The sequence below is a fragment of the Triticum aestivum genome, chromosome 3B, assembly GCF_018294505.1.
Source record: "Triticum aestivum cultivar Chinese Spring chromosome 3B, IWGSC CS RefSeq v2.1, whole genome shotgun sequence".
NCBI classification, from domain to species: domain Eukaryota; kingdom Viridiplantae; phylum Streptophyta; class Magnoliopsida; order Poales; family Poaceae; genus Triticum; species Triticum aestivum.
This window is the reverse complement of record NC_057801.1, coordinates 684637619-684709707: the sequence shown is the minus strand read 5'-3', so window position 1 is coordinate 684709707 and position 72089 is coordinate 684637619. Positions and strand designations below refer to the sequence as shown.

Below are 72089 nucleotides of genomic sequence, written 5' to 3'. Positions count from 1 at the left end.
CTCTGCATATGGCAAATTGTCATCCCCACTTGATCCATAATCTAGCGCACAAGCTCTCAGCATATCCTCCAAAATCTGATTGACTCTCTTGGTCTGTCCATCTGTCTGTGGATGAAAAGTTGTACTGAACTCTAGCCTGTTACCCAAAGTCTCGTGCAACTGCTTCCAGAACTTTGAGGTAAACTGGGTTCCTCTATATGATACGATACTCCTCGGAACTCCATGCAAACAGACGATCCTGGTCATGTATATCTTGGCCAACTTAGCACTGGTGTAAGTGGTCTTTACTGGGATGAAATGTGCTACCTTCGTCAACTGATCAACTACAACCCAAATTGAGTCATAGCCGGAACGAGTCCTTGGTAATCCCGTGATAAAATCCATGCCTAACTTATCCCACTTCCATTCGGGTATCGGCAATGGCTGTAGCAATCTTGCTGGCTTTTGATGCTCTGCTTTTACTCTTTGACATACATCGCAAACTGCTACGTACTCCGCAATGTCTTTCTTCATTCCGGTCCACTAGAATGTATCCTTCAAATCCAAATACATCTTGGTATTTCCTGGGTGAATCGAATATGGTGAATCATGTGCTTCTTGCAGAATCAACTTCCTGATCTCCGGGTCATTGGGCACATATACACGGTCTTCAAACCATAGGGTATTGTGTTCATCCTCACGAAATCCCTTAGCTTTTCCCTTGCTCATCTTCTCCCTAATAGAAGCAACTTCCTTAACTGTCCTTTGAGCTTCTCTGATTTTATCCGTCAAGGTAGACTGAATTTCCAATGGTGCTACATAGCCTCTCGGAACTATTTCCAAACATAGCTCCCAGAATTCCTCGGCTAATTCTTTTGGTAAACCTCCGGTCATTAGGGTGTTGACATGGCTCTTACGGCTCAACGCGTCTGCTACAACGTTAGCCTTCCCGGGGTGATAATGCAATCTCATATTCTAATCTTTAATAAGCTCCAACCATCTCCTCTGCTTGAGATTCAACTCCTTTTGCGTGAAGATGTACTTCAAACTCTTGTGATCTGTGTACATCTCACAGTGATTTCCGATAAGAAAATGTCTCCACGTCTTCAATGCATGCACTACGGCTGCTAACTCCAAATCATGTGTGGCATAATTCAATTCATGAGGTTTCAGTTGTCGTGAAGCGTACGAAACAACTCTTCCCTCCTGCATGAGCACTGCTCCAAGTCCTCGACGTGAAGCGTCGCAATACACCTCATAATCCTTGGTCTGATCTGGCAGAATTAACACTGGTGAGGTAACCAAACGTTTCTTCAACTCCTGGAAACTAGCCTCACACTCCTCAGTCCATATGAATTTGGTATCCTTCTTCAACAACTCTGTCATAGGCTTCACAATCCTCGAGGAATTCTCAATGAATCTCCGGTAGTATCCTGCGAGTCCAAGGAAACTCCGGATCTCTCCAACTATTGTTGGTGCCTCCCAGTTTGTCACAGTGGCAACTTTAGTGGGGTCTACTGCTATACCTTCTCCGGATATAACATGTCCGAGAAATCCAACTTCCTTCAACCAAAACTCACACTTGCTGAACTTGGCATACAACTGATGTTCTCTGAGCTTCTCGAGTACCAAACGCAAGTGCTCCTTATGTTCTTCTTCATTCTTTGAGTAGACGAAAATATCATCAATGAATACCACGACGAACTTATCCAAAAACTCCATAAACACATTGCTCATCATGTTCATAAAATAGGCCGGGACGTTGGTCAGACCAAATGACATAACGGTATACTCATACAGCCCGTACCTGGTGGTAAAAGCCGTCTTAGGTATATCCTGCTCTCGAATCTTCAACTGATGATATCCTGATCGCAAATCAATCTTGGAAAACACCTTTGCTCCTTGCAAGCGGTCAAATAGATCATTGATCATCGGCAACGGGTATTTGTTCTTAATGGTCACTTCATTCAATCCTCGATAATCAACAACCATTCTTAATGATCCATCCTTCTTCTCCACTAGAAGTACTGGCGATCCCCAAGGTGAAGAACTTGGGCGGATAAAACCTTTGTCCAGCAACTCCTTAATCTGTTTCTTAATTTCCTCCAAATCTTGGGCTGGCATCCTATACGATCTCTTAGATATTGGCCCAGTGCCTGGCAGTAGTTCAATCAGAAACTCAATGTCTATGTCCGGTGGCATGCCTGGCAACTCTTCCGGAAACACATCCGAGAAATCCCTTACCACTGGTACTTCCTCCTACACAACTCCTGATAAGGAATTTACATGTGCCCTCCTCGGCTCATGCCATGATACATACTTGATTCTCCTTCCTTCTGGGGTGGTAAGCAAAATCGACTTACTGGCGCAATCTATGTTCCCTCCATACTTCGATAACCAATCCATGCCTAATATCACATCCAATCCTTGCAATTCCAGAACTATTAGGTCTGAGGGGAAAACATAGTGTCCAATTCTTAATGGTAATCGATCACACAATATACTAGCCATGTATTCTGCTCCGGGTGAGATTACTAGCATGGGTGACCTAAGGGCTTGGGTTGGTAATTTATACTTATCCACAAATCCCCTTGATATGTAAGAATGTGATGCACCAGTATCAAAAAGAACAACTGCAGTAAATGCCTTAACCAAAAACTTACCTATTACTGCGTCTGGCTGAGCTTCAACCTCCTCCATGGTAACGTGGTTCACCTGTCCCCTGTTGAAAGGGTTCGGCTTCTTTCCTGAGCTTCCATTGCCGTTACCATTCTGGGCTTCTGGACATTCATTTGCATAATGCCTAGTCTTACGGCACTTAAAACAAGTGATATGGCTCAGGTCTACCTTGGATGGTGTTGACGGGTTGGTGCGATTTTGTCCATTGTTTCCTCCATTCCTGTTTCCATTCTTTGTGCCATTATGATTGTGCGAGCTACCTCCTCCATGAGTATGCTGAAATTGCCCTCCCGGTTTAGGGGTAAGACGGGGCTTCTGTTGGGCTCCAGAGTTGTACTTCCCCTGTCCATACTTCTGCTTGCGGTTTTCAATCTGCTGCTGCTTCCCTTCAATCATAAGAGCACGATCTACCAACTCCTGGTAGTTGTTGAAATTTGCTACCATCAACTGCATGCTTAGCTCATCATTCAGCCCTTCCAGAAAGTTCTCCTGCTTAGCTGCATCCATAGCAACGTCGTCTGGGGCATAACGTGCTAGTTTACTAAAGTCATCCACATATTGGCCAACTGTTCGTCCTCCTTGCCGCAAGTTGCGAAACTCACGCTTCTTCATGGCCATAGCTCCTGCTGAAACATGGGCAGTACGGAACGCCTGCTGAAACTGATCCCATGTGACAGTGTCTACAGGATAAGTGGCTGTAAAATTCTCCCACCATGCTGCTGCGGGTCCATCAAGCTGGTGTGCGGCAAATCACACCTTCTCCGCATCTGTGCAACCTGCAGTGCTCAACTCCCTCCCTGTCTTGCGGAGAATCATCTGCTACTATCGGCTCGGTGCTATTGGAGAACACCGGCGGATTCAGCCTAAGAAAACGGGTTAAATGATCAATAGGTGGTGGCGGTGGTGGATTGTTGTTGTTGTTGTTGTTCCCCTAATTCTGATTCTGGACTAGTATCTACATCAATGCATTCTGCTGCTGGATCAACTGGGTGAGCTCCGGTGGAAATCCATTGTCACGTCTCGGAGGCATCTGAGGGTTTAGAAAAGAAGAGAATATGGAATAGAATGAGGTCTAAGGGGAAAACACTACCCAAATGCACATGAGGCAAATGCACACAGAATCACTTCATTCAATCAAACAAGGGCCTACAATCGGTCTAGAACTATCGCAAAAAGTGTGTGGACTATACTAGATACATGGTGGAACACTACTACAGTTATGGTAGTCGACTAGAAAAACTGCTCCGTTGAAGACTCCATGATATCTGCTCCAGCTTCATCAGCGTAAGCATCATCACTATCATCTGGGTCCGAGTCGGTGTCGTCAATGATGATGTAGTTCTCGGGACAAGTGCATTCTTCGTCTTCTCCAGTTGCTGGAAATCCCATGAACACTCTTAACTTCTTCTTCAGATCATCATTCTTCTCGACTAGCATTGATATTTCCTCCTCATATCCATCGCGTGTAGACTTAAGTTCTTCCTCCAGTTCCGTGATCTTGGTCATGGCTTTCTTCAGATCCATCATCCCTGCGCACATTTGGTTTCCTGGCGTCGAATGTGCTGGTTTAACTCCTGGATAAAAGCTGCAATTGATCTGTCTTTCCTGGTGCTAATCATCTCCCATTGCTCATCTCGGCACCCACAAATCTGGTAGGTGGTATCCTTAAGTTCCTGGTGATAAACTTCTCCAATGCGTCCCATGGTAATGTGAGCTGCCATGGTCTTTCCTAGGTTCCAGGTTGGTGCATCAAAAGAAAACTCTATAGGCTTAGTGACTGGCATGAACGTTCTTCCTGGAATTTGAACTTGAATCATCCAGCGCTCCTCTTCAGGTAAAGTGGCATTGCAGGTTCAAGTGAAGCTTGGTACTCTGATCTTCAAGTAATTGGTGACTTCCTTCAGGTGTCGTCCAAAGGATGTATCTTCATCCGGTTGCATGAACTTGTTCCTTGCATCCGCCATCCTAAAGAATAGAAAAGATGAGGAGTCGGAAAATGAGAAGAGAGTAGCATTCTAGGGCTTTTGCTTAGTGGTCGTGTCCTACAGTCAGCGTGTGCTCTGATACCATCTTTGTAGCGACCAGACCTCAAATAGTCTGATCTCTGTGCTCAGGTGTCATCCCTATATCAGTAATGCTGACACCACACAGTACTTGAAGGATTTATAACAGAGTAGCAATCACACACTTATTACATCGAATGTCTCCAAAGAGAGCTTATTACAATAAATATGGCTTAAGGCCATCTAATAACAATAACAGCGGAAGGCTTGGAAGATAAGTGAGACCATCAACTCCAACGGCATCACTGAGTATAGAACCACGACCTAAAGGCACCTTACTCGTCGTCTGAAAAGTCTGCAACATGAAACGTTGCAGCCCGAAAGCGGGTCAGCACATGGAATATGCTGGCAATGTAACACATAGAGAGTAATGAAAGAGTAAGCTATACTACATGCATATTTGGCTGATGGAAAGCTCTATGGTTACAGTTTTGCGTAAAGCCAATTTTTCCCTACTGCAAAGGAATAAATTTATTTAACTATCATGGTGGTTGTTAAACATTGAGAATGGTTGACAGCATTCTCAATCCCAATTAAAAGTACTCATTAACATCCCATCAATATTAATTAGAAGTAACATGATGAGATTCACACGATATCCAAGTACTAGATACTCAAGATGTCCATAACCGGGGACACGGCTAACCATGATTAGTTTGTTACACTCTGGAGAGGTTTGCGCACTTTTCCCCACATGACTCGATCTCCTCCGTTTGATTTCTCGCACTACATGGTGTTAGAGAAACGGATGACCGAGACATAGTTGTTCAGAAGCCCTTGCACCTTACGTAACGGGTAGACCGTACCAACCTACAACCCCTACATCAGCTAGTCTACCACTGTAAGAGTTCGCACGACTTAGTCAACTATGCTAGAGCCCATAGTAGCATGTGGCTGCACACGAAAGTTTCTAGCATGAATAGTCTTATGATCCCTTTGAGCCTGGGTGGCGGTCCGAAGAAAAATAGGCAAATCCTGGAAACCAGGTACCTCAATCCACCCAGATGTGTGTTTAAGTTGCCACCTTAAGTAAACCATCAATTAACAATCTCACATCTGTCATGGATACACTCACCCAATGCACGTCTACTAGCATAGCATGGCATAATAAGCAAACGTAGAAGTAACTCCCAAAGGTTTGAAAATAAAACAGGTAATAGGTACTACCTCAACTACTTCCCAAAATCCACAAATTAATTAGATCCTAATCATGCAATGTTTGAGGATTGATCTAATGCATAAAAACTGGGTATGAGAAAAGAATGATCAAAGTGTTACTTGCCTTGCTGATGATCCGCGAAACCTAGAGACTCGAAATAACAGGCGGCGCACTCCGGGTATTCTATCACAGACAAACAAACAAGCATACAATAAGTACTCATCTAATGCACAGGTAAAACTCAAATAAAAGATCTAACCAGAAAGTTCAACTTAAGAACTCCGGTTTGCAAAAAGAAACAAATCGAACGAAGATACAAAAGTCAAACAGCAAAAGAAAACAACTTTGTTTTACTAATCTGGATCTAAGTCAATTTTTACAGAAGCAAAAACTTGTTCAAGTTGGTTATTCGGAAAGAGGGTTTCGAGACGAAACTCCAGGCGCTTGAATCGCCTGATTCCGATAAACGAGCGAAAAGTTATACTAGAACGAAAATCGGATCAGAAATCGTGATCAGAAAAATCGCGGATTAAATCCGAGAAAAAGAAAAAACGACGAACAGCGTGACGAACGAACGTTCGTTAACTGGATCTAAACGACGAACACGTTCGTTAAAATGAACGAACGAGCGAACGCTCGCTATTCAACCGAACTGAAAAAAAAACCGATCTAATAAAAAAACGGAAACTAAAAAAACCGGCGAAAAACCGACAGAAAAACCGAACGGTTTTTTTCGAGAAAACCGGCGGTGGGGAAGTCGAGGGACCTCGGGCGGCGGGTCGGTGAGGTGGCGGGCGGCGGCTCCGGCGGGCGGCGGCGTCTGGCGTGGGGCTCGAGGCGGCGCGGGCTAGGGTTTGGCGGCGGTGGCGGGCTGGGCTGGCGCGGGCGGCTGGTGGGCTGGGGGTGGCTCGGGGCGGCGCTACTTAAAGGCTGCCCCCGGGCAGAGTCCCGCTCGGGCATTGGCCCGTAAGGCGGTTCGCGTTTTTTCTAAATAATTTCGCTCAGAAAAGAAATAAAAAGAAATACTAAATGGACTCCAAAAATCCCGAAATAAATTTTCCCGGACTTCTAAAATCAAGCCCGACAAAGTGAACATTTATTTGGGGCCTAATTGCAATTTTGGGAACGCATATTTTTCCTAAATTCAAATAAAATAACGAAAAACTCCGAAATAAAATCTTATTTAATTTTATTATTAAATCCTCAATATTTCTTTATTTTGAGAAAGTCATTTTATTCCCTCTCTCATATTTTTGTAATAGAAATAATTGATGATAAAATAAATAAAATCAAATGATCCTATTGTCAAAATTTAAGAAAACTCAAATATGAAAATAACGAAATCCCCAACTCTCTCCGTGGGTCCTTGAGTTGCGTAGAATTTCTAGGATCAAAACCAAAAGCAAATAAAATATGATATGCATTGATGATCTAATGTATAACATTCCAAATTGAAAATTTGGGATGTTACAATACTGAAATGTATTAAGCTATCGATCGGGGGACATAACACTATGAGGGTTGTTAAGGCGGGGCTAGGAGCTTGATATGCTGCCGACTCAGAATCAAATGAGCACAGGGGACCCTAGTCAACATTCATATTTCTACCCACCGGTGGATGATCGGTCACCTTAGTTCCAATTTAGCTACTGTTCATTTTGTTGAACTCCAAGAAGGACCGATTGCTACGTACTCTTGAGAAACAAGATGTTATGACGCTGTTGTGCCCGCGGTCCAATGATCCACCTATGTTTGTGTCGGATCTTATCCATGCTGCAACCAGGCGGTGGAATATGGAGGTGGTCAGAGAACATATGTATGACATGGACGCCGAAGCAGTAACGAACATTCCCATCAGTCATGTTGCCCAGCCGGAAAGAATGGAAGAGGGTTTTTCGTACCACATTCGTACTGACTTAACAGGATCCGTCTCCCATAGTAATATTATGACAGTCTCTCTTGCCCCTTCGTACTTACTTGAAACAGGAATTTCTTGGTGCTCAACTGCTTATTCTGCTTTTCCTGGTACCGGTATAGATAGATAGAAAGCGCATTCAATCGAGAAAAGGATCAACTGATCCACCTCTTTACATTTTGGTTTTTATTCGGCTGTTTCAGCATAGATTGCATCTTAAAACAGAAGAAAAGTGCAAGTTCCCACAGGCGAAGAGCTGCTTCCGAGAAATCTTTTACCCCCTTTACGCCCTTCGGGGCTGCTAACAACGAGCTAATACACAGGAACGGCACGGCTCCTACACCGCTTAACTCCAATAATAGAACCTGGTCCCACATCCCTTGCATTTGATAATGAAACAATCAGAATTTGTTGAATTGAAATATGTTCAATCTCATTTCTTTTACGTGGTTTTGGCAACTATCAATTATCTCTTTCCTCGGCTTCCTACACGGATATAGCCGTAAATGGTATCTAGTAGGCAACCTTGGAACTACATTAGCTTAGGGGGATCGGGTAGCGAGCGGTCTCCTCGACAAAGCAGTCAAGAAACAATTCCACCATTGGGAATAGCACACCCCCTTCCCTAGGGCTAGAGGTATTTACATGCTGCATTGAACCTAATGCTAGAGCGAGTACTACAATGAAAATCACTTTTACGAGCGATACCTTTGTCTTTGGTGCTTGAGTTTTCCTCCCAGCGGTGTGGTCCTCGGTTTCGGAAATGACATATTGAACCGGTATCTTTAGCATATAAAAAATCCTTTGTTTGACGGCATCCCTCCTCTAAAGCTGCTTCCTTCCTTTCCGGTTCGTAGTGGTTACGAGCAGAAGTGCAATTCAAAGCGCATTCCATAGTTGTATTAGATAGTTTAGATATAGTGACCCACTAGTTCGAGATGCACTGACCTTGGCCATTGCCTGCTAACTACGGTCATTATATGTCAATTCGGATCACACACCGGAAGCAAAGATCAGGGGATTGCCAACTTGAATGAATGTAATCCGGTTACGGTGTAGGGGAGATTTATTATTGAGTTGATAACGCACTCCGTTTACTAACATTGATAACTATGCCATGGAATGGAATATTCCCATTTCCGATTGTTAAAAAAAATGCGACTTTCAAAAGGCACATCAAATGTATGGACACAATGATTTGCCCACTGATTCATTGATTCATTAGCTGTGCTACTTTTGTGAGTTCCACTGGCGTGAAACTCCGAAGGGAGAGCCCGAGGGAGCTTATTCATTCCTTTCGTGGCTTGCCATGGTTATTTCCTTGCCCAGGGCACAGTCTGGTTATCTGTTTTATGCCTCATCGGGCACCCAAGAGTTTCTCTTATGAATGGTGCGATCCGGCATCCTTGAAGCTCGGAACTCCTCTCTGGAATTTTGACCATGAAAATGCCATTTACCCTTAGCAATGAAGAAATCTATTGAACAATTTGTTTCATTGCAATACCTCGCTCTAACAACTCCTATTCCCACGGCATTACCACAAGGATTTCCTGTTTCCCCGATCCACCAGCTACGTTCGCACACTTCCAAATAGTAAATGCTCCCGCGGTTGGAGTTGAGACTTTCTTATCCCTCTTGTTACGACGGATCGAGCATATGATTCTTTTCTTGATTGAAATCATTCACTTTTCCTTGAAATTGTCACAAAGTAATTGGAAGAAGAAGTGCTTGAGAAGCTCAAGGATATATTCTATGGTGGCTTCTCCAATAGTTCGAGCCATAGCTTCATTTCATTGTTTCTATAATTTTCTTCACTTTATCATTGCCCTCAAGTACAAGTAATTTCTGACAAACTTTCTTTCCCATGGTTCGGTGGGCACGGATATGGATGGCAGGACAGGAGTGAAGATCCCTCAGCTAAGGGCTAGACCGGACGTTTCACTTTGTGATGACGAGTGGCACACAAATCAACCTGAGAAGGATTCTGCTATGTCAAAAGTGTTTATATAAACGAATTGTTTAACGCCAAGATGCCAATAGCAATGATGGATAAAGCAACTCCCAGAGTAGGGCTTGAAAGCCGGGGACTCTCCTGGCAAAGAATCTGAACGATCTGAGTTCTTTTCTGAGAAAGAAGAAGATGCAAGGCATGGATCCAAGCCTGAAGGCGACGTGGAGTGTTATTATTATCGTTACTCCAGAGAATGGGAGGCACTCTCTTTTTGCAAAATGCAGTTATGAAATCTGTAATCTAGATGATTCTGGTTGAAGGGGACGATGCAGCCTAGCGGTTATGAACTTTTTGTTCGATTCAAAGGATTTCCACTTGAGTAAAGCTATGGTGGGAAATAAACTACCAATTAGGCAATGCGCGTCTCTATTTCTTGAATTCTCTGGTCTAGGCAACCCGAAAGTGTTGTTTAACAAAGACAAGTCTGAATTTGAAACGCAATCCGGCAGAGAAAATAAACTTAAGTAACCACCAGTTGAAACTGAGCGAGGATGCCTCTCCTAATGGAAGTTACGGGCTCAAACAATACCTAATGGTAGGCAACTTTGCTACCCAAGCATCTCTTTCTTATTAAGAACGACATAAATGTTGATTATCTACTCTCGGGAGTAGGTAAGGGGGGCTATGCCCAATAAAATAGGGACTACGATAGGCATGAAATGAAACTTCTTATCTTAGGTACGGAATTCCTCCACATTAAGACACCAACCTTCCCTTGACAAGTCAATAATCAATCACTAGATTTAGGATCACAAGCCGATGCGATGCTTCACGTCGAAATGGGTTAGTCTGCATCTGAGAGACCCCGCCTAGCTCTAAAATGGTTTCAACCTTTCCTCGACCTCATGGAATGAACTAACTCATATGCAGTGAGCATATTATCATAGACATCCCTCACGATAGCCAACTTGAAGAAGAAGTTGTTTTGACATCTACTTTATCCCAAGTGTAATAATGCTCCAAGTACGGGTTTTCGAATTCATACCTCGCTGACCGCGCATCATCTTCAGTTCACAATTGAGGCTCAGAGACTGATGAGATACAAGCTCTGGCTAAGGTTGACATCCAGGCTCTGGACAAGCGATAAGAGATACTTTATGAAGGATCCAGCTAAGAAAATGAAATGGGTTAGTGGGAACAAGCAGCTAAAGCGCAAAGGTAAGGATGAGCTCGAAAAGTGCAAACTTCAATGATAGCTAGTGGTGGATTGATACTTTTGAGCTTCTCCATCGATCACTTTTGCGGAAGCTGAGTCCTTTCTTTTTAAGCAAGTCCAAATCCAGCAAAAAACGAGTATCAATCTGTCCCAAGTGTGGACAGGAGAAGCCAGGTCGGATTACGACATTGAATTGAATTGAGTGGCCCCTTCCCTTTGCATCATAGCATCAACCCTGATCACCTCACTTTACGTCAATATTGGTGAGCATGCCACAAGATGTACGATTTGATTAGTTACTCAAGTGTCTAAGTGTAAGTTTCAAGTATTCTTCTTATGATAGACTGAAGGCTTATCGGTGCGCGAAGGTTCTCTGGATTGGTTGTGGTGAGCGCTGGGCGAAGGATTGTCAGTGTAAAGCTACTGCTCAACTCCATGTTGTTCAGGAAATGGAGGAATTATCGCGGAGTACTGCTGCAGGCTATTCTATGTTACAGGACCATGATGACTCTGCTTCGGATCTAAGGGTCCTCTCCGCTGAAGCTAATCAGAAATCTCCTGCACTCCGTTCCATTTAGTTAGCTTGCTCAGTAATCCATAATTTTTATGTTACCCTATTTTCTTGGTCGACTCGGCCAGCACTCATTCCTTTTTGAATGCATCATTGGCATCTCATATTGAAGCTAAAATTGTCATCTCCTGAATCTGTGCATGCAGGCAACATCAATTTATCACCTAATGGTATCTTTGTTCTACCGGCACATACATTTCGATTTCCTTGGTCAAAGGAAGTCACCTTTTCTTTTTCCTTGTTTTCGTCATGCGTCGATTCAACATTTGTTGGACTTTGTAACTTCAAGGACGTAGTCATCCTCTCAAGATTCTAGTCATGATATTGCTTAAAAAGAAGCCCGACTTACCTATATTATCAAAGGACCCAGTCGAGTCCTAACTAGAAAAGTGCATGGGTGACCAAATTTAGGACAAAGTAGGCGCGGAAGATCCACATGCAACGAAACATCCCTCACGAGTTCCAAACCTGACCTTCTTTAAGCTGCTTCGACTATGGGAACCACAAGGAAAACGGAACACGAGCGGGAATGTGGGACTGGGTCCTTCCATATAGTTGGCTTGATAGCCCTTGTGGACAGAGTCTGTTCTCATTAGAGAATTGACGTTAGAACTTTGTGATCAAGACCCGTGGTTAGTCCAGTAGAAACTTGATCTCCGGAAAGGAGGTCCGCTTATTTACTTATCTGAAAAATCAAAAGGTAGGTAGGCTGTTTCAGAGAAGAGTACGTGGGTTTTCACATAGCCGGATATGAAAAGAGACCCTAATGAGCAGCTTTTTTTATTCGTAAACCCTTCTTTCTGTGCTTATGGAATCAGCCAGTGGCAGGTCTTGGTGATTGAATTCATCCCGTTTTACTTTGTTGAATGCGATCTGGTATTGACTTGCCCTTATTTTCCATCGATCGGGTAGTTAGTTAGGTCCCGCGGATAAGAAGTCCTATATACTGAAATAAGAGGGACTCCTTCTAGGCATCACCGTTAAGGTGCTCTTTTGATAGATTTCTATACCTTCCCCTCCCTTTCCTCTGTATCCGGGCCTACGCGAACAACAGTTTTCTTATTGAAGAAGTCTGCTCACATGATTGGAATATGGCTCCCGTATGCATGCTATTCTGGGACTGAGGAATGCCTTTCTATGGTGGACCCTGAGGTCGGACTCTTGCTGCTTGATTCAAAACCGGATTCAATAGCAGCAACATATTGATGATAGTGCCTGAACTACCTATTCTATTACCTTTTGGGAAACCCCAAAGCCACATCAAGCCCTATGCTATGGGTCAAGGTACTCTCGAGACTGTCTGGATTGAAGACTATCAAGCACCGTAGGTGGTACCAGCATTCCCTGTCAATAGGGCATTCCAATCTCTGGGTAGCTGCCCGCCCTACTTCATTCCTATCTCCTTCGGCGTCAGCCCCATGTACCCCCTTAAACTAACCACTTGAATTGATCAGGATTTGTTAGGTTGAGTGCATTTTCTTCCAAATCCAGTCAATTTCAAGAAAAGTATCAAAAAATCCTGGGGTTAGGCACCTTTTTTCAGTGAAATCTTGTTTTTTCCTGCATTAATTAGTTATGGGAGAATCCTTGCTTCCTCAATGCTCTTGCCTTCGCGGTCCTACTAAAAGAGACACAAGAGGTTTTAGCACCGGCATCTTTGGATCAAAAGATCATTCCATCCTAGAACCAACACGACGACTTCTCCTTGCTCGATTTAAAATGCTGATGAATATGAAATTAGGAATATATATGGACAAATGAATTATGCGTCATGGAATCCGGATCATTAAAGAGGTAGTGTAGACAGTTGTCTAAGTGTGATCTTCTTATATCCCCACGAACTGTTTAGCTTGATAGACCCAAGGGGAAATAGAATCTCAAAAGGACCTTTCTTGTCCGTAGCCCCGTTGGAATCGAGGGCTTGATATCTCATTGGCATGACTAATTGATGAGGCCAACTAAGTAGTACTCACGAGGTCCTTGATTTCTTGTTAGTCTGTATCTTTCTCTTTAATAGTATGGTATCCAGGTTCACCTATGTTTTTCTGTTGTTGCTCTTCAGAAAACGCGTATAGTAAGTAGTCTTCGTCGATGGGACAAACGCTCCGGTGTATGCGTTACGAGGCAACTAGCATTTTGTCATGGAAGTTCGTGAAAGAATGTTCTTGTTTTTCGTTGGAAAAACCAACACCGACGTCAAGATCAGTCTCCTTTCCTTTCTCTTTTCGGGAGCAGAGCTGAAAAAGATGGGAAATTCCAATGATTCTTCGTTCATTATCATGTCGATTCCTCACAATCGCTCTTTGTGATGCTGCGGAACCATGGCAATTAGGATCTAAAGACGCAGCAACACCTATGATGCAAGGAATCATTGACTTACATCACGATATCTTTTTCTTCCTCATTCTTATTTTGGTTTTCGTATCACGGATGTTGGTTCGCGCTTTATGGCATTTCAACGAGCAAACTAATCCAATCCCACAAAGGATTGTTCATGGAAGTACTATCGAAATTATTCGGACCATATTTCCAAGTGTCATTCTTTTGTTCATTGCTATACCATCGTTTGCTCTGTTATACTCAATGGACGGGGTATTAGTAGATCCAGCCATTACTATCAAAGCTATTGGACATCAATGGTATCGGAGTGCGCCTCTTAACGAGGGTGATTTAAGTGCAACGAAATGTACCGGTGGTTCGCGAAGCATCTGGATTACCGGTCATCTCCCATTCCCGTCGTCGAGAGACTAAAAGAACTATAGCATGCCAGAAACGGGGAGTTGAGGTGGTTAGACCTATACCCCGAAATGCTCCCAGCATAGGAGCCTATGGTTCCATTCTTGTTATTGCTGGAGGTACACATACCTCTTCTCGGTGTGGTGGAGCGATATACGAAAAATAGATGCTAAGCCTGCAATGTCCGATAACGGGGCTTCAGTAGTGAATCTATCGGCACCACAGCAGTGGCATACAACTTTGGACCTAAGGGCTGGTCCCGTTACCTTTCGGAATGGGGGATCCCCATTGGCAACAACCACGGTAATAGTTGCGGAACTACTAGGCCAAGAGAGGACAACCTGTTGTTCCTGCTCCTCCTTCTTTGCTTCGGGGACGGAGGTCCTACGGTAGGTAAGAGCATGCTCAAGCACTTGACCGAAGGGGACCAGCGCTTCTACTCCTCCACCGAGGAGCCGTTCTTGCGAGAAGCAAGGGATGTCGTGAACGGTGGGAGGTCAAAGAAAGAGAATTGACCTCTGAATATACTGATCCTATGATCTAGATAGACTCTGTCCTTTTTTTAGATAAGGGTGACTCAAGAAATTGGGGGTGGGACCTGCTGGCATAATGCAGGCTAGAACGTGGGAATTCGAGGTCTCATGAACAAGTTTTTTTTCGTGGACAAACATACTTTCCGGTCTTTTTTATGGATCCTTTTAGATCTACGGGCCGGCCGTTCACATGAGCATAGGGAATCTATACTCGAGCCTTCGACTTGGCCCCTGGCAGGATAGGTGAGGAATCACTCTGGAGATCTGATCTATTGGGGCCTACAACTTTGCCAAAGCCGACTAGCATCCCTTTCCGTGGTGAACTGGCCGTCCCATACCTTCATTTTGTCTCATGTGTGTTGAACATTGTCTTCATCGGTTCCAGCTTCACTGATTTCGGTAGGGCTGGGCGAGAAAGGGTCCCCTCTTGCCTATTAGTAAGCGGGCCTTCGATTCCACCGGGGTCTTACGGTCTCATAGAGGGGGAGAACTACCTAACTAAAGAAGAATAGTGCTCTTTATAAATAAGAGTAGGCATGGAGAGCTTTTTGCGGGGAAACTTGCAAGTCAAGTTTGGGGGGAGGCGGGCGTCGACCCAACCTTATGAGTATTCGGACTATAACAGTTCCGATGAACAGTCACTCACTTTTGACAGTTATATGATTCCAGAAGATGATCCAGAATTGGGTCAATCACGTTTATTAGAAGTTGACAATAGAGTGGTTGTACCATCCAAAACTCATCTACGTATGATTGTAACACCCGCTGATGTACCTCATAGTTGGGTTGTACCTTCCTCAGGTGTCAAATGTGATGCTGTACCTGGTCATTCAAATCTTACCTCCATCTCGGTACAACGAGAAGGCGTTTACTATGGTCAGTGCAGTGAGATTCGTGGAACTAATCATGCCTTTACGCCTATCGTCTTAGAAGCAGTGACTTTGAAAGATTATGCGGATTGGGTATCCAATCAATTAATCCTCCAAACCAACTAAACCGGGGAAGCTAAAGCGGAAATGCAATTCTCGGGTGTGGGAAGGGGGAAGCTCCAGGAAGGCTTCGCTCGCTCGCTCAAAAAGCTCTAACGCTCGTTTACCAGTGGAGTGCATAAGCCCTTATTGAAGTAGGGTGAGGCCTTACTACATGAGCTCGTAAGTCAAGCATGGAACGAGCCTTGTCTACGAAGCTTCGCTTCATCATCTTGCTTGCTTCTGGCGAAGCTTAACGCACTATAACATAGGCATGCATGATGGTATGGTAGGAAGACTCCTTTTAAGGCCGACCACTACATAGGAGCGATAGGAAGCCAAGCCGTCAAAAGGAAAGGCGAGCAACCCTTATTGCAATAGCAAACGGCCTACTTATAGCCCTATTTATACCCTTTCTCGGGGACTTCAACGGGCCTTACAAGCTCAATAAATTGCAATTCTTCACCTTTTCCTCAGACAGTGGGAATGCATTTTCTTACTTGATTGACATTGATAGATATGTGTACCACACTGAACAAGCAATATGTCATATGCTTGATGTACCAGCCAAGCCAGCTCTTTTTTTCTCAGTTCCCTTATCCTTAGCGCAAAAGTAAAAAGAAAATGAAAGAGAGTTTGTATTTGCAAATGAAAATGAATATGGATCTGAATAAATTACATAATCAATAAATAAGAATTGGAATAATAGAAAAAATATCCTTCGCCCCTTATCTCTTCATCATCGTCAGTTCCGTCACTTGTGGTATTTGTTTAGAATCTTGTTGACCCTACTCGCTTACTCCTATTTTCCTTATTTCTTTTTCTACATAATTAATTAGAACTTTCTTGAAAGAATGGGGTTCTCTCTGGGGGGCGCACCCTCTCTTCCTTTTTGAGAAAGATGGGCTTGTTTTTTTTTCAATAAGTTCTATTGCTTTGACACATTTAGTATATAACATAATATATATAAGAAAAGTACTAAAGGCGAAGGGCATTCTATTGTACAGCTACTTTGGTATAGTTACAAAGGTAACCAGTAGGTGACTGTTGAATCGACAGTAGTTATGAAAGGGGGAAATAGCTCAGTTGGTTAGAGTGCTGGTCTGTCACGCCAGAAGTCGCGGGTTCGAACCCCGTTTTCCCCGCCCAATCTTTCTTTCTTCCTGAGGTCATACCTCTGCCACTTTACCCCGAGTTTCACTAAGGCATAAACCCCATTCGGGTAAGAGAAGCAAGCAGTGGGGAACATCTATTTATATGTGTGCTAGCATCAACAACATCTTTTTAAAATAAATTACATCGATCCTCGGTGCTAGGTACTCAGGTAAGTAAATCCTGAGGATAGAACTAGAGCAAGTAAGCTCATCGCACTATCAAGTCAGTCAGGAACTAGTCTTCCAAGCTTAAGAAGAAGTGAAAAGTAAGCAAGTTGTCATCTAGTGAGGGCTAAAAGACACGGAGAACATCCCCCTCTATTTGCCAATAGCTTCCGCCTTCCTCTCTTTCATTTCATGTCGGTTCAACAGAGCCAATAGATTCCATAGGCGGGTCAGTTATAGCTGTAGTAGCCTTTGATTAGGTCCTTTCAATAGACTTTCCGTAGCTATAATTCGATAGACTTTCCGTAGCTCAGTACTGCTGACCGTTGACGCCTGCAACTGTACTTACGGCTGTACTTGTGAAAAGAGATAGAGTCGTCTCGCTATGACTCAAAGATGGTCAAAAAGCTAATAGATGGGCCACAAAAGGTAGAGGAGAGGGGGTAAGAAGAGTAGACTTACTACTTGATACAAGATAGGGTATAAAGCTAAAAGGGTGAGATAGAGGAATGAAATGAGCCAGTGAAACGGTCCACGACCACAAGTATTGAGCTATAACCATAAAACTTGGGGAGTGCCTCAAGAAAATCCATTGAAATAGAAGACCCAGGTTGTAATGGAACAGACAAAGGTTGAAGAAGACCAGCAGGAAGGGTGTGCTCACTCTTGTTGAGTTGACACACATTACAGTGAAGAACAAACTTGGAGGGAGAAAAAGAAACCAGAAGGGACCCATTGTTTCTGTGCAAGTCGAACAATGATGGAAAAGCATCCAGTATGTAGCCGACATATGCCAACAACCCAAATGCACATATGCTAGTTAAGTTGAAACTCCTAAATTATAGCGCAAGCAACAAAACTACTTTTTTGAAGGCGCAGAGCATTGAAGAAGAGCATGGCTCGATTAACATAACTAGGGGCAATATGGTTCATTTTCCTAGAACACCACAACAAATGTCCCTACCAGTTGTTGCCAGTGAAGCTGAAACCATGGCTACCCCTCAACAAGCCTCTAGCTCTTATCCTAGGCCTGAACCGCCTGAACCTCCAATTACCGTACCATTGGTACTGAATACGACCACCACTCACACCTATTCCAGACCTTTAAACCCCTGACCACCTAGCCCTCTAGTAGCAAAGCAACTAAAAGACCCAATCACAAAAATAACCCTCTCTATCCCCCTCAAAACCTTGGCACGAACACTTGTTTCTAGCCACCTATGGCCTTCCTCACAGCTCAAAACATGATAATATTAGACCTAATCCTGCACCTCCACCACCACAACCAAGACCAATTCAATACCAAATATCCAATTTTCCCAACCAATACTTTTGCCCTATGCTGGAAATTCCATGAAACCAGAAGTGCCAATATATACTTACCTTAACCAACCGCTTCCAACTCAATAGCATGACCCGTACCAATACCTGCAAGAACAAAGGCCGCAAAATCAATATCAATAAGGGCAGCAGATACATCAACCTCCTAGAGTTTCTTTTCCAATATTTGAAGGGGCCAGGTCTTGGATACAAAAGTGTGAACATTACTTTTCGGTGTACCAAGTTACGGATTGGTACAAGGTAGAACTTTCGGCTATGCACCTTAGGGGGAGAGCTGAAAGCTGGTACAACAGTTTCTTAGTGAATAGGGGACAAGTATCTTGGCAAGAGTAAATTCAAGAGATTGTAGAGAGGTTTGAGGTAAGAAATGTGGTTGGTGTAGTTGATGAGTTTAATCACTTGAGGCAAGGAGGAAGCCTAGAAGAGTACAAGTCACACACAATTGGCAGAATTGAGGGCTGCCATGTTGAGGTGCAATCCCTATTACGATGACAACCTTTTTCGACAAAGTTTTCTTGGGGGTATTGTAAATAGAGATAGATGTTTCGTCCAGCTCTGAGAAACAATTTGGCAACCCTGCTCTTCCCTTTGCCTCTTCCACATCTATTTTTGAAACTTGATTCGGTTGAGTTTGAAGCAAGGATCTAATCAAATAACACTTTGTTCTCCAATGAATGGAGGTGGAATAATTTATTGAGATAGAGAAAGCTACATCTCGACTTTATTTAAACGAAAAAAAAGGTTAGTCCTGCTCCTAGACTTCCAATTCCAAGTAGTAGTAACGGAAAGGAACAGGTTTAGGAGAACTTTTTTATGTCTTTCTTATAGCGATCGCTGAAAGTCAGTCAATGCCCTGGCTTCAATGAATGAAGACCGATGGGCTACAAAGTGGAGATGATGTCGTCGTGTCATTGCTCGTGATATCTTCACCAGGATTTGACTTACCAATGTGAAAGGTATCGTGCTAGTGGTTCTATCATTTAGATAGAGAGTGATCTTTCCTTCTTGTCAAAGAAAGATATGACATTGGGAAGGGAAAGGGAGTAGAAGCGTTTTCGTAGCCTTAGGGCGAAGGGCTGAGAGTTCTGTGATCCAGTTCTTTGAGCATACATAGGTTGAGGATGGAACTCCTATAGCAATCGATGTGGAAAAAGGCAACAGCCGAGAAAAGCAGAAAAGCGAGTGAGATCTTGACTTTCTATTATCATACAACATAGAAGTATTTAATCAAATCAGAAAGAGCCCTGGGATTTTACCAAAACGGCATAATTGAAAGCTCTCGTCTCAGTCGCTCACCTAAGAAAAGGTACCGGATTACTCCGTGATGACGAATAAGCAACCCAGCCCAATCCTCGCTTTCATAGAAAAAGGTGAATTTACTCGAATATTCGTTCAATGACTCAATATTTAGTAATCAAATCATGCGTTTGTTAGATCATTTAGTGATAAATAAAACGAGAATAAAGAGAGAGTCCTCACCTCAATATCGACAACAATGACCTGGCAAGTGAAGTAAAGTAAAAGCAAAGTAGAGCCCGGTTGATGTCAAACGTTTTCAAATCTTACCCACCATATCCATTCATGCACGTTACTAGATGAAAAGTAAAAAATAAAGCAATGATGGTTTTTATCAGAGCCACTTTACAACCGGTTTAGCAACTTCTTCATGCCCCTACGAACGAAATATTTGGAGTTTGACAACTGGTTGACGCCGGTTGATACTCGAATGAATATATCGCCGGTAGATGCTTGCTTTTCTAATGAGGTAGACACTTTTGCATGTTAACGTTTCCACTTCAAACCATCCAGATTTACACTTCAATTTCTCGTTGTTGACACGGTTTACACTTGACTTCATTCAAACTGACACTTATGTATCTATCTAGGCGGGCGGGCACTTAACCAAACTCAGGTTGACACAAACTATACAAAAGTCTTAATTAGGGTGTTTTTTCCGATCAACCCGAAACTCCGAACAGAACCGACCCTGACTAGACCTTTTCCCAAGCAACTCTGAATACTGGAAAATATGAATGAAATTCAATAAGAGAAATCAGAGCATGTTTCTAAATTTGTGATAACTACTTATTTATGAGTGAGAAATGCTTCATGCGAGCACCCTTGGCGGCCTGCTTTTGAGACAGGGAGGCCATGCTCGTATCTATGCTTTTCATCATTGGTCTGGTCTACTTGTACCCCACCCCACAAGGTACAACTTCGACTACCGTGCTTCTTATCTTGATGCTATACATTCAGTTCAGTCAGTCCCAGAGACTTATCCTTCAGAAAAAGGTAATCCACCCATATTGGACTTTCCTTCACCTAGCCTCGCGGATTCAATACCGAATTCTCTTCGCATACCGGCCTGCTAATTCCAGGATTAGCTGTTCTCAATGACTGGTGGATGCCTTTTTTCTACCTTAGAAATCGTTTTTTATGTACCTTCTCCCTCTCTACACCTTTTTTCCGCCTCGCCGCCCAAAAAGACCTATAGAAGAAGGAAGAATTCAATCCGTATACTCCAAGCGCCGTAACTATCGCACTTTCCAAGCAACCGTCCAATGAAGAAAGTGCAATTGAAACAATCAAGAATGGAAAAATAATTAGACTCCCTCGTCAATTGTTTGGATTGGAATTAGGCTCCTCTACTCTAGTCGCCCTCTTCTATTTCGGGCAGTAGCTTAGCCCTTCTGGGCCTTCCTTTACAGAATCTATTAGTAGTTGCACTTTTCAGCATATGCCTTTATTTAGGCATTGGTTGTAGGCATCCCCTTCTCTTCAAGGAATTTCTGCGCCCGGTTCCTGATCAAGTGTTGGAAAAACCGGAATACGATGCTTTCTACTTCAACAGTAGGATTGGCCTGAAGCAAGCCCATAGAATAGATACGGGCGTGTTCTACACAGGAGTTCTTGTAGAACATGTTCCAATCAAACCTCTTTCCCTTCATCTCTAGTTTTCAATATGAACAAGTGTCATCCTCTTCTCCCATCGTTTGGATGGAATACCCACGTGGAGATGACCTCCACTTTTCAGAGACAGGGGCAAGCCGATAATTTGTAGCCTCCCTGGTTGTTTTCTGGAAATTTCAGTAGAAGTGAAGCCGTGTAGGAGCTCCCTAAGGACCCTAGCTAAGACCTTTTTGAGACCCTGGGTGACTCGCGTGGACTTATCCCCTCTCGGTAAGCCAAAGACCATATCGTCTGTGTAGCATGCGTAATAGAAGACTATGGCCCCATCCTCTCGGACCATTACCCTTTCAAGCTTGGCATCCAATATATGGAGATAGCGGTGAACGAGGACAGGTTCAATTGGGCTTCCGAGCGGTATTCCTCGCTTCTGGCACGTGTAACTCTTACCTTTTCTATCTACGTGTGGTTTTCATGAAAACCTATTTTATCAACCTATGGACTCCTTTCAATGACAGAGTCTTTGGAGCAAATTGGTTCAGGATTCTAAGGTTAGAAAAGAGTTACCACTCAAGGGAGGAACATGATATGTCGAAGGCTATCTTGGTGGCTCAAGACTGACCGGTATACCTGGACCAGTCTATATTGAGCCATATTCATCAATTCGTCAGGCAATTTGGCCTCACACAATGTATCCCTGTTCCACCAGACGCTTAATCAACCCTGGAACACAAGAGAACCCTTCTTATCAAAGAGAATTGTGTATTAAACAGATGAGAGAAATAGCCCTAAATATGTGCATCGAGTAAGTCTTTACCTTCTATTCGATCTCCAGTATCGCTCATCAAGTACTTGATCAGATTCCTCTTTTTTCTTGCAATTGCAAAGTGGTGGAAAAAATTTGTATTTCGGTCACCATGTCGTAGCCAATTGGCTCTGCCCCGCTGGAGCCATGCTACTTCTTCTTGTTCAAACAGGTTCTCGAGCAGCAGTCAAATTGACTTCCCCTGCTTGAGCGTAATGCCCGCCCCTGGTGTGGTGGAAAAAGCCTCGTTTTCTATTCCTTTTAAAGCTGCTGATGCAAGCTACCGAACAAACAAGATTAGTACAAAAAGCCACAACTAGCACTAGCTTTCGTGATTGCTTCTTTCTACCGTTCTCACTCCGGTAATTGCTCCTTCTCCAAAATATCACTACGGACAAGATGAGCTAATAGAAAAAGTTAGGGCAACAGATGATAGTGATTCGCCAGACTCGAACTGGCATAGGCGGATCAGATCAAACGAAATTAGCCTTTCTTCCATCAACATGAATCGCTTTGATTTCGCACTTCAAGAGGATGGTGGGGGCAACCTCTCTACATCTGCGGGCCGGTAGGCCAGCCAACTAACTCTTCAAATGAAGAACTGATTACTCCACATCTATGAACCTATCATTCCCCGCCCTTGCCATTATTTCTTTTTGTATCACGCTAGGACTTTGCCTCTTTTTTGGAGGAAAAATATGGAAGTAGAATCTCCTCTCTTTTAGAGGCGTCTTCCAAATCCAATTTCAGATCAATGAGGTCTTTCAGAGAGCCACTGCTCTTTCCATGAAATTCTAGGATCTCTTCGATCCTATGCACAAAAGCAAGGTGTGAGCCCGCGACCCCTCGATCGCTCACAGAGTCAATCGGCCCAAACCGGGTTATGAGCTCAACGAAAAAAAACTATTTTGTGAAATTGCCTGCAAAACCACCTTGCGAGCGTTAGCATCGGCGTCAGCGCCATCTCCCGATGGATATTTTTTGCGCATCTCCAATAGCGCCTTGGCCCTATTTTCTTCTTCGTCTATTGGGGAAGAAGAAGAGGTGGAGTAGCAGGCGGATCTCATCCCTCCTGCGGACTTCCCCGTACTCAAAGTGACTCTGAGAGATTGTGCTTCTCTACTAATCGCATTTTGTTCAAGAATCACTGTTTTCATGATTGAATGACGAAATAGATATACGAACTGTATAGGATCATTCGCTGGGATGGGATAAGTGATTCTTTTATAGGATTCCCATGGGATCATAGAATCAACTAAGGATGGAATAGGTATTTGTGATCGATCAGCTTCGAGTATGACCGAAGACTTTCTATCTGCATTCAAAATAACCACACAATCAGGTTGTTGGTTCAACCCAAAATTGATCTTCTTTCTTGAACGGAATTTTTTTTATTTGCAAAAGAATTGGTCAAAAATGCCCCGATCTTCCATTGAGAATCATCGAAACAATGAGAATTCACATTTCTTAAATAGCTTCTTAAATAGCTAGCCATTTCTTTCGTTATCTCATAAATAAATAAATGACTGGTCTTTAAAAAGAAGGAACGGCCTTTTTGACGACTGGGAGATCCTATAAAATGAAGAGCGTTTCGTAAACAAATCAGTGTCTTGTCTGAATCGAGAATAGCAATTCCATTTCTTGAACCACGGATATAGACTTTGAAATGGTGATCAGCTACCCGACGGCTGAGATGTGCATTTGTACAAAGTAATTTAGTACAGACTATCGAAAGCATTGTCATTTTGCGATTTGAGTTCCGGAAATACAGGTGGTAAGTTATGGGTAATGCGGGGGAACTTTAAGACGAGATAGAATACCTCATATGGGAGTGGTTTAAGTGAGAGAATAGCTCCCTTACCAAACCAACTGAGCTATTTGCCATGTTTTTGACAAATGACCTAACTTTGATGTGATGTGCCCGGCTAGCCCGGATAATTCTTAGAGCAGTCGAGGTTACCGGAATTACGACCTTCCGTACAAGAATTGGCACTATTGTAACTCGCTATGGGCCTCCTGCCTTCTTGAAAGAAACTGGCTTTTGAAGAAATTACTCTATTTTACGCATTTAGTTGAAGCGGATTCAAAGAGCTCTATCGAGCAAGGAAGGAGTATACTATACTGTAGCTGGATAAGCTAGATACCAAAACTTTGATAAAGATTGAGGCAACCCATTTGAGGAAGAACCGGACGGACCCCTGTGGAGATGGCATATACAATCCTTTGACGAACTTTCTGGTTAACATAGAATCTATGAGTTTTTTCTTCTAATTACTACTACTAACATTATTCAATCTGGTAAAAAACAATTTATTAAGCTCATCCCGCAAGCACATGTACACATCTTGGATTTGACCGTCTTAAGATGGAAGAAGATTCGTTCTCCTACCCATTTCTAAGTTAAGCAAGAGATAACTCATAATTTGATATGCACTCACACTCGCATCTTGGGTCACTGGAACCTGATGATAATTACTCACTCCTTCATCCTGAGAAAGGATCTTGGCTATGAAAAAAATGCATCACTAGCTTGCGCAGCAAATTGAATGAAACTTTCGTCCGAAGTAAACATTTCAGTCTGGTGTTTGTTATACCATTTAAGGGCATCATCTAAGTTCGAGAACTTTGGATACTTAAAGGCTGCAACACATGCTAAGTGTTGACTGAGATTCTTTTTTCCGATAGGTGGTTTTGTGCTTGAGGTTGAGGATGATCGGCAGAAAAGAGTAATAAACTTTTTGACAAATCACACTCATGAAAATGCAATACACCTGAACGGTAGATTCTACCACAGAAGTCCATGAATGCTGGCAAATAGAATTGATAACCTTCGTATGCTGACGCAAGTCTTATTACAAAATCTTCATAACTAGCCTGCTGCACCTGTTTTCATAATTTATTTAACAATATGTTATAGCTACAAGCATTCTTAATACCTTTGACGTTATTGAAGTAGCACTCCCTCAATATGTCTGAGGCTTCTGTCGGATTCACGCGAGCCAGAGCATTTGGTAAAAGAAGCCCACACTCAACTAAACATTGACGATTCTTTTCCAGAAATCTCAAGAGCCTTTTGTTTATTTCAAATGCTTGAGACTGAAGCCCATTCAAAATATCACACATCTGCTTGTATTCTTTTTTATGTAACTTTATATAGAAGTGGTTTAAGTCATGGGAAGTTAATAGCCGAAAGAGATTCTAGGTATCCCCCGTGGGTTTGCATAAGTAACCTCCTATCAGATCCGATAATGTATCAGGACCAGACCCCCTCTCTGTTGGTTGCCAATCCAAGGGTTTGCAAAGCATCGGAAGATTGAGTTTGATAGGGAGCAGATTTATGTTCAAATTGCACATAACATAACAAGAATTCTCTATATACCCTTGACCTTTCTTAAGAACCAGCACTGGATCTTCTTTTGTTACTCCCCTATCTGTTGATATATGTAGAACATTTCTTTCAATCATGAATTGGAGCAAGTATTTCCCGGTATCATAATGACACTGCATTTTTTCTTTTTCTCTTTTTTGCTAGCACCTTTGGGCTGAACAACATCCTTAACTGATTCTACCTTACTAGTGAGTACTGCTTCCACCTTACCGCTACCTGGTGCTTTGTATTGTATAAACCTTTCTTGTTCTTGTACAGTTGAATTAAGTTGATCTATAAATCTAGCTGCCTTAACTACGGATGATTCCTGAAGAGTGTTGGATACCAAGCCTAGTACATGAATCATGATAGCCTCAAGCGTATAGATACCAAACATCTTAAGCATAGGTAAGCTACTTGGTAGGCAACCCTTTAGATATTGCTTAGAGTTAGGCTGATCTTTATTAATCAAGAACTTTACTATGTTAGGAGCTACTTTAAATAGATTATCCTCATCGAACTTCATTGTGCAATTTGCAATTTGATTCTGTAAATCTATTAATTCAGTATTGGAAAACGCACCATTTTGATTCTGCTTTTCATTAATCAACAACTTTCTAACATCATCCTAATACATATCAACATTAGAAGTCTTTTTCGTTTTGTCAATATCCAACAGCTTAACGTAGTAATCGTTCCAGAACTCGTTAATAATACGTGCATTTTGCAAAGATTTCTCATTCTCAATGCTATCATCATATGTCTCGGAACAATAAAATAGAACCTGCATACTTTTATTTGTTACCCTTAAAAACCGCAGTAAGGATATGAATACGACTGAAATAAACTACTAGAATCTAAATATAAGAAAGGATCAGAATAAGTACTAATGCTCTGTATAATACTTTTCCCCGAGCGATGGTTTAGCGGATTCGGAATTGTAACCAAGCATCCTGGGTTCTATACCCGATTCAACACTAGAGGATGCAGCCGATCCTGGATGAATGTAGGACCTTGAAGTATGTCTAAAGGGGGTGATTAGACTACTTGACCAATTAAAAACTTAGCCTTTTCCCAATTTTAGAGTTTGGCAGATTTTAGCTATCTTAGGACAAGTCAAGCAATCATCACACAATTCAAGCAAGCATGCAAAGAGTATATAGGCAGCGGAAATTAAAGCATGCAACTTGCAAGAAAGTAAAGGGAAGGGTTTGGAGGATTCAAATGCAATTGGAGGCACGGATGTTTTTGGTGTGGTTCTGATAGGTGGTGCTATCGTACATCCACGTTGATGGAGACTTCAACCCATGAAGGGTAACGGTTGCGCGAGTCCACGGAGGGCTCCACCCACGAAGGGTCCACGAAGAAGCAACCTTGTCTATCCCACCATGGCCGTCGCCCACGAAGGACTTGCCTCACTAGCGGTAGATCTTCACGAAGTAGGCGATCTCCTTGCCCTTACAAACTCCTTGGTTCAACTACACAATCTTGCCGGAGGCTCCCAAGTGACACCTAGCCAATCTAGGAGACACCACTCTCCAAGAAGTAACAAATGGTGCGTTGATGATGAACTCCTTGCTCTTGTGCTTCAAATGATAGTCTCCCCAACACTCAACTCTCTCTCATAGGTTTTGGATCTGGTGGAAAGAAGATTTGAGTGGAAAGCAACTTGGGGAAGGCTAGAGATCAAGATTCATATGGTAGGAATGGAATATCTTGGCCTCAACACATGAGTAGGTGGTTCTCTCTCAGAAATGGTAAGTTGGAAGTGTACGTTTGTTCTGATGGCTCTCTCCACGAATGAAGAGGAGGTGGAGGGGTATATATAGCCTCCACACAAAATCTAACCGTTACACACAATTTACCAAACTCGGTGGGACCGAATCATCAAACTCGGTCGGACCGATTTAGTAAACCTAGTGACCGTTAGGATTTTCGGTGGGACCGAAATGCAACTCGGTAAGACCGATATGGTTAGGGTTAGGGCATAACGTAATCTCGGTAAGACCGATTACACAAACTCGGTGAGACCAATTTTGGTAAGAAGCTTTCCAAAGAGTTGGTCAGGTAAACTCGGTGGGACCAATTTGCTCTTTTCGGTGAGACCGAAATGTTACAAATGGGAAACAAAGAGTTTACATTGCAATCTCGGTGGGACCGATCGCTCACTTCGGTTACACCGAAACGTTACAAAGGGAAACAGAGAGATTACAATCCCATCTGGTGAGACCGAGATCCCTATCGGTAGGACCGATTTGCCTAGGGTTTGTGGCAGTGGCTATGACATTAGAACTCGGTGGTGCCGGATAGGAAGAATCGGTGTGACCAATTTTGGCTTTAGGTTTAGGTCATTTGTGGATGTGAGAAAGTAGTTGAGGGTTTTTTGGAGCATATCACCAAGCACATGAAGCAAGAGGCTCATTAAGCAACACCTCATCCCTCCTTGATAGTATTGGCTTTTCCTATAGACTCAATGTGATCTTGGATCACTAAAATGTAAAATGAAGAGTCTTGAGCTTTTGAGCTTGAGCCAATCCTTTGTCATTAGTATCTTGAGGGATCCACTTTCATCATCCATGCCATGCCATTCATTAAGCTTTCCTGAAATAATAGTCTTGGAATAGCATTAGCTCAATGAGCTATATGTTGTTAAAAATTACCAAAACCACCTAGGGATAGTTGCACTTTCAATCTCCCCCTTTTTGGTAATTGATGACAACATATAGATCAAAGCTTCGACAAATGATAATAAGATTGAAAAACATCGTCGCTTTGAGAAGTATGTGATAAGCAAGAGCTCCCCCTAAATTTGTGCATAGTTTAAGATTTGCTTTGGACTGCAAATGCACAAGGAATTAGGCTCATGGGTGACTCTTCCATGTCACATACATCTTGGTGGAGCGCTCAAAATGATAAAGATTGAATACATGCACTCATCACCAAGCAAAGTGAATGATCGCATATGGATAGATAAGATAATATCATCAAACATGCATAAGTGTAGCTTATGATCAAACACATGATCATCAATGTCTCATCCAGCATAGTATCTCAAGCAATCAAAAAGCAAACAAATTTTAACAACCAAAGCAAGAGAGAACAAAAGCAACACTCTCTCCCTCTCGAAGCCTATGATCTATACATTTTTCTCCCCCTTTGGCAACAAGTTACCAAAAAGTTCATAAAAATGCATAGTGCTAGATCAACTCTTAGGCTTGATCTTCAGGTGGTGGTGTACGGAGAACTCCAAGAATGAAGGCTTCAGTTGAAGTTGAGGGAGCTGGAGGAGTTGGTGCTGGAGCTGGTTGCACTGGAGCTGTAGGAGCTATAGCTGGTGCAGATGATGTGGCTCTGGTGTCTTGAACAGGCACTGTAGCTGACCTTTGAGCTCTAGGCACTCTGGCAAATACATTAGTGGTAGTCTTGCCCTTCCTCTCCTGCATGTCATCATGTAGCTGCTCCACAACTGACTGAATCTCAGTTACTTTGACATCTAGATCATAGAATTTTTGTTCCATGATTCTTTCCAAGCTCTGCTGATTTTGAGTGAGGGTGGCCAATCCCTTCTCAATCCTTAGTGTTGATGCTATCAAGTAACCAAGCTGCTCCTGCTTGTTCTTCAGAAAGTACTCAGATGCCTCCTCTTGAGTTGGCATCTTGGCAGCCTTCTCTTTCCTTGCCTTCTCCTTCTTCTCTTGAGCTTGTACCGATGATGGTTCATTCCCATTCATGACAACCTGATTGTCCTCAAAGTCTGGATAAAGAGGAAAATGTTCCTTATCCAATAGATATTTTCATGTGCCCATCTTTGAGTTAATCAACTCCTGAATCTAAGGGGCATATCCATAGCTTCTCTTTTGATCTGCTCCTGTCCTCTTAATGGTCTCAACCATAAGGCTCATGACCTTGAATTTCTGTGGCACATCAAACAAATGAAACATGTTGATTGCATGCCCTCTAATCATGTTGTGGTCACCAGACTTAGGCAACAGAGTGTGCCTTAGGATGCAGTTGATTGTTGGCAGCCCTGACAGAAGAAAGTGGACTGACCCAAACTTATGTGTCTCAATGGCTTTGTCTGGGATCTCCTTGTACATGTGTGCCATGGAATTGTGGTCCATCTTCTTCTTGGCATAGACATCCAAGTCATCTTCACTCTCCTTTGGGGCATTGATCAGTTTTGCCCACTCCTCAACGGTTGACTGGTACCTTGTACCTTCAGACATCCAAATTATCCTCCCATCTGGATAGAAGTGTGCTGTGGAGTAGAATTGCATAATGAGTTCATCATTCCAGTTGGTGAGCTTTTGCCCAACAAAATATGCAACTCCACATGCAACAAAATTGTCTTGCACTCCAGGATAGTGTTCTTCATTTTCTTTCATGTAGGTCCAATCGACCCACCTCATATCACACACTATGGGCTTCTTGTCCAACAAAATTGTCTCATAGAAGTCCTGTTGTTCCTTTGTATGGAACCTGTAATCAACAGCAGTCCTTCTCCTTGTGGCATATGGATCTGTCATCCTCCATAGCCTCAACCCTGAGTCTCTTCTGATGTTCATGTCCTCAGCCACAGGATGGGCATCATTATGGTTTGGTATCTTGGGCTTGAGCTTCCTCAGGACTTGTCCTTCTTCATCTTCCTCATCAGCAACTTCAGGCACTGGGGCCTTGTTCTTCTCAGCAGCTGGAATACTCCTGGTATTCCTGTTTGGTGCAAGCTTGGGCTTGGGGTAGCTTTGGGTGCTTCCTTGGGCTTTGATGTTGCAGCCCCTGACTTAATTGCATCACCCATAAGCTTTTGTGCCTTGGGTGCTAGTGCAGCAACCTCTTCTTCCTCTTCCATCATGGAAGGTTGCCCAACAACACTGGCTATGGTCTTTTTGACTCTTTCTTTCCTTTTTTTCCTTCTGAGCAGGCTCTTGGGGATCAGGCTTCTCAGGCACTTGAGTAGATCCTCTGACCTTCAGCATAGGTGTCCTTTTGGCAGGAACCTTCCTATTGAGTCCAGGTTTAGTGGTCTTGGCTGAGCCATACTCCTTCTTGAGCACTACCTTCTTGGAAGTAGCCTCATCCTCTTCTGCTCTATAATCCTCATCCTCAGAATCTGAGGTTCTCTTCTTCCTTGTCCTGGTGGCAGCTTTAGGCAGGTTGCTTGGGGTGCTCCTGCTGCCTTCATCTGAAGTGCTAGAGGGACTAGTGCCCTCACTCATGTGCATCTGCTCTTCTGATCTGTTCTGACTATCACTTTGGTCTGACATGCTGCAAATCACTGACTGCTGACCCTGTGAAGAGTTATAGATGAGATAGAGTGGATGAGCATCACAAAATGCAGAGATTTTTGCAAAAGAATGATTCAAAAATTCAGTTTTAGTTTTCCACAAAAAGCATTTCGGATCAATCGATTTTCAAACTCGGTGATACCGAAGCAGTTTTGGAACCTAAATTGATGAACTCGGTTGGACCGAGTCACAGTTCAGTGGCACTGAGACTACTAGGGTTTCACAAAGTCCTAAAATCGGTCTCACCGATTAGCAATTCTCAGTCAGACCGAGAGTCACTAGTGCAATGGCATTAGCCAAATTGGTGGGACCAAGTTTTTCAACTCGGTGGGTCTGAGATGGTTTCGGCGGAAACCTAACCCTAAATTTTCAAATCTCATCTAATCTAAGGATTGCATTGACTGGATAGGAGTGTTTCAATCGTGGCAAGAATCATTAAGAACACAATGTGCTAGGAATCGGACGAGGATAGCACTGTGATCGAGTTCATACCCTAACTTGGCGATGAACTCACTACGGCGGCAACGGCGGGGGTGAAATCCGTTGACGGCGGTGGAGACCAGCGACAGGAGGCGGCTGGCGACGAGGAGATGATCCGGAGACCCTGATGGCAGAGCGAGCTATTGTGCGGGCGAAGATGTTCGGAGAATTTCCAAATTTTTGCCCGTGACTATATATAGCCCGACCCTGTCGGTGTGACCGAGTGGAACAACTCGGTGGCACCGAAATGCATAACTATGTACAGTTACAGCAACTCGGTGTGACCGAAAAGTTCAAATCGGTTGCACCGAGATTGAAAACCTAGATTGACTTCGGTGGGACCGAAATGGAGGAATAGGTCAGACCGAGAATCACAAAGAAGTTTTGGAAGTTTAAGTCTATGACGAATCGGGGACTCCGAGTGCTCCTCACACAGAGTGGTTCGAATCTGACTTGATCAAATTTTGTGATGTAGCATGAATAGAGTTTGAGACGAGAAAAGCATAGATAGCTAGAGAAGGTTCTTAGGCATTCTTGTCCATCCACTTAGCAAAAAGAAAAAAGAACCAAACAATCAAAACAACAAGTGGATGTCCTCGAATGAGTAAAATATGCACCAACATGCTCACACAATAAGATGGCAAGTGAAATATGTGGCAAAACATGCACAACCAATTCTAGCATCTATCAAAACAATTGGCGATGACTAGGTCATCTATATATGAGTATATTGACTTAGGAGTCAAATGAAAACATTTGATCATAGGTCATACTCATCATTTAAGCTTAAGTGGGTTACCACTTTTACATAATGCATTGATGTGTTCACACCATTAGAGTTGCTTTGACTCAATTCTTAGAGTTAAGCTCCCCCTAGATGTGAGATCCCCTTTTAGAGGGATGAACTAACCTTGGGTTTTGTCGATGATGACTTCATGTAGGTGTTGAAGATGTGGATGCTCAAGGTTGATGTAGATCATTTGGAGCAATCCTTTGGAGTGAGTTGCACTTTCAACATACCTACATGGGTTAGTTCCACAAGGAACAAACAAGAATATCCATAGACAAGAGTGATGCACACACAAGATAATGTCCATGAAATCATTAGGTACCAACATGAGGGTTTGTGACTCCTTGAACTAGTGCAAGATGTGGAAGTTGATTGCACTTGTTGTTGCCAAAAAGATATGAGTGAAGAATGTTGGCGGAGTCACCCTCAAGAACTCTCTAGTTCTTCTTCTTCAGGATCCACATCATTTTGATGGGAATCCTTGGAGTTGTAGTTGTACTTGATGAAGTAGAACTTGACGTAGTCTTGGGAACCCAATTGACTGAGACCTTAGGTGCTTCTTCAAATGCATCAATCTCTTCTTAAAGCTTGTCCTTGCCTTTGTTCTTGTGGTCTTGTGGTGGAAGATCATCTTATGCTTGTGTTCCTTTGAAGGAAGTAGGATCATACTTCTCTTGTTGAGGAACAAACTTCGTCTTGGGGTATTGATCTTCTTCCCACTCAACTCCATTGGCATTGAACTTTCGTTCAAAACCAACACATTGATTCTTTCGGTGCCTTCCTTGCTTGCGTACAATTTCCTCGAATTGCTTACTCCCGGCAAGGCTCTTGTAAACACCTTTCTCTATAATTCCCTTCAATAAGCTATTTTCTTGCTCATAACTTGGCTAAGAGAATCATTAGTGGAATCAAGAGAACTACTAGAAGCAACAATATTGGATTTGACATTATTATTGTTACTACTAGAGGAAGTATCTTTCTTGTACTTGTTACTAGACTTGACTTGAGGCATGTAAGTAGATAAGAGTAAACGCTTGGCAATGTAAGAAGAACTTTTCTTGCGGAGATCATCATTGATTGCTTTTAAGAACTCATGCTCTTGCTCAAGATTGAGCTTTTCAAAGCGTAACTTCTCATGAGCCCTTAAAAGTTCTCGATGATCTTCGAAGATAGTTTCATGAGCCAACTTAAGAGTGTTTAGTTCTTTAGTTAGAAGCTCAATCTTCTCCTTATCATTGTCATTTGTTTTATCTTGATTAGCATGATTAATTGACGTTTCATCGTAGTATTCATCACTAGAGTTGTCAACAAGTAAATCATCATCCACAAGCAAGTCATCTTCATCACTATTGAAATCAACATACTCGGGATGTGTTACCTTTGGACCTTTGGCCATGAAGCATCTTCCAATTCCTTCATTTGGTGAATCAAATATGTCGTAGGAGTTGGTTGACAAGTGCTAGACCGGAAACACCTTCATCTTGAGTATATTCGGAGTCAGAGTGATAGCTTCTCTCGGAGTGACTGTCGGAGTCGGAACCGGATACCCATTCACCAACATGAGCTTGATGTCTTCGTTTTGTGTAGCTCCTTGATGACTTGTCCTTCCTTTCCGAATCCTTGCTTCTCCGTGAGGGTCTTCGTTCATAATGATCATCTCTTCTCCTCCTCTCTCTTGGTGGTGATTCTTCTCTTTTGCTTCTTCTTTTTGGAGAATCTTCTCTTCTTTTGTAGGGTGTCGTACACTCATTGGAATAGTGTTCGGGTCTCCCACAATTATAGCAATTTCGCTCTCGACTAGAAGATCTTTTGTCATTGTAAGACCTTGACTTGGAGCTTCTTTCTTTGCTTCTACTCTTGTAGAATTTGTTGAAGTTCTTCACCATTAAGCTCAATTCTTCATTGAAGGTTTGTTTCTCACTTGATGATGTGGGGGCTTCACATGAGGCTTTGTAAGCACCACTTGACTTGTTGTGAAGTTCCTCCTTATCCTTAAGTGACATCTCATGAGCAACAATTCTTCCAGTGACTTCCATTGGCTTGAGATCTTTGTAGTTTGGCATCATTTGGATCAATGTGCACACGGTATCATACTTTCCATCCAATGCTCTTAGGATCTTCTTGATGATGAATCTGTCGGTCATCTCTTCACTCCCTAAGCCGGCAATCTCATTTGTGATAAGTGCAAGCCTAGAGTACATTTCAGCGACACCTTCACCATCCTTCATTTTGAACTTGTCAAGCTGACTTTGGAGCACATCCAACTTGGATTCCTTGACGGAGTCGGTACCTTCATGCATATCAATCAAAGTATACCAAATTTTCCTTTGCATTCTCAAGACGGCTGATTTTGTTGAATTCTTCGGGGCACAATCCATTGAAGATGATATCACAAGCTTGAGCGTTGTACTGCAGCATCTTCAATTCTTCCGCATTAGCTTCACGGTTTGGCTCTCTCCCATCAAAGAATTCACCTTGCAAGCCAATACAAATAATTTCCCAAATGGCGGGGTTATGTCCGAGAATATGCATTTTCATCTTATGCTTCCAACTAGCAAAATTAGTACCATCAAAGTAAGGACCTCTACGGTGATAATTTCCCTCACTAGACGCCATACTCTCCTAGGTTGTGAAACCAAGGCTATGACCACCAAAAGCTATGGAAATCAAAGCAACTGGAGACCAAAGCTCTGATACCACTTGTAGGACCTTGAAGTATGTCTAGAGGGGGGTGATTAGACTACTTGACCAATTAAAAACTTAGCCTTTTCCCAATTTTAGAGTTTGGCAGATTTTAGCTATCTTAAGACAAGTCAAGCAATCATCACACAATTCAAGCAAGCATGCAAAGAGTATATAGGCAGTGGAAATTAAAGCATGCAACTTGCAAGAAAGTAAAGGGAAGGGTTTGGAGGATCCAAACGCAATTGGAGGCACGGATGTTTTTGGCATGGTTCCGATAGGTGCTGCTATCGTACATCCACATTGATGGAGACTTCAACCCACGAAGGGTAACGGTTGCGCGAATCCACGGAGGGCTCCACCCATGAAGGGTCCACGAAGAAGCAACCTTGTCTATCCCACCATGGCCGTCGCCCACGAAGGACTTGCCTCACTAGCGCTAGATCTTCATGAAGTAGGCGATCTCCTTGCCCTTAAAAACTCCTTGGTTCAACTCCACAATCTTGTCGGAGGCTCCCAAGTGACACCTAGCCAATCTAGGAGACACCACTCTCCAAGAAGTAACAAATGGTGCGTTGATGATGAACTCCTTGCTCTTGTGCTTCAAATGCTCCGACAAGTGACACCTAGCCAATCTAGGAGACACCACTCTCCAAGAAGTAACAAATGGTGCGTTGATGATGAACTCCTTGCTCTTGTGCTTCAAATGATAGTCTCCCTAACACTCAACTCTCTCTCATAGGTTTTGGATCTGATGGAAAGAAGATTTGAGTGGAAAGAAACTTGGGGAAGGCTAGAGATCCAGATTCATATGGTAGGAATGAAATATCTTGGTCTCAACACATGAGTAGGTGGTTCTCTCTTAGAAATGGTAAGTTGGAAGTGTAGGTTTGTTCTGATGGCTCTCTCCACGAATGAAGAGGAGGTGGAGGGGTATATATAGCCTCCACACAAAATCTAACCGTTACACACAATTTACCAAACTCGGTGGGACCGAATCATCAAACTCGGTCAGACCGATTTAGTAAACCTAGTGACCGTTAGGATTTTCAGTGGACCGAAATGCAACTCGGTAAGACCGATATGGTTAGGGTTAGGGCATAACGTAATCTCGGTAAGACCGATTACACAAACTCGGTGAGACCGATTTTGGTAATAAGCTTTCCAGAGAGTTGGTCAGGTAAACTCGGTGGGACCGATTTGCTCTTTTCGGTGAGACCGAAATGTTACAAAAGGGAAACAGAGAGTTTACATTGCAATTTCGGTGGGACCGATCGCTCACTTCGGTTACACCGAAACGTTACGAAGGGAAACAGAGAGATTACAATCCCATCTAGTGAGACCGAGATCCCTATCGGTAGGACCGATTTGCCTAGGGTTTGTGGCAGTGGCTATGACATTAGAACTCGGTGGTGCCGGATAGGAAGAATCGGTGTGACCGATATTGGCTTTAGGTTTAGGTCATTTGTGGATGTGAGAAAGTAGTTGAGGGTTTTTTGGAGCATATCACTAAGCACTTGAAGCAAGAGGCTCATTAAGCAACACCTCATCCCTCCTTGATAGTATTGGCTTTTCCTATAGACTCAATGTGATCTTGGATCACTAAAATGTAAAATGAAGAGTCTTGAGCTTTTGAGCTTGAGCCAATCCTTTGTCATTAGTATCTTGAGGGATCCACTTTCATCATCCATGCCATGCCATTCATTAAGCTTTCCTGAAATAATAGTCTTGGAATAGCATTAGCTCAATGAGCTATATGTTGTTATGAATTACCAAAACCACCTAGGGATAGTTGCACTTTCAATACATAACTATAAAAAGTGTGTGTGCAGTTTTGGATCTTTATTGGCAGCCAGTCTTTCACTTCTGCCTCTCCACTCCCATGCCTTTCTTGGTCGGACCAACCCAACCGGCGATTTCCGACAAGTCTTTCTGCTTAGAGCAAGAAGCGGAACCAAAATAAAGCTTTCTTTATTTTCATTTATGGATAACCAATCCATTTTCCAATATAGCTGGGAGATTTTACCTAAGAAATGGGTACATAAAATGAAAGATCGGAACATGGGAATAGATCTTATACCAATACTGACTACCCATTTCCATTGTTGTGCTTTCTAAAATGGCATACCTATACAAGGGTTCAAGTTTCGATCGATGTTTGCGGAGTGGATCATCCCTCTCGAAAACGAAGATTTGAAGTTGTCCATAATTTACTAAGTACTCGGTATAACTCACGCATTCGTGTACAAACAAGTGTAGATGAAGTAACACGAATATCTCTGGTAGTCAGTCTATTTCCATCAGCCGGCCGGTGGGAGCGAGAAGTATGACATATGTCTGGTGTTTCTTCCATCAATCATCCTGATTTACGCCGTATATCAACAGATTATGGTTTCGAGGGTCATCCATTACGAAAAGACTTTCCTCTGAGTGGATATGTGGAAGTACGCTATGATGATCCAAAGAAACGTGTGGTTTCTGAACCCATTGAGATGACCCAAGAATTTCGCTATTTCGATTTTGCTAGTCCTTGGGAACAGTGTAGCGATGGATAATTCCGAATCTACATAGATCTAGTCCGGGGGACAAATCAATAGGAAATGCTATTTGTTTCTTAAGAAGAAGAACTTTTTTGAAATGAAAGAGTTTCCACGGGCGTCGGATATCATTTCTTCAAATAAGGAAGAAGTGTCATCGAAGGATTTCCTTCCATTCTTCCTAGTATGGAAGAAGTAAATAAAAAGTACTGCGTCTCGATCTATACGAAAGGGCACTGGTTTTTTCTTTCGGTTTCATTGATAGCAGAAGAGTACGCTAGCTAGCGGAGCCTGAAAACGCTTGCTTGCGCCCCACCCCTACGGAAACTATTGCCTATGCTTGTTGCTCGCTCAGTGTCAGTAGAAGGGAAGAAAAGATGGTCACTCCTTTTAGGAACATGGCGAGCCTTACTTATGACTGTTGCACTTCACTCGCTGCTCGTTCATTCACTTGCTCATGAACTTTCTGCTTCGCCATAAGCGACTAGTTGCCTCCTTTCCTCCGCCGAAAGATGCTTAGCCAGAAGCGACGAAGGACAGGAGCTGGGGAAGGCCGGTGATGGCAATGAGGGGGAAGCTATCGTAGAAGCTTTGCCCCTTGCTTTACATAAATTGATTGTTATGAACTTACTAAATGACCTTATTTATTCTCCCAGAACGTTAGCAAATCTAATAGTTCATCTGCTCTTCTTAACTTAAGAACGAAGGCCGCCATCTTTCTTATTCAGGAACCCTTTGTTTGAGGAGGGTGTATCCCTGGGAAGGGGAGAGTGGCCGAGCGGTCAAAAGCGACAGACTGTAAATCTGTTGAAGGTTTTCTACGTAGGTTCGAATCCTGCCTCTCCCACTTGTTGTAGACTTAAGAGAAGAGAAAGTAGGCGGAAGCCTAGGAGGGCCCAACCGAGCGAAGCTCTTTTTTTTGCCGTGCCGTGAAGTGCAATTTTCTCGTATGCATTTTAGAGAGGTTGTCGAAAAAAGACGATATATAGAGATTCCCCATCTATATCCAATCGAGAATAGAAGCGAGTCGCTTCCGGCGTCGGCTTGTAGTCTCTGCAGTCGGCACACACACGTGCACACCATCATGCCTCCTTGGTTCGGGACGAAGCCAAGCGAGACATATGATAGACGAAGGAAACGTCCACCCAGCAGGAGGGCTAAAACCTGTAGTTTTGAAATTGCAAACTCCAGCTTCGAAGCTGGAGTGCTTTAGCCCTTCTTTAAGCAAGAATCACCGTCTTGAGCGCCTTGCGTGCTCAAGAACAAGCAAGGGATGAGCACTTTGTTGCTAAAGCGGATACGTTTTCTTGCTGGGGAAGGCTAGTCTGATCGAGGATTGGAGAGGAGGGAGAGGTGGAATAAAAAGCTCGGGATGGATTTTGGAGTCTTTGTGCGAGCCGTATGCGGTGAGAGTCACACGTATGGTAAGGAGGGGGGTTCGCTTCTATACATGTAGTGTGGTGGTTGGGCCTACCCACCCTATTTGTTCCATGATCTATGGGTCTACTGGAGCTACCCACTTCGATCAATTAGCCAAGATTTTGACCGGATACGAAATCACTGGTGCTCGATCCAGTGGTATTTTTATGGGGATTCTTTTTATCACTGTAGGATTCCTATTCAAGATTACTGCAGTTCCTTTTCGGGCGGCTGTAGGACGGACAGCCCCCTATAGTAGTAGGGTAGGGCGGGTGGTACCGCTCAGATAGCGGCCAATCCTCCTAACTGCGCGTGGGCCGGGCTTAGAGCGCGTGAAACTCATCACTACCTCGTAAGGGCGTTGAGACCATAGCATGTCACACAAAAGCGCCGCTTTCTCAGGAGTGTTGTCACACAGCTGCCCGACTAGAAGAGCTACTCGCTCTGTAGTGTTGTCACACAAGATAAGCACGCCACCCGCCTGCTGGCCGGGCGAATCGAAGTTATCTTCCGGTCAACTGTCCACCCAGTCAAGTGCAAAAAACACAGTGGAATCACGCAACGCACGCTGCCGATGTGCTTCCTGCCCACGAGGAAAGAAGAGCGACAAGGTTCAGACTTGACTGTTTGCAGCATGGGAGCTGATTACCCAAAAAATCCCTGGGAAAAAAGAAAAGATATCTCGGTGACGAAAACCATAGGAGGCTGTATTGGCGAGATCCAAGGGTTCACAGCAGCCCAAAAGAAAAACCGCCTGGAAGTCCGAGGACCTTTAGTACCGTACCGAACCAGCAGCCTTCGCACCAAGCGACGACCGCCCTTGTCCCTTTCCTATTTCCATTGAGCCTACTTCTTAGCTTTGTTCTGTCAGTCTAAGGCAAAGCTTAAGTGGTTTGCCTACCTTACCAACTTGATGAAAGGGAACGAACTTCGTTTCCTTGGCGGCTTTATGGATGGATTCAGTCAGAAAAAACTCCTTACTTTTGAAAAAGTGACGCTTTGCGTCTTCACTTCCGAGGGTTAGGGTATAGGCCGTTTCGAGCAAACTTTCACTTTTTCTCCCGGCTTTCTACAACTTTCGCTTTAGCTTCCAAAGGCGACCCAATGACCTTTCCGGAATTGGAAGTATTCGTCGCCCTACCCTAAGAAAGAACTCACTATAAAACAGCTTGCCCTCCAGAAGTACCAAAGGTGCGCGGAGCCCGGTGAAAATGAATATGTTTGCTACTGAAAGAAGCCTGCCTATTGACTAATATTCGTCTTTAGAATGAAAGTAGCTATGAAGCCCAATCTATACTGTCGATTCAAAAGGGGGCATAGTCATATGGGTGGGGTGTTTGTGGGGAGCTGCCTTGGATATGAGGAATTCCTCCAATCTAAAAAAAAAGAACAAAGAAAAATTTTATTAGAAAAATGTGTGGAATCTAAATATGATGTTAATTTTACCTGTTAAATATTTTTAAAATATTTTTATGGAAGCAAACTTATAATTTATAGCGCAAGATCCATTTTTTCATACCGGCGGCGAACCTGATTGCAAATAAACACCCCACTATAACCATATACGGAAAAGAAAACATCGATAGCTACATGTGCATACCTCTGAAAAATGCGCAAGGAAAACAACAGATTTATCATCCCGAGAGTGAGAGAAAGCGAGCGAGAGAGAGAGAGAGAGAGGGAGGGGGGAGATAGAGACCCAATTTGCTTTATTATTAGGTAAAGATAGTTCAAAAATCACATTTAAATTAAAAAATTCACATGTTCATATGGATGTATATTACACGTGGGTAAACTTTGACGATGAAATAAGTAACCATGTAAGCTACACAAAAATGATAAAAATCTCTGGAAAGTATTATTGACAATCGCCGGGTGCGGTTCTCACATAGTTGACTCCGGACGAGCCACTATTATACTCCCTATGGGAACGACTTTGATCATTAATGATGCGTTGTTGTACCCGGAGTCGACTCGTACTCTTTTGAGCTTTAGAGACATCCGCGCTAATGGTTTCCATGCTGATACCAACGATGAAAACGGCAAGGAGTGCCTACTCATCACAAAGTGGGATGCAGGTGGTAAACATGTTATCGAAAGGCTTCCTTCGTTTGACATAGGGCTATACTACACTAAGATAGTAGCACCGCCCGTGTACACTATCCTCAAGACCGTCTTTAGAAGCTCTGAACTCTTCTGCCTCTGGCACGATAGGTTAGGCCACCCCGGACTTAGGATGATGAGAAATATAATTAACAACTCGCATGGCCATAATGTTAACGCGAAGAACTTCCCGAATCCCGATGATTTCGTGTGCTCCGCATGCGCTAAGGGGAAGTTAGTCATTAGGCCATCGCCCCTCAAGGTGAGGGATGAAATCCCCGCGTTCTTGGAACGTATCCAAGGGGACATATGCGGTCCAATTCAGCCCCTCACGGGGCCGTTTCGGTACTTCATGGTGCTCATTGATGCTTCCTCTAAATGGTCCAATGTTTGCCTGCTGTCAACACGGAACCATGCCTTTGCAAAGTTGATCTCTCAGATCATACAAATGAGGAATAATTTCCCAGATTATTGTATAAAGTCTATTTGAATGGACAACGCCGGAGAATTTACTTCAAAGGCATTCGATGATTATTGCATGGCAATGGGAATCAAAGTTGAGCACTTGGTACCACATGTTCATACACGTACAAAATGGACTTGCCAAGGCATTGATTAAAAGAATTAAATTCATTGCCCGACCGCTCCTTCAGGGTTGTAATTTACCAACTACATGTTGGGGCCACACGGTGTTACATGCAGCTAATCTCATCAACTTTCGGCCGTCGGCCTACAACATCCACTCTCCTGTTCAACTTGCGCAAGGGTCGGCACCAAAAATTTCCCACCTTCGTAGGTTCGGTTGCCAGGTATATGTACCAATACCACCCTCTCAGCGATCGGTGATGGGCCCGCTCCGTAAGTCGGAGATATACGTTGGTTATGAGATTGTGTCCATAATCAGGTATCTGGACCCCATGACAGGTGACTGTCACACGACTCGTTTTGCTTATTGCATTTTTGACGAGGATTTTTTCCCGACTTTAGGGGGAGAGAATCAACCCCTTGATGCTAAAAGTCGAGAAATACATGGCAAGCCACGGGGATCCACGCTCATGACCCGCGCACTGCTGAGACTGAGAGAGAAGTCCAAAAGATAATAGATTTGCAGTCTTTAGCAAATCAACTGCCTGACCACTTTAGTGACTTAAAGACTGTGACAAAATTGCATGTGCACGCGCACAATGCACCGGAAAGGGTTGAAATACCGAAGAAAAATGATGGTATACCCGCTCCTGTCCAAAGGCCTAACCGACGAGAAATACGGCTTCTCAAATCCCAAGTACTCGGGGACGCCTGACAAAAAAGGATAAGAGAGATTTATTACAGCCTGTCGCCAAAGTACCCCAAATTGAAACGGGGAGCCAGTCGAGACCTGGCACAAGTACGGAAAATTCAGTGCATGAAATTCTGGACTTAAACTTTCCCATAGGGGAAACACCCAGCGGAGATGTGAGCGCACACATCGGCGCGGGAAATCTAAAGGACCTTGATCCCATAATGGGAAATTTGGTAGAGCAAGTGTTTGCACCGGATGCGCTCCATGATGAAATGGCCATAAATTATATTTATACGGGGGAGTCCCTGAACCGAGCAACGGTGATTGTCGGCATCAACTTTGCTACGAAAATTGCCTCAACCATAGATCTTGACCCTGAGCCTAACACGCTCGTTGATTGCAAGAAAAGGTCGGATTGGAAAGATTGGCTGCAGGCAATTACTGCCGAATTATTATATCTCAACAAAAGGAAGGTGTTCGGACCAGTTTGTCGAACTCCTCCCCACATTCTCCCTGTTGGCCATAGGTGGGTTTTGTTCGAAAGGGAGATGCAAATAATAAGGTAGTATGGTACAAAGCAAGGCTCGTCGCTCAAGGGTTCACTCAACGACCAGGTGTCGATTTTGAGGAGACCTATTCCCCGGTCATGGATGCAGTTACCTTTAGATACTTGATCTCGATGGCAGTAAACATGGGCTTGAAAATGAAACTAATGGATGTTGTCACTGCTTACCTGTATGGTAACTTGGATTCGAACATATACATGAAGGTTCCAGAAGGTATCCCTGTTCCGAACCATGATAGAGCAAACAGGGGTCTATACAGTGTTCAACTTCAAAAGGCACTGTACGGACTCAGACAGTCTGGTAGAATGTGATACAATCGCTTAACGATTTCCTTCATGAGAAGGGCTACACGAGAAATAAAGATTGCCCATATGTTTTCATATGGCGATCCCATGATGGATTCTGTATAATATCGGTGTACATGGACAATTTAAACATAATTGGTACACCTGAGGATATTGAGGAAGCGAGTTCCTACCTGATGTCGAAATTCGAGATGAAGGATTTGGGTAAAACCAAGTTCTGTCTAGGTCTGCAACTTGAACATTCCCCTGATGGGATTCTAGTGCACCAGTCGGCCTACACCCAGAAGGTGTTATAAAGATTTGGATTTGATAAGGCATATCCTTCTAAGACCCCGATGGTCGGGAGATCTTTACAGCCAGACAACGACCCGTTCAAGCCAAAGGAAGAGGGGGAGGAAACTCTGGGACCAGAGGTTCCTTACCTGAGTGCAGTTGGAGCACTCATGTATCTCGCAAACTATACACGGCCAGACATTGCATTCGCCGTCCGTTTGCTTGCGAGATACAATTCTGAACCTACCAAAAGACATTGGAAAGGTGTCAAGGACGCCTGCCGTTACCTGCAAGGGACCAAAGATCTTGGCCTGTTTTATAAAAGGAATCAAGACCTATCTATTATAGGCTATGCCGATGCTGGGTACCTATCGGACCCGCATGATTGCAGATCGCAGACTGAATATGTTTTTCTTTGTGGTGGAACTGCGTTTTCCTGGAAGTCGTCCAAGCAAACACTTGTGTCGACTTCCACAAACCACTCAAAAATCATGGCACTATTCGAAGCGTCAAAAGAGTGCGTATCGCTTCGGCGGATGATCGGCCACATTCGGCAGACATGTGGGCTGAACACCATACAAACCCCTACCATTATCTATGAAGATAATGCTGCTTGTGTTGCACAAGTCCAGATGGGTTATGTGAAGAGTAACCTCACAAAGCATATTAGTCCCAAGTTCTTCTATGCACATGAGCTGCAGCAGTTGAATGAGGTGAAAGTTTTGCATACTAAGTCCTGTGACAATCTTGCTGATATGTTCACTAAATCATTACCGGCATCAACCTTAGAGAGGTGTGTGCGTGGAATCGGTATGATGAGACTTAGAGAGATGCAAGGTTCAGGGGGAGAAACTTCACAAACTCGTCGCTAAAATCTCAATCCTGATGATCGAGTACTCAACTTGATGGTTGAGTGGATTGTACTCTTTTTCCCTTGAGTGAGTTTTCCTGATGTTTCTCACACGAGGTGTTTGACGAGGCAATTCGTGCAATGCAACAACGTATATTGTGTGCTATTTCTCCATTTTTTTCCACTGGGTTTTTCGGAGTTTTGTGGCATGGATACACGGATAATTACCCAAGGGGGAGTGTTGGGAAATCGGGGCCACCACGATGGTGGTGGCGGCTAGCGCACGAAGCGCTCGGGATAGCCCCTCCCGTTTCCCCTCTTTATGTTAAGTGGGTACTTATCTCTTGACCCCCTAGTCCCTATATAAAGCAACGAGGAGCCATCATTGTAACACCTGATCATTGATTAATAAAGCTGGTCTCCTCCATATCTCTCTATGTCATTTACTTTCGCGTGTTCGACTACTTCAACTACTTCGTCTATGACGCTCGCCCTCGCTCCGCAACCTCGGACCGGACTCGCCAGCGGAGTTGTGGAACACTGCGGTATGTGTGGTTAAATTCGTGAAGTACGAGTGTGAATTTTTCGAAGCACGGGTGCATGGGAGCACTTTATTTTAAATAGTTCGAAAATCACATTTAAAAGTTGTTAAAAAATTGTACATGTTCATATGGATGTATATTACACGTATGTAAACTTTGGCGATGAAATAAGTAACCATGTAAGCTACACAAAAGTGATAAAATAGTGATTTCTAAATAGAGAACAGTACATGCATGAGTAATGCTACATCCACGTAAAGACTTACATATGTTTACGGGCTGGGCTGATTTGGCTATGTTTGATTGGATTAAGGTGGAGGGTTAGACCCACCCGCCCTGAAAATCAGGGGGTCAGTATTAAATTAAGGAAAAGAAAGAGTTAGTACGGAAGGTTTCATAGACTTATTCGTAAGTCTAGCATTATTGGTACATGCACTGCTTATCTTTCCCAAATCACGATTTTATCAATTTTGTGTAGCTCCACATGGTTACTTATAAACAATGTGGAGCTAAAAAAATGATAGAAAATGTTTCGATGTGGGATAACGAAACATTTCCTATAAACATGCAGGGTTTTTTTGGATTTTTTTAAACTTCAAAATACTAGTGCTCAGTGAAGTGCATGCACCAAAGTGAATTTTTTGAAGTACTTGCTTGTACTAAGCTGATTGTTTTGCGACAACTCCTTTCATTCCAAGAAATTCTATAGGAATATGGTATTTGAAGGGCATAAATGTTAAGGATTGTCTTATACGGAGATTGTTCATTTATTTGACTGATTTGTAGGATTCAAATCATAAAATATATACCAAAGAATTTATTTATATTTTCATCTGCTCCAATCTCTCGTTACATTTCTTTGTTTTTCTTGTGGTACCAAACACTCTTTGATGCAAATTTCTAAGGAGCACACCCACGTAACTTGTATGGAAGACCATAATTGCAGAGTTTAAAGTTGACCAAGTCACCAGATAAGACAACGCATGAAAAAAAAGCTTTACTTTGGATAGAATCATCATCACACGCCGAAAGAACAATCCATTTTAATAAGCCAATCATCTTGTCGAACCTAGTATTTCGACATCTGGTTTACAACCACCCTACTAGCCACCTATCAATTGTTGTTTCTTCTTGCGAAAACCTTTGCTTCCTCTCTTTTGACTTATTTTCAACGGTGGTGATCCTACACAGATGCAGAGATAAAATGCTAGATGTTAGGAGTTAGGATAGGGATCGATCTTTTAGACTTGTAGGAGAGAAAGTCGCCTAAGGTTGGGAAGATAGTCTTGAAAAATTTATGCGGGTCGGCACGTTAACTTCAATAAGGATCAATGCTCATTGTAAGAGAATCCAAAAAAAGTTGTGTCAGTCTTGAAAGAGTTTGTCGATGCCTATTGTGTATGCTATGGAACCCCCCTCCCGGTTAGGAGACCTATAGCCTTCACTTCATTTTGCCTCTCTACCAGTGAAGTCATGAAAGAGAATCTATGGAAGTCTTGAAATAGTTCATTAGTGCTTGTTGTGAATATAGTCAAGGCTTTCCCCTTTATAGGAGATCTTTGGCCTTCACTTCGTTTCATACTACAATACATAATTGAGATTTGAATTAGACTTGCACATAGAAAAGGGGATTACAAGCTTCACTAGTCCCAGTCTCAATTGTTGTGTAGAGCTTCTTTCTAACAAGCAAGGCAAAGGGGTGCCACGAGAGTAGTAGTGAGGAACTATTTATGGGAACTTGGGAAGGTCTTGACTTTTTTTTGTGAGGATAACCATTTGTGTTGCTTCTCAGGATAACTAGAATAGTGATTGGGTGTCTTCCTATGATCCTTGTATGAGATACATTTGCTACATTTTGACAGCATATGTCTCGAGGTATGTTGAAGCACAAGCAGTTAGTGGAAAAAAAGTGGGAAGAGAATCATAGTGATTATGAACTATTAGAAAAGAAGGATTCTTCAATATAGATAACACTCAATCCAAGCTTGGAGACTGGCTTTGTATGGCAATGTTTGGTTATCCCACATCAAAAGCTTACATTGTTCAAGTCAACGTGACCGATAATTCTTAAGTGAAAGCTTGACCCGCAAACCCTTCTTTCTCCCGAGCTTACCGAAAAAGGGTTTCCCCCCGCTTTGTATACAAAGCAACCAACCGAGACAGCAAACGATAGGTGCTGGGGCGGAAGCAGCACAGTCACGCCCAAAAGAAATGAGAAAGAAAATGAAAGAGAAACAAATGCCAACAACGGCAGATCGACAAAAAACGAAGAAGCCTCGTGGCCGTTGCAACCACCGAAGATCGCCCACCCGGCTCCGAGCCTCCGAAGCGCCGGTACCAAACAACACCTCCAAGAAGGGATGCGATGATGACGACGCTGCTGCCAAGGGTTTCCCCTGGTACACGGTGAGGAGAGAGGAAGGGTAGCCCCGACGCCCTCCAGCAAGGTCCGACGGCACCCTCATGCGCCACCGCGTCGGTGTCGGTCAAGCCAACAGGGATTTCTCCCGATCCCAACCTTCACCTCAGGCACTCCGGAGCTCGCCACCAAACCGACCACCACCCTGCGCCAACCCGGACATGAAGCATCCCACGTTGTCGCACCACGGCACCGCGAAGCATGGCCTGCACAGTGAAGAAGAGGAGCCGGGACTAGGGCAGCAGCACCGTCGGCACGCGGGAGGGCCCGACCTCCACCGTCGATGACGGTAGCTGACCGGACGCAATAGCAGGAACATACCAGGCCCGTGGCCGCACAGGCCCGGTCGGGATCTCTGAGGCCCGTAAAGTTCCCGCCTTCGCGCTGCAGTCGGCATGCCGTCGGCGCCGCCGCCCCTGTCCAAGCCGCTCCCCTGCCTCCCGCACAGAGAGCCGCCAAGTGGAAGCACCACCACCACGAGCACCGCCGGCCACCACCACTAGGTCGCCGGACCGCCACCGGCCGAGCCGCACCACCGCCGCACGCTCGCCACGGAGAGGAACCATCTCAGCCGCCGGGAGCCCGAAGCCGGACCCCAGCCGCCGCCCACACCGCCCGCGGCCCGCACCGCCTGGCCAGATCCGCCGCCGAATCACGCCCACGCACGCCCCACCAGGCAGCCGCCGCGCCACCACGAGGCACCAGCGGGGCCGACACGCCGGCACCACCAGGAGAACCCGGATCCGCACCGTCGAGCCCCGCCACAGCCCGACGCCTCCTGCAGCCCGCCGTCCCACGCCGGCCAGGAGCTCCGCGAGGAGGAGATGGAGCGACCCCGCTGCTGCCCACGCCGACCGGGCTTCGCCCGGCGGCACCCCTAGGCGGCGGCGAGGGAGGAGGAGGCCGGAGGAGGAGAGGCTGGGGGCGGAGCTCGGTTTCCCCCGGCCCGCTCGTGGGAGCGGCGGCGGGGGTGGGGATCCTCTCCCGAGCTTAGGATCCTCTCATGTGATTCCATACAAATTCCCGTTTCACCCATCTAGTTTTTCTCAGCAGATTCAGTCACAATCCCATTTGCAATAGGGACCATGAGTTAGCTTTTTTTATCTGCTATTAGATCATCGTTTCCTCGTCTCTATGACTAAGCATTTGTCTGGTGTGAGCTATCCAGAAGGAAAAGAGGCTCTCATATAAAATTGTTTCACCCTGCTTCAAAACCATAGGGCACACACCACGACTTTGACAGAACAACCTTTATTTGTTGGTATCAGGATAGTTGAAAGCAAAGTGCCAAACAAATGTGTAACGCATGAGAATCCACCATACAATTCATCCCAAATTCTTGAAGAAAGCTCAGAAGTGTTTGTTTAACGAGCATGTGTAGTACTCCCTCCATTTTTAAATATTTGTCTTTCTTGGGATTTCAACAATTGACTACATACAGAGCAAAATGAGTGAATCTACACTTTAAAATATGTCTATATACATCCGTATGTAGTAGTCCATTTGAAATTTCAAAAAAGACAAATATTTAGGAACGAAGGTAGTATTAGGTACTAAGAAACGTCCCAAATTGTAGCGGAAGACAATGGTGGGTAATCATGGACAATGGACAGAAGTGTCGTCCCGAAATATCACAGGATTGAATAATGGGCAATGACACTTGCAAAGCTCTTTCGTTACATGCACAATCAAGACTTGACTTAAGGAAGAAGCCACACCTAGGCGCCCGGTGGGGGAGGGGGAGAGGGGTGTTTCTCGCAACGAAATAGACATTAAGCCTTCTAGTTGATAAAATTCGGTCATGGAAGGCTAGCGTAGTAATGGATGTAGGAGGAGGAGGTGACTGAGTATAAGATATGAATAAACTTGTGCCAAATTATGAAGGGAAGGCTTTACAAGAGAGGGAAGAAGCTTGTGCTCCCCAAAAAATAGTGACATAAAAAATGAGATTTGATTACTCGGAGTTGTTTATTGGCGAGCGCTAGGCGCCATTCGGATGTAGGAAAGCAAAACAACATCCGCCTCCTGACATCACCGTTGCCGCTCCCAATTTTGTCAGTCCTCCGCCTGCTAACGTTGTTGCATGTAGCTCGTCGTCGGCCATCGCCACTGCCACTCCCCTCGTCCCCACAACACGAATCGTAACATGGCCTCGTCCCCGCAGCTCCGCCTCGCAACACCCATCGGGGCATGGTGCAGTTTCTCGCAGCGCAACGTCACCAACATCTTGCATGTTGCGTGGAACTAGAAAAGGGATAAGGGCATCTCCAATGCGGGCGCTAGCAGTGCTAGGATTTAATTCCCAGCTAATTGGCAGTTACGCCGCTGAATCCTGGCATCGGGCGCAGAGTGGGCGTAAAGGTAGGGCATCTTCATCGCAAGGCGCCTAATCAGGCGCTTGATTAGTAATAAAAAAGGAATTTTCTCCTAGCGCCTCGGCTTGGAGTCCAGGCATGCAACGCTGAGAGCTAGCGTACGGGCGCTACGCGCGAAAAATAGAACGGGCAGCTCGTTTAGCGCCGGACGACTCTTATGGCACCGACGCTAACCAAATTTCGGGATTTGGACGGGATTAGAAGGAAACAACCGGGATCCTGACCCTGGCGCCTGCCGTTAGCGCCTGCATTGTAGATGCCCGTAGGAGGCGGGCGCTAGGCCCTTTTCCTCCGCGAGCTGAGCGAAGCGCTGTTTCCAATCCGGCTGTTTAGCATCGGTGGTTAGCGGCTTGCATTGGAATGGATAGCGCTTAGGCGTATTTATTTATTTTTGGTATTTGTTTTTTGTGCTTAAGCATCTAGATAAGCGTCTCTCATTGTAGATGCCCTAAGGGTGCCTACAACACATGTGCTAAGAACGAATGCCAGGGTTGAAATCCTAGCTGTTTTGGGGGATGCCCACCTGATCCTGCGAAAACTAGTTGCGTCGATGTCAGAAGTATGGCCGAGCGCTCCAGGTTTCTCGCGTGCAAATTGACCTAGATTAGAGTAGACGCCTACGTACCAAGCGTTGGAGGTAGGGACGCTAAGCATGCACTTCTCAACAAATTTGTTTTTTATTTACTGACCGAGCGCCTTAGGGCCTCTCCAACGCAGGAGGTGCTAGGATCGATTTCCCCGTCGATCGGCAGTTGGGCCGTGAAATCCTGGAACCGGACGCTGCATCGGCGCAAAGACTAGTGGCGAACGTCTGATTATCTTCTCGCGCGTGGACTATTTAACTAGCGCCGGATATTTCCGTCAAAAAAAAAACTAGCGCCGGATATTAGCGTCCAACGTTAAGAGGTAAAGCACTTAGGCATTTTTAAATTTAATAAGATTTATTTTTTCTCTATAAGCGCCTAGTGAGGCGCCAGCCGTTGTTGATGCCCTTAACAGTCGCCCCGCGTTGACCATGCCCTAAGGAAGGAGAGGGGCACGAGGCAAGGGGATAAGGAAAGAGAGGGGGCACATGGATGGTCCTCATGGGCCACACTTCATATGGAAGAGGCGCTGGCTACGAACGGCTAGAAGGAGTCAATTTCCTTATCTAACATTCTTAAGAAGTTGCTTCCCACTTCTATCTATTCTTGCCTAACATTATTACGTGCATGCAGTGGTTACGGGGATAGCCATCAATATAGGATCACAACACCAGTTTGCTACCTTTTAACATGGGAGGAAACTGATTTACGCGGACGACTAGGGTCTTTCATCTCCCCCTGAACGAATAAATCTCTCCACCGTTTTGTCTATGAAAATCCCTACGGATTCTCATGTTCCCTCTATATCTGTAGTCTGTACCTCTATCTCTCCACACTGCGCCGCCACTAGCAAGCCTTCACGGTCATCGCCGTCGGAGACCTAGGCAGTGCTGCTGTAATACCTGATTGTTTGTACGTCTGCAGTCGAACGCCACGGTGAGCGGCGCCGCCTCGAACACGATGACCTGCGTCCTTCTGGTTGGTCAGGTTTCCGACGAGCACTACTCCCTGACTCCGGTTTAGATCATCCAGCCCGCAGGCTGTGCGAACCAGGCCGTGGTCGCCAAGGGCTACTGCAGAGTGCGCTGCGGCCTCCACAACGCCGACATCGGGTAGGCCTAAGCGTGGGTGGGTGGCACCGAGTGCGAGTGCACTAAGCCGCTCCCTTGACATCTGATCCCAAATCCTCCACCTCCTTGCCCTTTCCAATGGCGCATGGAGTTTTCTCAGGGGCAGGCCCGCCACGACATCATCGTCCACCTCCTGTATAGAGGATCACCCCACCTATGAATCGGAATTCATGGCTTTTATCTCCTCCGTGAATCCCATCCCCAGGTTTTCCCCAAATCATTTCGAATTTGCATACATATGATTCTAAAAGGCGAAATATTTTTTACATCTATGAAAAGTTTTTGTTTGTCGTCCTACTATCTATGCTTATTCTTCATCTTTGTTATCATACTTTTTACAATGTGGTTTGGGCCTAAATGCTATATCTACTCATGCTTAATACTAGTGACATTAACACGTGGACAAATCTTCTTTACAATTACATGATGCTTCCCGGTGAACCAATGCAATCTCATGCATATGTAAATGGTTGGAGAAATACTAGGGAAGAAAATTCCTACAACCACACTAGATTTGGTTTGTTACTTAACCACGTTCCATATTAAAACACTCAATTCCCTTTTCCTTAAGAAGGTGAGCACTTGCAATTCTCCTGGCAGTAGCAATTCAACAACTCGATCTAGGTGTGAGAGGCCTATTATATTTGTTTTGCACGTATTTGTTGAACGTCATCGTCATGTCCACTAAGAAGAAAGCCAAATTTTCAACACCAATTTGTGTTTATTTCTCAAATTTTAGATTGTAGGATCTTATATGACCGCCATGCAAAGCAAATGGGTTTCATTATTTCTCTTATTGTAAGTCATTGGTATGCATTGATCCACTACCCTCCTCAGTGTAAGTCACTACGGAATATTCTTCAAATCCTCTAAAAATTTGAAGATGGATCAATGTTAACTTTTCTACGCTGTAATGTGTCAATCTAATAAATATCACACATTACCGGTTTCCTATTTTTCATATCTCTGTAAATCTTTGCTGAATTTCCCGCCGCAAGGCGCGGGGCATCCTCTAGTTTCTTATAATTATGCACCGAGTGAGTGAGAGAAAATGAGGGTAGTGGCGAATGAATGAGACATGGGAGAATAGATCAACTTAGAGTTCGGGCATGAATTATATGGTAAGGGTGATGGTCAAGGGCCTGTTTGGTTTACAGCCTAAAGTTGGCACGCCTAACCTTAGTCGTGCCACAACATTTTAGGCATGTGTTTGGTTTGTTGCCACACTTGTGGCTTGCCACACTTTTCTAGCAACATGGTCCACATGTCATAGGCTCAATTTTTTGCCAAATCTTGCTACACTTGTGGTGGCCATTTTGTCAGCCACACTTTTTGTGGCAGCCACACTTTACCTGAGCTTAGTTGTGGCAAAGTTAGTCATGAACCAAAAGGCCCCAAATATCAAGCGGTCTAAAATTTGGGATTGTCGTCGAATTGATAAACAACCGGTTACTAATAGAACTTCAAAAAAATTACAGCATGGTGTTGTACCTCCATGTTTATCCTAAGAATTCCCTATACATTGTGTAAAATATGGCATATTGTCGAATGGAAATCTAGCAGAATACGCTTATGAATAAAGGTCTCGGACAAAATATGGCAATCATGCTTAGTATTTTTTTAGGATAAAGGAAGAGAGTTATCATTCTCATTTTTTACTTTTTTGGGTGGAGAGTTATCATTCTCATTGACACATTTATTTTACATGATTTAAGTTCTGCCGGCTTTTTCCAGGGGATTAAAGTATAGTTTCATTTTACATGATTCAAGTATAATTAGTTTTGTATAGAGAGAATAGTTTTTCTATAGAGAAAGTTACCATACAAAAAAGAGTTTTTTTTAGAACAGACAAAAAAAAGCTTGTATAGAGAGAAATCGTTATTTGGGCCAGCAGCCTTTTCCCATCGTTCTCTTTGGGCCACCGCTTTCCCTGGGAATCACTCCGGCCAGTGGGCCGAACAGTTCCCAGCCGTCTCTCCGGCCGCCCGCCGGCGGGCGGCGAGCTCGGACTCCCTCCGGCCGACCACCGCTGTCGCGCGAGATGGTAAGACCTGGATGCCGCGTACCTCCTGCGATCGGCTGCTCCTTCTGTATCTACTTGGGCCGCGTTTGGTCTCGTGGATTCGTTGTCCCTCCTGCAACTGCAGTGCCATTTCTCGGCAGATTCGTAGGTTCTCAGAAGGTCTAGCTTGGTTTAGTGGTTCGCGCATATGCGACCGTCGGCGCGGTCAGGCTGGCCGACCGGCGGCGGCGTGGCGCGGCAAGGCGCTGGGTCTGCCGTGAGGGGCAAAGCTGGCAGTGGCGCGTCAGCCACTCGCGGCAGGCGCGGAGTCGCGCGTGTAGGAATTCTGAATGTCTCTAGCATGTGACAGGGTAGAAATTCGGCTCCTCAAATGTGTTATTCCGTCTTAGGCTGTTGATATTGCCTCAAGATTTATGCTTCCTCTCAGCTTGGTCGTTATTATGGTAAGGGATTATGTTGGCACATTGATGCAACATGAATAATCGTGTAGGTAGTGACTTGTGCATCTGTAGGAGATGGATGACAAAAACTAGACCACAAGAGATGTAACTTTTCTCCCCTTTAGTACTTCCCTGAATTTAGCCCCGTGGGACTGGTTATACCCAGTTGGATCTGTGGAGTTCATGTCAGTTTCGTAGGGGTCTATGTGAAATGTGATATTCATGAAAAAGATTTTGACATTTTGTGATTTTGCAGTCTGCTTGTGATAATTATTAGTGACTCCTTTCCTGTATGTGATTATGTCTGGATTATAGGGTTCTAGTAAAACTATATTTACCCTTTTCTTGCTAAAAGAAGACTAATATTTCCAGACTAATATTCTCTGCTGCTTTTGCTCAACACCTCTTCTGTTTCTGAGCTCCGGACCACTACTGGAAATCGTGTCTTTGGTGCCCTTAAGGTATGTGAACATGTGATGCTTTTATGGTATCGGTCACTTGTTGTCTTGAGCTTATATTTTATTTGACACTACACCAGATTTATCAGAGTCCTCCTATTTGTTTTTTTATTTTGTTACAATTAATTTTCAGTAAATGGAAATCATGTATGCCATTCATCAACTTTGAGAGTAACACCGTTCTTGTTTACTTGTTTTCATGTTAGAATTGCTTGAAGGGATATCTTGCGAGCTATTTAGTGATGGTTCAGAACTGTATTTGTTTGGATAGTAGTATCCCTTTGAGATCTTCTAACGTTTGGTTTAATTGTTTTTTATGCCGCAGGGAGCTCTGGATGGTGGGCTTGACATTCCACAGTGACATAAGGTTTGCTGGTTTCCAGAAGGATGAGAAGTAGTTGGATGTGGAGATTCACCGCGATTACATCTATGGAGGTCATGTTTCTGACTACACGAGGTGGGGTTGAATGCAACGTGGCCTCCATGTAGTCAGCAGCACGGCGTAGAGCTATAATGTTTTTATTTTTGTTATTCTTAATTGTTAATTTCCTAGTGTTAATGTTGCAACTGTTCAATTCCTTTCAGTGCCAGATCTTAGGTATATCAAGTAGCATAGAGCAATGCATTCTATTGTTTGCTGAATGATGATTCTTGTTTTGACTTCTGTACAATTCATGTTCCAGTCACTTGCTGAGGAAGAACCTGAGAAGTACCAACAGCACTTCAGTCAGTACATCAAGAAAGGAACTGGGGCTGATGACACAGAAGGTTGTGCTGCCATTTTTGCCGATCCTTCCATGGCCAAGCTAACCAAGAAATCCCTGAAGGACACACAAGAGGTATACTAGTTGGCTGGTTATTGTTCTCTTGATGACCGATTATTGCACCGTTATGGGGTTGCAATTTAACCCGACCCTCTGCTGCAGGTACAAGCTTAAGAAGCTGACCTATCTGCAAAGGAAGGCCAGTCTGGCTGAACGCGCTCAACTCATCCGCTGGAGCTGCTGCTTATTCGAATGAGGACGGTGAGTGAAGAGTGTAGTCAACTGTAGTAGCATTGTCAGCATACTTTGAAACCTGTAGTTGCTATATGGCATCTACCAGTAGCTGTAGTGAAGATGCAAAGACATTTTTGTTTCAGCACTCTGATCAATGATCCTGTTTCTTCCAATTGAGTATCATGCTGGGGTTATGCATTGTGTCGATTATACAGCATGTTGTTGTTTAGATGTTGCTCTGAATTCGTCGATTGCTTCTTTTTTGTGTGTCTTCACATCTTGGATCACAAGGTCTAATCATTCTATGCTATGAACTGGTGATGTTAATTATATGTTCTCATTTGCTAGTTACTAATCAAACCTGTAGCTTTTTAGAGCCAAGCAAATACAGAAAGGCTGCTCACTAATTTGGCGAAACATTGAAAATGTCAAATTCAGAGGCTTTCACACATTATATTCTCTCATGGGAGCAGAGACAGATGAAATCTAGTTACAGTAGTTCTCTACTATAGAACAGAACACAGTTCTCTCCTATAGAACAGAACACAGTTCTCTACAACAGAACACAGTTCTCTACAACAAAACACAGACAAGTTACTACCTACTCCAGGCATAGACATGGCCGAGAACCATGATCACGGCGCAAATGAGCATCAGGACGACCATCAGGACAACATTTCCTGATGCCAAAGCAGAGAACACAAATGCGACCACCAATAGCGAAAATGCCGCGAAGCTGACCTTATCCAGAACACCACCGGCCGTCACGTCCGAGTTCTTCGTCGCCGTCAAGGTAAGTATAGCCCCCACCGAAGCTGCGGAGAATACTGCTCCAAACACGCAGCCGACGATGGGTTGGAGCGACGCCGGAATTTGAGTCGGAAGGTAGGGCAGAAGCGCCAGCGAGCCCGAGATTGAGATGGCATAAAGATACGATCCTTCTTGGCCATGGCGACGTTGCCCGGAGATGGAGAGCTCTCCCGCCTTGCGCGCCAGTGCCGCCGCCTCGGACTCTAGCTTCTTGGCCGTGGTGCCGTCCACCTCGTTGACTTTGTGGCCGGAGGCAGCCATGGTTAGAGCAGCAACTCCTAGCAGCACGTCGAACTGCGCCGCGCTTGTCGCCTTGGGGTCGGCGCGCTCGACGCTGGCGAGTGAGCGGACCGCCGTGGCCAGACGGGCCAGGGGATCGGCAATCCTCGAACTGCCTCCAATGCAGCGGGAGAAGTCTTCCAGACGCTCAATCATCCCCGCGAACTCAGCGTCGTTGTACGTCTTGGGGTTGCTCGATGCCGCCGCCGTCTTGTCGCCGCTGCTGGATGGGCTCGTGGAGTCCGCTTTCTTGAAGAAGGGTAGGAGGCTTGGAATCGGCAAGAACCTCCTGATGTGCGCCTTCGCATCTCCCGCCTTATTCTGCGCCTCCCTCTTTGCCCCTGATTGTTGGCGTTCGGAGGACGAACCATCCCCAATGCGCGCCAGAGGCGGAGGCGCCGATTCTTGGCGGTTGGAAGTGGAACGAGAACTGTCCCCAGTGCGCGCCGGAGACGGAGGCGTAGGCGGAGAGGGAGGGGAGACGGGAGGCATCTTTTCTCCGGGAAGAAGCGGTCGCTTGTCCATGGGAGAGTTCGCCGGAGGGGGGTTTGTGTTTCCGACGGGGAGGGAGGGCCGGAGGGGGATTTGTGTTTCCGACGGGGAGGGAGGACCGGAGGGGAATAGCTGGATGTTGAAGAAGAGGCAGCCTTTTTCTTGAGAGAGGGCGGGGGCCGGGCGGGGGGAGGGGAGGGGAATAGGTTTTTTTTTTAGGGGGTTGGGAGGGGAATAGCTTTTTTTGAGTAACGGGAGGGGAATAGCTGGATGGAGAATCCTATAAGGCCTTGTACAATGGGAGGTGCTTAGGGGAGGTGTTTAAAGAAATAAACCAGACTTTTTTTAAGCACCGGTGCCTATTTGTACATGATACTCCCTCCGTCCTTTGAAGAGTGTACTTCCAACTATGTTGGAATGTCAAACTTTTTTATGTTTGACCGTATTTATACAATGATGCACCAACATTTATGCCATCAATAGCATTAGATTCATGATAAAATATATTTTCATCATATACTTATTTCGTTTCGTAAACATTGATATTTTTTTGCACAAACTCGGTCAAGCATTGAGATAGTTTGACCCTCCAATAAAGTTGGAAGTACACTTTTTAAAGGACGGAGGGAGTAGACGCTTAACTAAGCGTCTCTTCTATAGAAATAGGCACCGGTGCTTCAGAAAAATCCGGTTTATTTTTCTAAGCATCTCTCTAAGCACCCCCCCCGTTGTACAAGGCCTAGGGCGCATAGGGCGCTCGCGATCGAGGTAGCGCATACCCCCCTCGCAGCGCGGGTGTCGTATGGGCCGGCCCATTTTCCTTTTTTTTGCGTTTTTTTCTTCTTTTTCCTTTTTTTTATTTTTTCCTTTTCTGTTCTCCTTTTTATTTCTCTTTTTTCTTTTTCACCTTTTTTGCGAATTTTTCTTTTCAAATTCAGGAATTTTTTTCTTCATCGAATGTAATTTTTTTTGCCGAATACAAAATTTGTTCATCTATTTTTTCAAAAAAAATAGAAATTTTTATTCATCAAGTTAAAAAATGTTCATTTGATTCAAAAATTGTTCATCGAATACCAAATAAATGTTCATCATTATTGAAAGACAATCATAAAAATATGTTCATCGGGATTTAAAAAATGTTAATAAAAATTCAAATTTTATTCATCATATTCAAATTATGTTCATCATTTCCAAAAAATGTTCATTCTTTTGAATCACAAATATTTTTGAATTCAAGAACTGTTTTTGGTAATTCACAATGTTTTGAAATTTTAGAACCAATCCCAAATTAGTTTAAAATAGAATAAAACAAAAACAGAAAATAAGGAAAGGTAAAAAATGAAAACGAAAAAGGGGGGCGCCCTACCCCGCGCATGGGCCGACCCAACAGGGCGCGCGGGGGTGGGGGTGCGTGCTGCCGCGCGATTGGGGGAGCCTCATGCGCCTAATAGCTGGGTGTAGAAGAACGATTTGGAAAATTACTAGAGTCCTCCTATTCAGCGTTATATTTGGGCCGGATGCCCATTTAGTTCGGTGTCGTCCAGAGCTCTGAAGATATTTACCATCTATTCTTCACGTGTATTCACTCAAGAGGTATGTGGAGCCGACTTGGATTGAAAGATTTCATCAACACCGCAACAAATGTTGATAGATCTGGGTCGGTTATTGTGAAGAATATCTTATCTATTGATCAAATGCCACTACCTCTAATGTCGGCATTGGAGATTAAACAGGTCATAGTGGTGGGATGTTGGTACCTCTAGTGGACACGCCGCCTTATAACACATAATGAGAGTTGCCCGCTGGTGGTAAGATGGCCTTTGTCGGTCTTGACAATTACAAGCAACTATCAAAGAGCCGTGGCGAAGATAGTTGTGACAGAAGAGGACATATGGTTGAAGCCAGACCCAAAGTTTATCAAACTTAATGTGGATGCAGCCTTTTTTGCGGAGGAAGGAGTTGGAGCTACCGCATCAATTATTAGAGATGAATGAGGTATTTTTCCTTGCAACTCAATGTAAGTTTATCCCATATGCAGCGGACGCAATGACATCATAGGCAATGGCGATGAGAGACGGACTGAACTTGGCAAATAGCTTAGGGTTCCAGCGAGTTGAAGCGGAATCTGACTATCTAACAGTGATCAACTGCTGCTCTGGTCAGAGTAGTTGGTGGGACGCGGCGGCGGCGACATTCGTGGAATGTGTCGACGTCTCTACTTTGATTGGGAAGGTCAACTTTAAGCGTTGTTTTCGATCAGCAAATTAAGCGCCGCATGTGCTAGCTAATTTTAGTTATTATAATAAACTTTCTTCTAGTTGGACCGACGAGCCTTCAAATTGTCCGGTGAGCAACCTCATAGACGATGTATCTTTATTTATTAATCAATAAAGCTAGCCATGATGGCTTTTTCTCAAAAAAAATCGATGTCATCATATTCCGAACAATGCCCACGTTATCTCCCAAAATCGCCTAACGCTAAAAAAAATGTATACATATTGCGCACATGTCATAAGCTGCGCTTTGGTGCTAAAACTTCAAATGGGACGCGCTTCAGTCTCAAACTTGGCATGCCTGTGACGAAATCATCACCGACCAATCACGGCGTGTGCCCGCTGGCACCCACATCAGATGTGTTTGTCGAGCCGGCCATGCTCTAAACAGCCGATGCAACGTTGCTGATACCCCCCACGGTCTATGGGCTTGCAACCCGCAGTCCTTGAACTGTTAACCCCCTCCTTGAACTTACGAACTCGCAATGAGCGATCCAAAAAAAAAGACAAATGCAGCGGCAACATAGGCCACATGCATATAATGTATAAAATACTTACTAAAACAACCAAAAAGTAATGTAGATAAAATTTCATGCATATAAGCATTTCTGCACTATTGTAACTAAAACTTCCCGCAAACCTCGTCAAATATTTGCACATATCGGTATGGATCCTCCGCGTCGTCATCTGTAAATTGCTTACTCCGCGCCAGTCCGAGTAACTTGGATTAATTTAAGTTTCATCGTTGGGTCTCAGGCCTAAAGATGTGATGATTTCTTTAAAGGGGGGTTCGAGATCTTTATTGCAACGAGTTGATACAGATGTTCAAACTCGGTCATGGATATTAGAACCTGTAAAATAACTTAGTACACAAATAAACCAAAACTTTAAATAAAGACCAAAGGCTCTTAGCTCCATGACATCAACACCAGGAAAAACTTGATGTTCTACAAATGCATATGGTTGACTTGTAGTCTTCTAAGTAAGAGTATCAATCTCATAAGTAAGAGTATCAATATCATAGAGCGCTTAGGAAATGGTTTTTGCCTCTTATAGAGGTTTACCAAAGTGCCTGTAAGTCATCTTTGGCCCAAGAAAAAGTGATGCAAAAGTACAAATATTGAAAGAGTGTTTTGACAAGAATTAAATTAAGCAAATAATGAACGAGAATACGCAGCCGCCTCCTCCCCCAAGAAATGCTTAGGGCACCTCTGCCTACCACCGCCGCCGCAGTCGCCGGTCCGCCTCATCTCCGGGGGCCTTACGGCCATGGCGGCGCGGTGGATCGTGGCCCTTGCCTATGAGGGCTTTGTTTTTAGATGTTCCTTCGAGTTTTGTTAAGGTTTGTCTCCTACTCAGGAAGATGAGATGGCGGCGGCTCCCTGAAGATGGAACAAGATTCTCCCTGCCTAGCCCCCATACTGGTGGTGTGTCTAGCATCGTTGGTGGGCGTGTGGAGGTGTGTCTCCGACGGATCTGACCTTGGCGGATTTGCTCGGATCTGGTCATAGTTCGTCAAATTTTATGTTTCTTCAGGTTGGATCCTTCCGATCTACGCTACTTTTTATCGGCGGCAGTTGTTGTTCTTTTGCGCTGGTCCTATGGGGCCTTAACACGACAACTTCCCGACTGTATACTACAACAAGTTTTGTCCGGCTCCGACGAGGGAGGAGCGATGACAACTGCGCGCCTCCGACTTGCTTCAGTGCTTGCAGTCGTCGCTAGGTGGTCTATGAATCTGGATGTATTTTTTTATTATTTCTGATGCTCGTTGTACTGCCATGATCGAGGATGAATAGATTGGAAGTTTTCTTGCAAAAAAATGAACGAGAGAGTAAATGAAGTGATGAAATCTTTAATAGGGCTAAGGTGTTCTCAAGGAGTCCAGATTCACAACTAGTATGTTTGTTACTTATTTTCGCACAGTTCTGGGTTCAGATAACTTATCCACTTCTATATGTTTCTCATGTGGGTAGAGCCAAATAAAGATATGTACAAATGTATTGTTGCGACTTTGTATCAGGCTCGACACCACCATTCCTTCCCCTGTCGAGTGAAGGCAAAGATGATTAAGGGTCTATCCGTCGACGCGGCAAATGACTTTGGTGTCTCTGTTATGTCTTTTACCAAAGGTTTGCGAAGCAGGGAGATAACTTCTGTCACCACAATACCCCCTCTTCCCATCTCCGCAATGATAGTAACGTCCTTTACTACTTGCAAATGAATAGTGTAGCATGTTACTGCTTTCGGTTAATCCTATTCTGTTGCATAGCCTGTCATTGTTGCTACATCTGTTGATACCTTACCTGTTATCCTAATGCTTAGTATAGGATGCTAGTTTATCATTAGTGGCCCTACATTCTTGTCAGTCTGTTATGCTATACTATCGGGCCGTGATCACTCGGGAGGTGATCACAGGTATATACTATACATACATACTATTTATATGGTGACTAAAGTCGGGTTGGCTCGTTGAGTACCCGCAAGTGATTCTGATGTGGGGGCTAGAAGGACAGGTGGCTCCATCCCGGTAGAGGTGGGCCTGGGTTCCCGATGGCCCCCGACTGTTACTTTGTGGCGGAGCGATAGGGCAGGTTGAGACCACCTAAGAGAGAGGCGGGCCTGGCCCTGGTCGGCATCCGCGGTTACTTCATAATAACACGCTTAACGAGATCTTGGTATTTGATCTGAGTCTAGCCACTGGCCTATACGCACTAACCAACTACGCGGGAACAGTTATGGGCACTCGACGTCGTGGTATCAGCCGAAGCCTTCGTGACGTCAGCGACTGAGCGACGCGCGCCAGATTGGAACATAAGCCTGCTCTTGTATTAAGGGGGCTAGTTCCGCTTTCGGTCGCGTTCGCAACGTGCAGGTGTGCAATGGGCGATGGACCCAGACCCCTGCGCGCATAGGATTTAGACCGATGGGCTGACCTCTCTGTTGTGCCTAGGTGGGGCTGCGGCGTGTTGATCTTCCGAGGTCGGGCATGACCGAGGAAAGTGTGTCCGGCCAAAGGGAATCGAGCGTGTTGGGTTATGTGGTGCACCCCTGCAAGGAAGTTTATCTATTAGAATAGCCGTGTCCCTCGGTAAAAGGACGACCCAGAGTTGTACCTTGACCTTATGACAACTAGAACCGGATACTTAATAAAACACACCCAGACAAGTTCCAGACACAACCCAGTGATCGCTTTCCCACAGGGCGATGAGGGGAGGATTTCCGGGTAGGATTATGCTATGCGATGCTACTTGGAGGACTTCAATCTACTCTCTTCTACATGCGGCAAGATGGAGGCGGCCAGAAGCGTAGTCTTCGACAGGACTAGCTATCCTCCTCTTATTCTGCCATTCTGCAGTTCAGTCCACCGATATTGCCCCTTTACACAGATACCCATGCATAAGTAGTGTAGATCCTTGCTTGCGAGTACTTTTGATGAGTACTCACGGTTGCTTTGCTCCCCCCTTTTCCCCTTTTCCTTTCTTCCTGGTTGTCGCAACCAGATGCTGGAGCTCAGGAGCCAGACGCCACCGTCGACGACGACTCCTACTACACCGGAGGTGCCTACTACTATGTGTAGGCCGCTGACGACGACCAGGAGTAGTATAGGAGGATCCCAGGCAGGAGGCTTGCGCCTCTTTCGATCTGTATCCCAGTTTGTGCTAGCCTTCTTAAGGCAAACTTGTTTAACTTATATCTGTACTCAGATATTGTTGCTTCCGCTGACTCGTCTATGATCGAGCACTTGTATTCGAGCCCTCGAGGCCCCTGGCTTGTATTATGATGCTTATATGACTTATTTTACTTTTAAAGTTGTGTTGTGATATCTTCCCGTGAGTCCCTGATCTTGATCGTACACGTTTGCGTGCATGATTAGTGTACGGTTGAATCGGGGGCGTCATAGTTCATTAAGGCAAAAGTTGTGAGGTCGACATGACACAACATCGTGAAGAATAGTTAGCACAAACATATAAAGAGAATCATGCATCTTATTGGAATTCAGTACATACACATACTAGGGTTCCTCCGTATTGTTGAGAACTAGAGGGTATACTCAGACACAAAGACAATAAACCTCATCATGGTGGTCATGGCAATAACGGATGAAAGATTAATGTAACACACATATGAATCCACACTAGGGTTTGGTATTACAAAGAGATGGATGAAAAAGTCGTATCGAGGATGTCGATGATGACGATGGTAGATGTCGTAGTCTCCTTGATCGAGATGTTGGTGTGGTGGTGCCCTTATGTCGATTCCCACTTTAGATCCCGTCCGGAAGTGACGTTTTATCTTCTGTTTTGGGGTTCTGGCCTCTCTCATGGCCGGCCCTGGTGTGTTAATGACAAATTTGACATCAGTGTGATAATGAGCCAAATCTAAATCCCAAGTTATGTTATGTACTACTCAGTGTAGAATTTGTCATTTTTGTTTTTCTAGTTATGTTTCAAATTTTGACTTGAAATTTTGTGACAACCTACATTGATGTTGTGTGAGTGTGCTTAATTTTTTTCAGAATTTTTAAAACATTTTAAAAGCACAATGTAAGTTCGGTGCACCGGTAGCACCACAAGCTCCGGTGCACAGGATATTTTCCCTCCACAAGGTCGCGAGGCCTGCAACCATCACTCCAACGGCCATCCGCCGCAGGTCATTGGCATATTGCTTTAGCGTTTGCCTAATCCACCAAAACGCGACTGTGAGTTTGTTTAGTCTTTCACAGGTACCCATTCATCCATCCATCCACAATTTCAGTGTACATGAAATATATATGATTAGGATTTTGATGTATAAATATTTAATTATATAATCATGTACTACCATATATAGGACTTACGAGCCCATGTCGTGCGTTTGGCCTAGGGCCTTCCGAAACATAGAGCCGGCCCTGGTCTCTCTGTTTATCGTATGCAAGATCCGTTCAAGCAGAAGTGAAATAGTCAACGAGGGAAAGGTGGTGGGGTACGGTACAAACTGTGGTGCAAGTGGGTGATGTTTGTACCACACGCCATTTTCTCTTGTGAAAACCCTACCTGGGTGGTTTGGTCTCGCTTGACATTTTCTTCATTTAGTATTTTTTTGTGGGATTCATTTGGTAGGTTATTATGACATGAATTAGCATGTGCCAAATAAAGGCACCTGCGCATCGACAAGCGGGGTGCAAAGGTGAAGCTCACAGCTCGGAGGCTGCATCGATGGACTCTGACGTCAAATATCACGCACTGGACGTAGGGCATGTCCTGAGGTTTTGGGGGCACTATGCAAGATAGAACATTGGGCCCTTAATATGCTGAGTAGGGTTCAAATGAAAATATATCAACCAAATGTATGTCGATCTGATGAAGAAACAGTGGCATGTCAAGCTTTCAAGAATTTCTTGATAGAGCATTTCGAAATAATATGAAAGAAATACAACCCAGTCAAGCATTTGGCCTCACACATGGGTCACATTTTTTTCGAAAAGGGGGTTTACCCCAGCCTCTGCATCAGAAAGATGCATACTGCTCATATTATTAAAAAGATAATGCAGTGACAAAGTCGCCAAGTATCGAGGTGCGAAAATAAACAAAAAGCTTAAAAGAGCTAAAACCCAAAGCCACGACCGGCTGGCAAACACAATAGGAGAACTACATGCATATCCTATTACATGACCGCCATCCAAACCGGTTGAAAATATCCCACGCTACCATCTCCCATCGGGTAGACGCAGTAACCAAACGCTCCCTGGCCTCCGTCGGAGTGAGTAGCGACCACATACGGATGAACGCCGTGGCTCTGAAGGTAACCTGCAAAAAGTGAATGTTTGTTGATCTGTTAAGGACTAAATCATTTCTGCAGTTCCATACTGCCCAAAATAAAGCACAGACGCCAACACGAATGTGTCTTGCAGTATCAGAATCAACCCCATCAAGCTACGTTCCAAATAACATGTTGATAGAGGTGGGCTGATTAATATTAAACGCAATATGAATCGACCGCCACAGAATCTTAGCCAACAGACAATCGAGAAAGAGGTGTTTGATGTTTTCGTTATGATCGCAAAAGCTACACCTAGAAGAGCCCACCTAGTTGCGTTTTGCCAGGTTATCCTTAGTCAAAATGACTTGTTTATGTACAAACCACATAAACACTTTGATTCGTAAGGGAACCTTTACTTTCCAAACATGAATCGAGGAAGGAACGACGCTAGAGTTAATGACATCCAGGTACATAGATTTAACCGAGAACACACTGTTCTTAGTAAGTTTCCAATACAGCTGATCTGGTTGTTGGGACAGCCGGACATCCATTAAACGTCTAACAAGATGGAGCCAGGCCTCCCAATGATTTCCAACTAGCGTCCTCCAAAAACTAATATTGAGGGGAGTGGATTGTAAAACAGTTGCAACGTAGGCTTCTCTACGTCGCACAATGTTGTAGAAAGTAGGATATTGTAATGCAAGAGGAGTCTCCCCAAGCCACGTATCCTCCCAAAACCTCGTAGAAGCACCATTCCCGACAATAAATTTTGACTTGTTGAAAAAGAGTTGTTTTACTCTCATCAAACCCTTCCAAAAAGGTGAGTCGGAAGGCCTGACATTTACCTGGGCCAATGTTCTAGCATAAAGATACTTATTACGCAAAATCTGTGCCCAAGTAGCTTCCGTCTCAGACGCCAGATTAAATAGTCACTTGCTAAGGAGACATATGTTTTTGACTTCCAAATTTTCAATACCTAGACCCCCTCGGTCCTTCGGCCTACAGATTATATCTCACTTAGCAAGCCTATACTTTCGTTTGAGCTCATCATTCTGCCAAAAGAATCGAGATCGGTAGAAATCTAACCTTTTCCTGACACCCACCGGAACCTGGAAAAAGGATAAGAGGAACATAGGCATACTGGTAAGGACCGAATTAATCAGAATCAATCGTCCTCTGTATGACATGAGCTTCCCTTTCCAACAGCTCAGTTTCTTTTCAAAATGATCCTCAATGCATTCCACTCAATGTTAGTCAGCTTACGATGATGAATGGGTATACCTAAGTACGTAAACGGTAAGGAGCCTAATTCACATCCAAACAATTGTTTATACGTGTCCTGGTCATCCTTTGCTCTTCGGAAGCAAAACAATTCGCTCTTGTGGAAGTTAATTTTGAGGCCAGACAATTGTTCAAAAAAGCATAACAACAGCTTCATGTTTCTTGCTTTCGCCAAGTCGTGCTCCATAAAGATGATAGTATCATCAGCATACTGAAGAATGGAAATCCCTCCGTCAACTAGATGTGGAACCAGGCCACCTACCTGCCCTGCATCCTTTGCCCGACCTATTAAAATAGTCAGCATATCAGCCACTATGTTAAACAGGATCGGTGACATCGGGTCTCCTTGCCTTAGCCCCTTGTGTGTTTGGAAATAGTGTCCTATGTCGTCATTCACTTTAATCCCTACACTCCCTTTTTGCGTAAAGGAATCAATCTAGTTTCTCCAAGCCAGATCAAAACCTTTCATACGCAAAGCTTGTTGAAGGAAAGGCCATTTAACTTTATCATATGCTTTTTCAAAATCCACTTTAAAAACTACGCTATCAAGGTTTTTTGAGTGGATTTCATGGAGCGTTTCATGCAAGACAACAACCCCTTCAAGGATATTTCTATCAGGCATGAAAGCAGTCTGTGACGGATGAACCACAGAGTGCGAAATCTGCGTAAGTCTGTTCGTCCCGACCTTGGTGAAGATTTTGAAACTCACATTAAGCAGACATATAGGTCTGAACTGCTCAATGCGAACAACGTCTGTCTTCTTAGGAAGAAGAGTTATCGTTCCAAAATTCAGCTTAAACAGCTAAAGTTGTCCCTCAAAAAACTCCTGAAATATGGGCATCAAATCTCCCTTAATAAAATGCCAGCACTTTTTGTAGAACTCCGCCGGAAACCCATCCGGTCCTGGAGCCTTATTATTCTCCATTTGTGTAATGGCCTCAAACAAGGAGCAATCAGGAGCTCATTCTTGGCAGTCTCAAGTTGAGGAACATCCTCAACCCTAGACTCATCTAAGGACACAAAATTCTCTTCCGGGGGACCAAACAACTGCTTATAATAATTGGTAATGTAGACCTTCAGATTATCTTGACCAACTATTGTCCCTTCATCTTGTTCTAGCTAGAAAATTCTCTTTTTACGATGCTTCCCATTAGCAATCAAATGAAAGAATTGAGTATTGTCCTCGCCTTGAACTATTTTGCGAACCTTAGCTCGTAACGCCCACTTCAATTCCTCCTCGCGAAGAAGCTGTTTAAGTCGCATCTCCGCCTCTATCTTTGTTTCCAACTCACTGGAATCCAAGATAGAAGTTTCTGCTTTAACTTCAAGGTTCTGAATAAGTAGAAGAAGTCTCTCCTTCTCCGCCTTATAAATTCCATGCGTGTGCTTAGACCATCCACGAAGGAACCTTCGGAGATGACGAATCTTGCATTGCCATCGCTCGATAGGTGTCCTTCCTCCTGAGTCTTTAGCCCACTCCCGAGCTAACAACTCGAGGAACCCTTCTCTTTCAAACCAGGCAAGTTCAAACGAGAAAATGTTCTTGTTGCCCACAAAAGTTTGAACTCCTGAATCGACTAGTAACGGTGTATGATCAGAGACACATGGGTCACATAGATGAAAGTATAAGATAAGATGTTGCTAGCGATTGAAATCATGCAAAGAAGAACGATGGTATGTTGCTCTAGCGCTCCCCTGCTCTAGCGCTCCGCGCCGGCCGCCACTCCGGTGCCGGCGGTCACCTCCCACCGTTCTCCCTTCCGGAGGCGGCGGCCACCTCTCCCTCCGCGGCGCTATGGCGTTCAGGGTCTCGCTGTCGGGCTCAATCTCCTCCGTGTCCTCTTCCCTTCCGCCTTCTCCGTCTCCTGCGGTGCGGCGAGATCCCTCGCCCCCTCCGCGTGTCGGTCCCTCTGCTCCGGCTCCGGCGCAGCCGCGGCCTCAGCTGCGCTCCATCATTGTCGCCGGTCCTGGGCACGGCCTTCGGCCCTATCGTCCAGGGAGGAGGGGCCGAGGGTGGTCCGTCGCGCATGCCGACGCTGCTGCGGGTTGGGGGTGGCTAGCAGACCAAGTCGAGCCGTCGTCCTTAGGCTGTGCAGCGCCCTCGGCATCATGCTCCCGCGGGTCGGCCCCGCATGCTGCCGACTGCTCGCCCGCCACCGTCTTCGCGCCTGCCGGCCGAGTTGTATGGTTGCTGCTACAACTGCGGGAGCGATGGGCACATCTCGGTGGACTGTCCCAACCCGGCGTTCTGCGTTCGATGCCGTGGTGCGGGGCACATCTCCCGTGGCTGCACCAGGCTGCGTAGTCCGTCTCCGGTGGAACAATCTGCACGCCCGCCTCCTGCTCTACGTCGTCCGGTGGAGCGTCGTCCGGTGGAGGCATCCATTCCTGCGTCGCCGCGGCGCTCAGCTTCTCTCCTGCCGCCTCCGCCGCCAGGCCCCCCGCCGCCTGGCGCAGTCAGGCTCTGGAGCGAGGTGGTGCAGGCGCCGTCCCGGGATGTGTGGGATGCTGCCGGCCCGGAGTTCTACGTGTCGTTCGGTCATCTGGAGCCTGCGCCTCCTAGGGCTGCCACCATTCTGGATGCGCCGGTGGAAGTTTGCTTCTTAGAGGCGGGTGATGACACATGGCAGATGGAGGCTGAGCTGGACCGGGCGGTGCTTGCCACGGTCACTGGTAATAGGCCCTCGGTGGATTTGGCCTCTGCGACGGAGGCGCTGCACGCGTCGTTCGGCATTGGTCTGGAGGATATGTCAATTCGAGCCTTCTTCCCTGATGACTTCCTTGTCCTTGGTCGCAATGGGGAGGTCCGGGACCGGATAGTGCATGCTGGCCGCGCTAGCTCGTCCTGGTTTGAGCTCAACCTCCGGCCGTGGAATCGGCAAGTGCAGGCGACGGCGGCTTCGCTCCCCTACCTGGTGCCGATCTCGTTGAGGGGAGTGCCTGCGCATGCATGGAACCAGAGAACAGCGAGTGTGATTCTGCGTGGCCTCGGTTATGTCGTGGGGGTGGATGATTCCACAGCTCGCCGGCTCGACATGGCTGATTTCCGGTTGTGGCTGCACACGGACCGGCCTAATCAGATTCCCCGTCGCCGGTTACTATACATTAATGAGCCCCGGCGGAACCTTTGGGCCGAGGAGGAGAGCCGGCGTCCTTCTGCTGGCCGGCGTGCTAGCACGCTCTGGTATCTGATCGACATACGTGTTCTGGAGGAGCCGCGGATGGTGGATGGTATGGATGATGGTGGTCGGTGGCCCCCGCCGCCTCCGCCACCGCCGCCGTCGCCACCTTCCAGAAGTGATGATCTGGTGCGGGGGCCGCCCAGGAGGGAAGCTCGCGGTCCTGCGGTGCACGGGCCTTCAGTCAGCACGGTGGAGTCGTTGACGGCGGTGCCGCCGCCGACGACGCGCGGCATTCAGGCCGGCACGGGTACGGCAGGCTGTGGCTCGGTCAGCGACAGCTTCATGGCGATCGTCACGGGTTCACTTTGCAGTGATTTGGTGGGGCCGCAGGCTGGCAGTGATTCGGTGGGGCCGCAGGCTGGCAGTGCGGGCGACCAGCCAATGGTGGAGGCCGACAGATCAGTGTAGGTGGGGTCTGGTCAAAAGGAAAGTTCGGTGGGTCATTGCGCTGCGTTGCTGCGAGGGACAGAGGCGCAGGTTTCCGTTGTGTCGCCTGCCTCGGTGCAGCTGTCCAGGTGGGCGCGGGCGGACAAAGTGGTGCAGGAGACCGGGGTGGATTGGCTCTCGGATCAGGAGCTGGTTGGCACGTTGCATGGGGTAGGATCCGTCCAAATTGGAGACTACTCCATCCCCCTGCGGGGCCCGCTGTTGGATAGGGACGCCTCTGCATGCGGGGACAGATGGGACGGTCTAGACTCGCTTTTTGAGGAGGATTCGGCCAGTGGAGGACTGCGCATGCTGCATGGACAGGTGGCGGTTGGCGACACGTTCTGCATGAGCCTATCAATGGGCAGCGGTGCGCATGCACCATGCACTCCCCCCCCCCTGACGTTGCTATGTACGGTGGGGTTGGTGCACCCGGATGATGCGGCCGAACAGATCAGCCATGTGCAGGCTATGGTCGCACCGCAGCATGCGGATGGAGGGAGCCCCTTGCTACAGGATGTTGATGCCATGCGGGAGCAGATGTGCCGGTCCATTACGCTGATTTTGCTGCGCCCGCCAAGTCGTGCAGGTGGGAATCAAGCCAGGAACCCAAGGAAGAAACAGAAGGTGGATGTCACCCCAAGGAGGACTGTGCGTTTGGCTAAGTTGGGAGCTTCCAAGCCGCAGCAAGTTCTCATTAGAAGGTTGTGTTTGGCGCATGAAGGCGAGGTAATCTTAGAGGAGGCACTAAAGATGTACGTGGACCTGTTTTCTCGGCCACTTTCGGATGCCCACATTGCTGCGATACTAGCCTTGTTTGGATGGGAGTCGTCGGCAATGCCGCTGGCATGTGCGGTGGTGCACTAGTTGTTCAGCTGGTGGTCACGGTTGGTGTTGATCATGAATGCGCAACCATTGAGGATGATCATGTGGATTGTCCGCGGGCTCAATGCTCCGGCACGCAGAAATGCAATTTTTCAGGTGGTTAACTCGGCAGGACCGGCTATCGTATGCCTCCAAAAAACAAAACTGCATGATGTACCCGTGAACATTGTACGTCGGTGTCTTGGCACCAAATATGAAAACTTTTTCTACTTGCCGTCTGTGGGCACTCGAGGTGGGATCTTGGTGGCTCGGGATGCCGCCGTTATGCGGCTTTCGAATCCGCACTACACGGATCATACGTTAACAGTGCTTGTGATGTGCCCGGAGGACGAAAGGCCATGGTGGCTTACTTGTGTCTACGGGCCACAAGATCAGGTGGACTGATAATCCCCAAGTGCAAGGAATCATCGTAGCACTTTCCAAAGATGTAAGTGATAAGTATGGAGTGTCGAACCCACAAGGAGCTAAAGGTAAGATCAATATTCTCTCAAGCCCTGTCTGCCACTGATACGACTCTACGTGCACCGAACGTTTGCTTTCAACTAGCAACGAGAAATAAAACTACGTTGTGGGTATGGAAAGGGTAACTTTGCATGATATGGGAGAGCTAAAATATAAAAGTAGGTGATGTTATCATAAAGTTAGAATATAATACTAAATAATATAAGTAGCGAGTGTGGAATAATGGTGGATCGGTGTGCGGAATTGCCCTAAGCAATTGTTAACAAGATCGATAGTCGTCATTGCAATTTCATATGAGGGAGGCATAAGCTAACATACTTTCTCTACTTGGATCATATGCACTTATGATTGGAACTCTAGCAAGCATCCGCAACTACTAAAGATCATTAAGGTAAAACCCAACCATAGCATTAAAGCATCAAGTCCTCTTTATTCCCATACGCAACAATCCCTCTTACTCGGGTTTGTGCTTCTGTTCACTCACCAACCCACTATAAGCGAATCATGAACGTATTGCAACACCCTATAGCGGGAACCCCTCACGCTTGCGCGACACGGAGGGCACCATAGGACAGCACCAAGATAAAACATACAACTCGTACCAATCTAGATCATCAATCAACTCAAGGACAAAAGATATCTACTCAAAACATCATAGGATGGCAACACATCATTGGATCATAATATGTGGCATAAAGCACCATGTTCAAGTAGGGGATTACAACGGGGTGCGGGAGAGTGGACCGCATAAAAGAGATGAGGATGGTGATGATGATGGTGATGTTGATGAAGACGATCATCGTGGCGATGATTCCCCTCCCGATGGCACTCAGGCACCACCAGAAGAGAGGAGGAGAGGTTCTCCCCCTTGTGCTTCTTCCTCCATGGCCTCCACCTTCTGGTCCTTGGCCTTCATGGTGATAAAGACCCCTCCGAGATACTCCTCCATGGCCACCGGTGATGATGGCCCCCTCCGGCAGGGTGCCGGAGAGGGCCCCGATTGGTTTTTCGTGGCTACAGAGGCTTGCGGCGGCGGAACTTCTGATCTAATCTTCGTTCTGGAAGTTTTAGGGTACGAGAGTATATATGGGTGCAGGGGGTACGTCGGAGGAGCTACGGGGGCCCACGAGGCAGGGGGGCGCGCCCTAGGGGGGTGGGCGCGGCCCCCACCCTCGTGAGCACCTCCCGTATCTCCTGACGTGCACTCCAA

The 72089-nt window shown here is 45.0% G+C and overlaps 1 protein-coding gene, 1 long non-coding RNA gene, 2 other non-coding genes and 2 pseudogenes across 5 annotated transcripts; 5 read left to right on the top strand and 1 right to left on the bottom strand.

Annotated features, from left to right (window-relative positions):
• Window positions 1-13708: 13708 nt before the first annotated feature.
• LOC123071716 (cytochrome c oxidase subunit 2-like) lies at window positions 13709-15812 on the top strand. The gene is made up of 2 exons (XM_044495303.1): window positions 13709-14180; window positions 15403-15812. The coding sequence occupies exons 1-2, from the start codon at window positions 13793-13795 to the stop codon at window positions 15795-15797; spliced, it is 783 nt and encodes a 260-aa protein (XP_044351238.1). The 5' UTR covers window positions 13709-13792; the 3' UTR covers window positions 15798-15812.
• Window positions 15813-16841: 1029 nt separating this feature from the next.
• TRNAD-GUC (transfer RNA aspartic acid (anticodon GUC)) lies at window positions 16842-16915 on the top strand. Its single transcript has one exon. It is a non-coding gene; the product is annotated as a tRNA-Asp (tRNA).
• Window positions 16916-22790: 5875 nt separating this feature from the next.
• Window positions 22791-24091, bottom strand: LOC123066061 (ribosomal protein S2, mitochondrial-like; annotated as a pseudogene).
• Window positions 24092-36555: 12464 nt separating this feature from the next.
• Window positions 36556-37324, top strand: LOC123066060 (NADH dehydrogenase [ubiquinone] iron-sulfur protein 3-like; annotated as a pseudogene).
• Window positions 37325-38047: 723 nt separating this feature from the next.
• Window positions 38048-38130, top strand: TRNAY-GUA (transfer RNA tyrosine (anticodon GUA)). Its single transcript has one exon. It is a non-coding gene; the product is annotated as a tRNA-Tyr (tRNA).
• A 12606-nt stretch (window positions 38131-50736) lies between these two features.
• On the top strand, window positions 50737-55261 carry LOC123071715 (uncharacterized). Of its 2 annotated transcripts, XR_006434512.1 has the most exons (6): window positions 50737-50934; window positions 51022-53172; window positions 53964-54052; window positions 54375-54506; window positions 54733-54888; window positions 54976-55261. It is a non-coding gene; the product is annotated as an uncharacterized lncRNA (long non-coding RNA). The 2 variants fall into 2 exon arrangements; XR_006434511.1 differs by having other exon boundaries at window positions 51022-54052.
• Window positions 55262-72089: the final 16828 nt, after the last annotated feature.

Bases quoted from the DNA above. Each gene is read 5' to 3' on its own strand.
- LOC123071716 (XM_044495303.1), top strand. From the start codon at position 13,793: ATGATTCTTCGTTCATTATCATGTCGATTCCTCACAATCGCTCTTTGT. The intron at 14,181-15,402 runs GTGCGCCTCTTA...CGTCGACCCAAC, and splicing joins TGGACATCAATGGTATCGGA to CTTATGAGTATTCGGACTAT.